Here is a 72089-nt window from a genome sequence, read left to right as displayed (position 1 = left end):
TATTTTGCTTTACAATACTGTATTGGTTTTGCCATACGTTGACGTGACTCAGCCATGGGAGTACGTGAGTTCCCAATCCTGAACCCCCCTCCCACCTCCCACCCCATATAATCTCTCTGGATCATTCCCGTGCACCAGCCCCAAGCATCCTGTATCCTGTATCGAACATAGACTGGCGATTCATTTCTTATATGATAGTATACCTGTTTCAATGCCATTCTCCCAAATCATCCTACCCTCTCCCTCTCGAACAGAGTCTAAAAGTCCGTTCTATACATCTGTGTCTCTTTTGCTGTCTCGCATAGAAGGTTATCGTTACCATCTTTCTAAATTCCATATATATGTGTTAGTATATTGTATTGGTGTTTTTCTTTCTGGCTTACTTCACTCTGTATAACAGGCTCCAGTTTCATCCACCTCATTAGAACTGATTCAAATGTATTCTTTTTAATGGCTGAGTAATACTCCATTGTGTATATGTACCACTGCTTTTTTATCCATTCATCTGCTGATGGACTTCTAGGTTGCTTCCATGTCCTGGCTATTATAAACAGTGCTTTGATGAACATTGGGGTACACGTGTCTCTTTCAGTTCTGGTTTCCTCAGTGTGTATACCCAGCAGTGGGATTGCTGGGTAATAAGGCAGTTCTATTTGCAATTTTTTAAGGAATCTCCACACTGTTCTCCATAGTGGCTGTACTAGTTTGCATTCCCACCAACAGTGTAAGAGGGTTCCCTTTTCTCCACACCCTCTCCAGCATTTATTGCTTGTAGACTTTTGGATCACTGCCATTCTGACTGGTGTGAAATGATACCTCAATGTGGTCTTGATTTGCATTTCTCTGATAATGAGCGATGTTGAGCATCTTTTCATGTGTTTGTTAGCCATCCGTATGTCTTCTTTGGAGAAATGTCTATTTAGTTCTTTGGCCCATTTTTTGATTGGGCCGTTTATTTTTCTGGAGTTGAGCTGCATAAGTTGCTTGTATATCTTTGAGATTAGTTGTTTGTCAGTTGCTTCATTTTCTATTATTTTCTCCCATTCAGAAGGCTGTCTTTTCACCTTGCTTATAGTTTCCCTTGTTGTACAGAAGCTTTTAATTTTAATTAGATCCCATTTGTTTATTTTTGCTTTTGTTTCCAGTATTCTGAGAGGTGGATCATAGAGGATCCTGCTGTGATTTATGTCAGAGAGTGTTTTGCCTACGTTCTCCTCTAGGAGTTTTATAGTTTCTGGTCTTACGTTTAGATCTTTAATCCATTTTGAGTTTATTTTTGTGTGTAGTGTTAGAAAGTGATTTAGTTTCATTCTTTTACAAGTAGTTGACCAGTTTTCCCCGCACCACTTGTTAAAGAGATTGTCTTTACTCCATTGTATATTCTTGCCTCCTTTGTCGAAGATAAGGTGTCCATATGTGTGTGGATTTATCTCTGGGCTTTCTATTTTGTTCCATTGATCTATATTTCTGTCTTTGCGCCAGTACCGTACTGTCTTGATGACTGTGGCTTTGTAGTAGAGCCTGAAGTCAGGCAGATTGACTCCTCCTGTTCCATTCTTCTTTCTCAAGATTGCTTTGGCTATTCAAAGTTTTTTGTATTTCCATACAAATTGTGAAATTATTTGTTCTAGCTCTGTGAAAAATACTGCTGGTAGCTTGATAGGGATTGCATTGAATCCGTAGATTGCTTTGGATAGTATACTCGTTTTCACTATATTGATTCTTCAGATCCATGAACATGGTATATTTCTCCATCTATTAGCATCCTCTTTGATTTCTTTCATCAGTGTTTTATAATTTTCTATATATAGGTCTTTAGTTTCTTTAGGTAGGAATATTCCTAAGAATTTTATTCTTTTCATTCCAATGGTGAATGGAATCGTTTCCTTAATTTCTTTTTCTACTTTCTTATTATTAGTGTATAGGAATGCAAGGGATTTCTGTGTGTTGATTTTATATCCTGCAACTTTACTATATTCATTGATTAGCTCTAGTAATTTTCTGGTGGAGTCTTTAGGGTTTTCTATGTAGAGGATCATGTCATCTGCAAACAGTGAGAGTTTTACTTCTTCTTTTCCAATTTAGATTCCTTTTATTTCTTTTTCTGCTCTGATTGCTCTGGCCAAAACTTCCAGAACTATGTGGAATAGTAGCGGTGAAAGTGGGCACCCTTGTCTTGTTCCTGACTTTAGAGGAAATGCTTTCAATTTTTCACCATTGAGGATAATGTTTGTTGTCGGTTTGTCATATATAGCTTTTATTATGTTGAGGTGTGTTCCCCCTATTCCTGCTTTCTGGAGAGTTTTGATCATAAATGGATGTTGAATTTTGTCAAAGGCCTTCTCTGCATCTATTGAGATAATCATATGGCTTTTATTTTTCACTTTGTTAATGTGGTCAATTACATTGATTGATTTGTGGAATTTGAAGAATCCTTGTATCCCTGGGATAAAGCCCACTTGGTCATGGTGTATGATCTTTTTAATGTGTTGTTGGATTCTGATTGCTAGAATTTTGTTAAGGATTTTTGCATCTATGTTCATCAGTGATATTGGCCTGTAATTTTCTTTTTTGGGGGCATCTTTGTCAGGTTGTGGTATTAGGGTGATGGTAGCCTCATAGAATGAGTTCGGAAGTTTACCTTCCTCTGCAATTTTCTGGAAGAGTTTGAGTAGGACAGGTGTTAGCTGTTCTCTAAATTTTTGGTAGAATTCAGCTGTGAAGCCATCTGGACCTGGGCTTTTGTTTGCTGGAAGATTTCTGATTACAGTTTCAATTTCTGTGCTTGTGATGGGTCTGTTAAGATTTTCTATTTCTTCCCAGTTCAGTTTTGGAAAGTTGTACTTTTCTAAGAAATTGTCCATTTCTTCCACATTGTCCATTTTATTGGCATATAATTGCTGATAATAGTCTCTTATGATCCCTTGTATTTCTGTGTTGTCTATTGTGATCTCTCCATTTTCATTTCTAATTTTATTGATTTTATTTTTCTCCCTTTGTTTCTTGATGAGTCTGGCTAATGGTTTGTCAATTTTATTTATCCTTTCAAAGAACCAGCTTTTGGCTTTGTTGATTTTTGCTATGGTCTCTTTTGTTTCTTTTGCATTTATTTCTGCCCTAATTTTTAAGATTTCTTTCCTTCTACTAACTCTGGGGTTCTCCATTTCTTCCTTTTCTAGTTGCTTTAGGTGTAGAATTAGCTTATTTATTTGACTTTTTTCTTGTTTCTTGAGGTATGCCTGTAATGCTATGAACTTTCCCTGTAGCACTGCTTTTACACTGTCCCACAGGTTTTGGGTTGTTGTGTTTTCATTTTCATTCATTTCTATGCATATTTTTATTTCTTTTTTGATTTCTTCTGTGATTTGTTGGTTATTCAGAAGTGTGTTGTTCAACCTCCATATGTTGGAATTTTTAATAGTTTTTCTCCTGTAATTGAGATCTAATCTTAATGCATTATGGTCAGAAAAGATGCTTGGAATGATTTCAATTTTTTTTAATTTATCAGGGTTAGATGTATGGCCCAGAATGTGATCTATCCTGGAGAAGGTTCCGTGAGAACTTGAGAAAAAGGTGAAATTCATTGTTTTGGGGTGAAATGGCTTATAAATATCAATTAGGTTTAACTGATCTATTGTATCATTTAAAGTTTGCGTTTCTTTGTTAATTTTCTGTTTAGTTGATCTGTCCATAGATGTGAGTGGGGTATTAAAGTCTCCCACTATTATTGTGTTATTGTTGATTTTCCCTTTCATACTTGTTAGCATTTGTCTTACATATTGCAGTGCTCCTATGTTGGGTGCATATATATGTATAATTGTTATACTTCTTCTTGGATTGATCCTTTAATCATTATGTAGTGGCCTTCTTTGTCTCTTTTCACAGCCTTTGTTTTAAAGTCTATTTTATCAGATATGAGTATTGCCACTCCTGCTTTCTTTTGGTCTCTATTTGTGTGGAATATCTTTTTCCAGCCCTTCACTTTCAGTCTGTATGTGTCCCTTGTTTTGAGGTGGAGCTCTTGTAGGCAGCATATAGAGGGGTCTTGTTTTTGTATCCATTCAGCCAGTCTTTGCCTTTTGGTTGGGGCGTTCAACCCATTTACATTTAAGGTAATTATTGATAAGTATGATCCCGTTGCCATTTACTTTATTGTTTTGGGTTCGGGTTTATATGCCCTTTTTGTGTTTCCTGTCTAGAGAATATCCTTTAGCATTTGTTGGAGAGCTGGTTTGGTGGTGCTGAATTCTCTCAGCTTTTGCTTGTCTGGAAAGCTTTTGATTTCTCCTTCATATTTGAATGAGATCCTTGCTGGGTACAGTAATCTGGGCTGTAGGTTATTTTCTTTCATCACTTTAAGTATGTCTTGCCATTCCCTCCTGGCCTGAAGAGTTTCTATTGAAAGATCTGAAGTTATCCTTATGGGAATACCCCTATGTGTTAATTGTTGTTTTTCCCTTGCTGCTTTTAATATTTGTCCTTTGTGTTTGATCTTTGTTAATTTGATTAATATGTGTCTTGGGGTGTTTTTTGGGTTTATCCTGTTTGGAACTCTCTGTGTTTCTTGGACTTGGGTGATTATTTCCTTCCCCATTTTAGGGAAGTTTTCAACTATTATCTCCTCAAGTATTTTCTCATGGTCTTTCTTTTTGTCTTCTTCTTCTGGGACTCCTGTAATTCCAATGCTGGAGCGCTTCATATCGTCCTGGAGGTCTCTGAGATTGTCCTCATTTCTTTTAATTCGTTTTTCTTTTTTCCTCTCTGATTCATTTATTTCTACCATTCTGTCTTCTATTTCACTAATCCTATCTTCTGCCTCCACTATTCTACTATTTGTTGCCTCCAGAGTGTTTCTGATCTCATTTATTGCATTATTCATTATATATTGACTCTTTTTTATTTCTTCTAGGTCCTTGTTAAACCTTTCTTGCATCTTCTCAATCCTTGTCTCCAGGCTATTTATCTGTGATTCCATTTTGATTTCAAGATTTTGGATCATTTTCACTATTATTCAGAATTCTTTCTCAGGTAGATTCCCTATCTCTTCCTCTTTTGTTTGGTTTGGTGGGCATTTCTCCTGTTCCTTTACCTGCTGGGTATTCCTCTGTCTCTTCATCTTGGTTATATTGCTGCGTTTGGTGTGGCCTTTCTGTATTCTGGGAATTTGTGGAGTTCTCTTTATTATGGAGTTTCCTCACTGTGGGTGGGGTTGTATCAGTGGCTTGTGAAGGTTTATTGGTTAGGGAAGCTTGTGTCGGAGTTCTGGTGGGTAGAGCTGGATTTCTCCTCTCTGGGGTGCAATAAAGTGTCCAGTAATGAGTTATGAGATGTCTATGGTTTTGGAGTAACTTGAACTGCCTGTATATTGAAGCTCAGGGGTGTGTTCCTGTGTTGCTGGAAAATTTGCATGGTATGTCTTGCTCTGGAACTTGTTGGACCTTGAATGGTGTTTGGTTTCAGTGTAGGTATGGAGGCATTTGATGAGCTCCTATTGATTAATGTTCCCTGGATTCAGGAGTTCTCTGATGTTCTTAGGATTTGGACTTAAGCCTCCTGTTTCTGGTTTTCAGTTTTATTTTTACCCTAGCCTCAGGACTTCTCCATCTATACAGCACTGATGATAAAGCATCTAGGTTAACAATGAAAGGTTTCTCCACATTTCTCCACATTTCTCTCTGGGACACCCAGAGAGGTTCACTGAGTTACATGGAGAAGAGAAGAGGGAGGGGGTAGTTAGAGGTGACTGGAATGAGATGAGGTGGGATCAAAAGAAGAGAGAGCAAGCTAGCCAGTAATCACTTCCTTATGTGCACTCCTCAGTCTGGACTGCTCAAAGATATTCATGGTGTTATACAGGGAAGAGGAGAGGGAGGAAGTAGACAGAGGTGGCCAGGAGGATAAAAGAGGGAAATGAAAAGGAGAGAGACAGATCCAGCCAGTAACCAGTTCCCTAAGTGTTCTCCATCGTCTGGAACACACAGAGATTCACAGAGTTGGGTAGAGAAGAGAAGGGGGAGGGAGGAGACAGAGACAACCTGGTGGAGGAAAAGGAGAGTCCAAAGGAGGAGAGAGTGGTCAAGCCAGTAATCTCGCTATCAGGTAAAACTAGGTACTGAAGATTGGGTTTTTAAATGTACAAAATAGACAACAAATACCAAAAAAACAAAGATTAAAAATCTAGAGTAGAGGTTGGATTTTCAAAAATACAATATTAAAGAGAAGAAGAACAAGAAGAAAAAAAAAACAAAGTCATGAGAATTATTTAAAAACAACAACAACCACTATATATATATATATATATATATATATATATATATATGGCGTTTGCTTCAAAAATAGGGTCTTTTTTTTTCTGAAAAGTGATAGTAGGTTGTTAAAATTAAAGGAGAAATAGAGGACTTAAAATTTTAAAATAGTTTTTTGAAAAAAGGAGAAGAAAAAGAAAGAAGAAAATACAATCAAACAACAACATCAACCAAAAAAAAAAAAAAAAAGAATGGTAAAAATACTAAAGATATTTTGGGGACTTTCTCTGGTGTTGTGGGCAGTGTGGGGTCACTTCCAAGGTGGTTCCCTCTGTTTAGCTTCTTCTGTTTGCTGGTCTCTTCAGTGTCTGATTTCCGCCCTGGCACAAGGGGAGTGGTGGTGGACACTTGTTTTTTTAGGCTCACTTGTTCATTTGCACTGTGGGGAGGGAGGGATGCTGCAAACAAATAACACTGGCGTGTGCTTGCAGTGTCTCAGCCACGCTGGGCCTGCCCCTGCACATGGAGCACACTGCTCAGGCTCTACGTTTCTCCACCAGGAACTGTCTGAGGCCGGCCGTAGGCTGCATGCACCTCCCCGGTCTAAGCCGCTCAGGCTTGGCTCTCAGGTAGCCCTCAGAGGTGCAGATTCGGTTGGGCCTGCGTTTTGTGCCCTTCCCAGGAACGAGTAGCTCAGGTGTTTGGCGAGTGCGGTCGCTGTGACTTATCGCCTTTCCTGTCTCTGCTGCTCAGTTTTCTGGGTGTACCGCTGGTGCTCCTTGTCAGGCAGATGGTGACTGTCCAGAACCCCCAGAAGCCTTAGTTAGCAAAGAAGCCTGCTTGCAGTTTGGTAGGTAAAGTCTCTCCCAGGCTGCATTTGCCCCCTTCCAGCCCTTACAGCTCTGGCTGCCTGTCACCAGTGGGGGATGGTCTGCAGCCGGCTATTTCTGTTCTGTCCTTTGTTCTGTGCGCGGTCCTGGTGGTGTCTTATGTTAGAGCTTTTCACGTGGTAGCTATCCCACAGTCTGGTATGCTAGCCCAAGTTAGTTCACTTTGGTTACACTTGCTGCATTCCGGCCCGATTCTTAAAAAGCACTGCAGCCCGCGCCTCCCTGCCCAGCCCCTACTTGCTAGTGACAGATGGAGGCATCTGTGCTGCTCCTCCACTGGGGGAGTTAACGTTGGGCTTGTAATCTGTTGGTTTTAATTATTTATTTATTTTTCTTCCCTGTTATGTTGCCCTCTGTGCTTCCAAGGCTCTCCACAGACTCGGCAACAAGAGTGTCTCCTGGTGTTTGGAAACTTCTCTCTTTTTAAGACTCCCTTCCTGGGACGGAGCTCCCTCCTTACCTCCTTTGTTTCTTCTTTCATCTTTTATATTTTTCCTACCTGTTTTTGAAGACAATGATCTGGTTTTCTGGGTGCCTGCTGTCCTCTGCCAGCATTCAGAAGTTGTTTAGTAGAATTTACTCAGCATTGAAATGTTCTTTTGATGAATTTGTGGGGGAGAAAGTGGTCTCCCCATCCTATTCCTCCACCATCTTCCTGATTGTTCTTGTAAATAGTCAATCCCAAAACAGATTCTTTAGACTATATCTTATCCAACTCCCATAGAAAGAGCTTGCTGTTTTTGGAATGGATAGTTCCTTGTTGTCCCAATCTCAGCTCAAATGCTACCTCCTCAGGGCAGTCACCATAAGCCCCTCTTAAGTAGCTTTTTCTTATCACTTGTTCCCAAGACCTATCACTTTATTTTATCATATGTAGCATATCATATGATATGACTCTGGGATTATTTTTTATTTATTAGTTTCCTTTCCTCATGTTGAGTCCCTCTTCCTGAGTGGAAGTTTCATGAGGGAAAGAACATTATACACACTCCCAACACTGAGTCTCTGTCATCTCGAAGAGCCTTCATCACAAAGCAGAAATGCTAAGTAAACACATGCTGAGTGAATAAATGCATAAAGAAAGTTTGCAGCTGACTTTTGTGGGCTAAATTCACTTTCATATTTTGTTATATGGTTGCATTTCCCTGGAGTACAGTTATGGTTAAGGATAGTGAGCAAATACAAAAACACTGTTGATAATTAGTATAGTATTTAATACATTTATTATTTTTTTACATTTTTTATCTTTGCGCAAGTCATGTTCTAGAGGGAAAGAGAATTTTGAATAAGTGTCATGTAAGGAAAAAGTCTTGATTCCAGCTTGTGCTTCTTCCAGCCCAGTGTTTCTCATGATGTACTCTGCATATAATGTAAATAAGCAGGGTGACAATATGCAGCCTTGATGTACTCATTTTGCTATTTGGAACCAGTCTGTTGTTCCATGTCTGGTTCTAACTGTTGCTTCCTGACCTGCGTATAGGTTTCTCAAGAGGCAGGTCAGGTGGTCTGGTATTCCCATTTCTTAAAGAATTTTCCACAGTTTATTGTGATCCACACAGTCAAAGGCTTTGGCATTGTCAATAAAGTAGAAATAGATGTTTTTCTGGAACTCTCTTGCTTTTTCCATGATCCAATGCATGTTGGCAATTTGATCTCTGGTTCCTCTGCCTTTTCTAAAACCAGCTTGAACATCTGGAAGTTCACAGTTCATGTACTGCTGAAGCCTGGCTAGGAGAATTTTGAGCATTACTTTACTAACGTGTGAGATGAGTGCAATTGTGCGGTAGTTTGAGCATTCTTTGGCATTGCCTTTCTTTGGGATTGGAATGCAAACTGACCTTTTCCAGTCCTGTGGCCACTGCTGAGTTTTCCTAATTGGCTGCCATATTGATTGCAGCACTTTCACAGCATCATCTTTCAGGATTTGAAACAGCTCAACTGGAATTCCATCACCTCCACTAGCTTTGTTTGTAGTGGTGCTTCCTAAGGCCCACTTGACTTCACATTCCAGGATGTCTGGCTCTAGGTAAGTGATCACACCAGTGATTATCTCGGTCGTGAAGATCTTTTTTGTACAGTTCTTCTGTGTATTCTTGCCATCTTTTCTTAATATCTTCTGCTTCTGTTAACTTATATGCAGAGTTCATCATGAGAAACGCTGGGCTGGAAGAAGCACAAGCTGGAATCAAGATTGCTAGGAGAAATATCAAAAACGTCAGATATGCAGATGACACCACCCTTATAGCAGAAAGTGAAGGGAAACAAAGACCCTCTTGGTGAAAGTGAAAGAGGAGAGTGAAAAAGTCGGCCTGAAGCTCAACCTTTAGAAAACTAAGATCATAGCATCTGGTCCCATCACTTTATGGCAAATAGATGGGGAAACAGTCGACACAGTGTCAGACTTTATTTTCGGGGGCTTCAAAATCACTGCAGATGGTGATTGCAGTCATGAAATTAAAGACACTTACTCCTTGGAAGGAAAGTTATGACCAACCTAGATAGCATATTCAAAAGCAGAGACATTACTTTGCCAACAAAGTTCCGTCTAGTCAAGGCTATGGTTTTTCCTGTGGTCATGTATGGATGTGAGAGTTGGCCTGTGAAGAAGGCTGAGCATGGAAGAATTGATGCTTTTGAACTGTGATGTTGGAGAAGCCTCTTGAGTGTCCCATGGACTGCAAGGAGATCCAACCAGTCCATTCTGAAGGAGATCAGCCCTGGGATTTCTTTGGAAGGAATGATGCTAAAGCTGAAGCTCCAGTACTTTGGCCACCTCATGCGAAGAGTTGACTCATTGGAAAAGACCCTGATGCTGGGAGGGATTGGGGGCAGGAGGAGAAGGGGACGACCGAGGATGAGATGGCTGGATGGCATCACCGACTAGATGTAAGTGAGTCTGAGTGACCTCCGGGAGTTGGTGATGGACAAGGAGTCCTGGCGTGCTGTGATTCATGGGGTCACAAAGAGTCGGACATAACTGAGCGACTGAACTGAATTGAACTGACAAAATTTTATATGAATGTTAGATTAGATAAAATACAATATGAGTATTACATCTACCTATAGTTATAAATGTGATTTTAACAAAAGGATATTTTTACTCTTAGGAAATGCATCCTGAAGTATTTAGGAATAATGGGTATAACATATCTTATCTGCAACTTACTCTAAAAGGTGATAGAGGAGAAAAAAGGGAAAGTATATATGACTAAAGCAAATAAAAAAAATAGTAAATAAGTAAATGTGGTTAAAGGATATATGGCTAATCTTATGATCCAGGAATCCCACTCCTTGGCAGATACATTCACATGCACCCCTGTGTTCATAACTGCACTACTCACAATAGGCAAGAGATGGAAACAACTTAAATTCCACTGACAAATGAATGAATGCAGAAGATTGTGTATATATATATATATATATATATATATACACACACACACATACATAATGTGTATATATATGTATACACATACATAGAGATCATCATACTAAGTGAAGTGAAAGAAAGACAAATAGCATATGATATTACTTATATGTGGAATAAAAATATGACACAAGTGAACTTATTTGTGAAACAGAAACAGACTCAGAGACATAGAATACAGACTTGTGGTTGCCACTGGGGAGGGAGGGTGGGTGGGTGAGGGAGGGATGAATTGGGAGTTTGAGATTAGCATATGCAAATAGAAACCCACTCCAGTATTCTTGCCTGGAGTATCCCAGGGACAGAGAAGCCTGGTGGGCTACAGTCCATGGGGTCACAAAGAGTCGGACACGACTGAAGTGACTGAGCACATATATAGGTTGGATAAGCAACAAGGTCCTACTATATGACACACAGAACTATATTCAATATTCTGTGATATATTATAATGAAAAAGAATGTATATGTGTATGTATGTTTATATATATGTGCATAATATATATATGCATAAAACCAAATCAATTTGCTGTACAGTAGACATTAATACAAACTATAAATCAAGTATACTTCAATAAAATATGTTTTTTCCAAAAAGGATATAGGGTTATCTTACATACAATTTTTGTCTGACATTGTTTTATGCTTGACATTATTTCTTGATAAGAAGTTAAAACCTATTTTTAAGAAAAAATTAAAGTAACAAATAGCCTTATACATTAAAGCAAAGTTTAAAATCTTTGAATTCATCATATGAACATTAAAAATAACATAAATGATTAAACAGTGAATATTCACACATTTTAATCAGCTTCTTAACTGTATCTGTAACTAATAGCTTATCTATATCTGTCCAAAGAATATATTTTAATTATTCTTAACTTTTTACAAAATTTTATTTTTCTTGAAAATTGACTTTTTTTCTTGATAAATTTGAAGTTGTTGACATCTTGAACTGAACTCTATACAGCATAATAATATTTTTAATTGAGAAAATACTCTCTTGGTTTTTTATAAAGTACCTGATAAACTCAGAGCTAATTCTACCTAATAAAGGATATACTTAATTCCAACTTGTTTGTTTGAAATTGTATAAATATGTCAACTCTAATACTTTTATAGGTACTATTTTTTTGCCTCCTTTTGAATGCCTTTTGAAATATTTTTCATGAGGCCAAACTGATCACCTAGATTTGGTTGTCAATCTTGATATTTATCCAAATTTAGATATTCAAAATCATGGACCTTCTCCATTCCATTGTATCCTGAGTTGGGATATAAATTTATACAATTAAAATTGCTCAATCAAAGCTTTATTCAGATATTTCAAAGCTAAATTATTCAATCTTAAAATGATATTTTGCAAGGAGATGTAATGGAAGTGTACAAGGTGTTGGGATAGTCTGTATCTTGATCAGGCCGGTAATTACATAGGTATAAACAGATATAAATATATACATGTTTATATATAATCAAGCTTTGAAACAATCATCAAATTGTAAAAATATATTGAACTGCACCGTTATGATCAATTTGCACTCTTTATTGTATGTAAATTACACCTGAAAAAAAATAATTGTCTTGTACATTATCTAAGCATTTATTATTTCATCTGTTCAGTTCCTATCTCACTTTTATGGGGATAAATGTCAATATCTTCCTGGTTGTAATAATTGCAGGTGTTAAAAGCATGGAAAGTAAAATTTTTATAGCCCTTTGGTTAAACACTTAATTAAAGATATTCAAGTGATTTTCAACAAATGCAACCAAAATTTAGAGGGCTGTTTTAATTTATAAAAGGTTTATTATCATTGTAGGGCACTTAGGTTGACTTCAAAGTAATTCAGAATTTAAAACATTTCTAAAACCCAAGCAGTGCGAAACAGCAAAGTGAGAAGGCATGTACAGCTATGCTGAAGCTTTTTCTAATTAATTCAACATCTGCCGCATGGCAACAATTTTATACTTCAGTTAGTTTATTTGTGCATATATATAACAAAATTGTAAAATGTGATATCTACAGGTTCTGTTTTGATTAGTAGATATTGCTATTTGTTTGGATGTTATTATTACTTATATGTACACCAGCGCAGATAGAGGAAAGTTTCTGCACCATAAGTTCCTTAATTTAGTAAGAATATTGTTTTTAACAAAATGCTGTGCTCCACCACACATGTATTGTGTTCATATTATTGCCACAACAAATAATTTTTTGTTCAATTTTAAACTTAATCAAGTTTACAATAGCATTTACACTAATATCAGATGTTTCACTATCAGCAGAATGAACTTCCAAAAGCTTTTCTTTGACTTCATGAATTGCATGAAAAAAATATATTATTGGAGTTCACTTATCTTCTACCTGAAACATTTAATGACCCCGATGTTATCTGGGCATAATTTAAGTCTGAGATGCTCTTTTGATCATAAACTCAAACATTAACCACCATCACTTCAGGTTTCAAATGTGTTCAATGAAACTTGAAATCAAAGGACACATCATTAATTTGGAATAACAGGCAATTTAATTTAGATGAAAAGACGTGTTTTGTGGTTTGATATGTAAACACACCTTCTGAAGCTGCTTCTATACCATCCATCACAGTGAACAGTAAATGTCAGCAAACAATGTTTGCAAGTTACACATTCATCATCAATTATCTTGAGAAATGGAAATTCTGTATTTAATTTTCATTAAACATGAAGTCTCATTTTTGAACATATTGCTGCCAGAAGAATTTATTGCAAATTTTTTAAAAAAAACTATTACAAGATAATGCAAAATAGTAACTATTACTATATGATTTACAACCAATAAAAGGCAAAACAATTCCAGCAAATGCTTTTGGATTTCTCTGCATAAGCACTATGGTGTACTGTTCAGCTTCTATTTCTTGCATGTATAAATTTACTTGGGGTGCCAAAATGAAATACCATAGATAGGATGGCTGAAATAATAGAAACTTATTTCTTCACAGTACTGGAAGCTGGAACTCCAGAATCAGGATGCCAGCATGGCCACGCTCTGTAGAAATTTCTTCTAGCTTACAGACCCTGTCTAGAGATATTTCGCATAAAGCAATTTAATTTAGATGAAAAGATGTGTTTCATTCAATGTTGAATTTTGAAAGGGTATGAATCAGAAGGAAGGAGGACCTGATGGATCCCAAGAAAGTCTGAAACCTATAAAGGCAAATCTCATTAGATTTTAAAGCTAAAAAAATAATCCTCTTTGATTTGATACTCTATTATCCAGGCCCCCTGGGGTAGCAGTATCACTCACATAGCTCTGAGGGATGGCCCTATCTCCTCAGCTCCACCCTTTGATACCAAGAAGGAAATAGAATTACCCCTCAGGTGTATGGTGGTGTGACAGCCCTGACAATCTCTGAATTGCTTTCAGAGCCTTTTTTTCCCTTTCCTTGAAAAATAGTGCATTCAATTCAGTTCAGTCGCTCAGTCATCCAACTCTTCGCGACCCCATGAATCAAAGCACGCCAGGCCTCCCTGTCCATCACCATCTCCCAGAGTTCACTCAGACTCACGTCCATCGAGTCAGTGATGCCATCCAGCCATCTCATCCTCTGTCGACCCCTTCTCCTCCTGCCTCCAATCCCCCCCAGCATCAGGGTCTTTTCCAATGAGTCAACTCCTCGCATGAGGTGGCAAAAGTACTGGAGTTTCAGCTTTAGCATCATTCCCTCCAAAGAAATCCCAGGGCTGATCTCCTTCAGAACGGACTGGTTGGATCTCCTTGCAGTCCAAGGGACTCTCAAGAGTCTCCAACACCATAGTTCAAAAGCATCAATTCTTTGGTGCTCAGCTTTCTTCACAGTCCAACTCTCACATCCATACATGACCACAGGAAAAACCATAGCCTCGACTAGACCGACCTTAGTTGGCAAAGTAATGTCTCTGGTTTTGAATATGCTATCTAGGTTGGTCATAACTTTTCTTCCAAGGAGTAAGTGTCTTTTAATTTCATGGCTGCAGTCACCATCTGCAGTGATTTTGGAGCCCAGAAAAATAAAGGCTGACACTGTTTCCACTGGTTCCCCATCTATTTCCCATGAAGTGATGGGGCCGGATGCTGTGATCTTCGTTTTCTGAATGTTGAGCTTTAAGCCAACTTTTTCACTCTCTTTCACTTTCATCAAGAGGCTTTTTAGTTCCTCTTCACTTTCTGCCATAAGGATGGTGTCATCTGCATATCTGAGGTTATTGATATTTCTCCCGGCAATCTTGATTCCAGCTTGTGCTTCTTCCAGCCCAGCATTTCTCATGATGTACTCGGCATAGAAGTTAAATAAGCAGGGTGACAATATACAGCCTTAACGGACTCCTTTTCCTATTTGGAACCAGTCTGTTGTTCAATGTCCAGTTCTAACTGTTGCTTCTTGACCTCCATATAGGTTTCTCAAGAGGCAGGTCAGGTGGTCTGGTATTCACATCTCTTTCAGAATTTTCCACAGTTTATTGTGATCCACACAGTCAAAGGCTTTGGCATAGTCAATAAAGAAGAAATAGATGTTTTTTCTGGAACTCTCTTGCTTTTTCAATGATCCAGCGAATATTGGCAATTTGATCTCTGGTTCCTCTGCCTTTTCTAAAGCCAGCTTGAACATCAGGAAGCTCACGGTTCGCGTATTGCTGAAGCCTGGCTTGGAGAATTTTGAGCATTACTTTACTAGCATATGAGATGAGTGCAATTGTGCGGTAGTTTGAGCATTCTTTGGCATTGCCTTTCTTTGGGATTGGAATGAAAACTTACCTTTCCAGTCCTGTGGCCACTGCTGAGTGTTCCAAATTTGCTGGTATATTGAGTGCAGCACTTTCACAGCATCATCTTTCAGGATTTGAAACAGCTCAACTGGAATTCCATCACCTCCACTAGCTTTGTTCGTAGGGATGCTTTCTAAGGCCCACTTGACTTCACATTCCAGGATAGTTGCATCCAAATAGTGCCATGGCCCAGTCTTGTGGAATTCAGGAAGTTCAACAGCTCTCCTATCATTCCATCCCACTTCCTTTGTCTTCTTGAGTTCAAACCAGCAATGTATTTGCTGGCATAAATCAATCTCTATTGAGAGACCTGCTGGGTCTCTATTTCTGCTGAGATGACTGGTTAAATCCATCAGCCACAAGTCTCCTTATCAAGTGATTGTTTGGCCACATCCTTAGTGTTCTCTTCAGAGCAAGCTTTCTTTCTTTTTTTTTTTTTTGTATAGATATGCATAGGTTGAGAAATTGCTAAATCTTCACGTTCTGGTTCCTTCTTGCTTCACATTGTCTTCTTCAATTCATCTCTCACTTTTTTCACTTCATTATAATAAGTCAGGAGGAATGAAGTTTCCCCTTCAATACTTTGCTTAGAAGTCTCCTCAATTAAATGTCTAATTTTATAGCTCTCAGGTCTGTCGTACACAAGGCACTGGAACACAGTTAATTCAAGTTCTTTGTGACTTTGAGACAAAGATGGTCGTTACTCCAATTTTCAACCATGTTCCTCATTTCTTTCTGAGATCTCACCACAATCACCTTTAACAGTCATATTACTGGTCTGTATCTCAACATTCTTCCAGTTTATACCCATTATCCAGTTCCAAAGCTTCTTCCACATGTTTAAGTGTTTGTCACAGAGGCACTCCATTTCTTGATACCAAAATTTGTATTAGCTTTCTCCAGAGAAACAGAACCAACAGGATAGATGGATGGATGGATGGATGAGTAGATAGATAGATTGATTTATTGATCTAGAGAGGTATTATATGGAATGCTTCACATGATTATGGAGGCTGAGAAGTCCCAAGATCTGCAGTTTGAAAGCTGCAAACCCTGAAAAGCCAATGGTATAGCTTTAGTCCAAGTCCAAAGGCCTAAGGACCAAGAGAACCAATGGTGTAAATTCCAGTCCAAAAGACAACAGGCTTAAAATTCAAGAAGAATCAATGTCTCAGCTTGAGTCCAAAGGAGGGAAAAGACTGTCCTAGCTCAACAGCTAGGCAGAAGGAATTTTCTCTCAGTCAACCACTGTCTTCAGTTAACCTGTTTAACTGATTGGATGAGGACCACCCAAATTGGGTGTTTCAAATATTAATCTCATCCAGAAATACTCTGGCAGACATAGCCAGGATAAAGTTTGGCTGAATACATGGCTACCACATAGTCCAGTCAAATTGACAGGCAAAATTAACTGTCATACTGCCTATGTTTTGTATAAACGTGAAGTAAGTTGCTCAGTCATGTCCGACTCTTTGTGACCCCATGGACTGTAGCCTACCAGGCTTCTCTGTCCATGGGATTTTCCAGGCAAGAGTACTGGAGTGGGTTGCCATTTCCTTCTCCAGGGGATCTTCCCAATCCAGGAATCGAACCCAGGTCTCCCGCATTGCAAGCAGATGCTTTACCCTCTGAGCCACCAGGGAAGCCCCAGCCTAAAATTTCCCATGACTCCAAAGCTTGGTGACTTAGAAGCTTCATCTAGTAGCCTTAATATGGGTCTAGGCTCAACTGTCAAATACCCCACAAACCTGGCATTTGAAAGCTGATAGTTTTAATTGTCATTTCCTTATATGAAATTGTTTTCTCACCACACCGATTTTACATATGGTGTTCTTTTTATGGTGCTCTTTCTTTCTTAAAATACTTATCTCCTACACTTTATTTTTATTATTTGTAATCATGTATACTAAATAGCAAGTGCAGATAACCAAGCAAAGGTGAAAAAAGAGACCACCACATCATAAAGTATCTGATGTGTTATGCTGAGGATTTGGGGATTCTAAAAGACTTTGGGACATAACTGAAAGACTTATTTAAGAAAAGAAGTGATATCGTCAGATTGAAATTTTTTAGTTCAATTGAGTAATAATGTGAAGAATGGATTGAAGAGAGATAGAAGTTGATGCGGAGGGACCATAAGGAAGCACAGAAGCTCAGGTTGCCTGGGTAGGTTAGTTTAGTGATGTGACAGAAGTAGCAAGGAAGAGAAATGGACAGATCGCCAAGATATTTAGAAGGTAGACTTAATGGAACTTGTTGAGTCTTCAGGAGAGAAATATGGGCTGTGTATATATAATTTTGGATGGCAAAAGAAGCACCAGTTAAGGAGACTATTAAGGAGCAGACAGTATGGTAAGAGAAGACTGAAAGAGTGTAGTTTCTGGGAGGCAAAAATGTGATGAGTTCAAAGAGGAGGGAAAGTGCAAGTGGAGGGGAAAGCTGTTAGAAGTCAAGCTCGTACGGAGCAGAGTGACTAATCATTAGTTCTAAACGGTGAGTTTTTCATAGCGTGATGAGGGCAGAAGTCATGTTGGAGTAAATTAAAGGTGGAAACAGAGATTAAAAAGTAACAAATGCAGAGAAATATTTATTTCTTAATTTGGTTGCATCAGATCTTAGTTGTAGCACTGGAATCTTTAGTTGTGGGATCTAGGTCCCTGTCCAGGGGTGAAACTTGTGCCCTCTATGTTGGGAGCACAGTCTTAGCCACTGGACCATCAGGGAAGTCCCCAAAATATTCTTAAGTTTGACTGTTAGGTTTGTTGGAGAGAGTACAGTAACTGGAATAAAAGATGGGGATGTGAATATTATTTTGAGTTTAAATTTACACATATAATGCAGTTTGATACATTCCCACCACTCTTGCAATTTTATCTGGTGATAATAATTTGGAAAAGACAATACAAATTGCCAACAGCAAATCTTCCAAAGTTTGCTTTTTTTTTTTTTTTAATTAAATGACACCATTCATGGGCATATTTCAGAGAGTTTTAAGATGAAAGAGAAACACTGAACTGATTTCTTATCCTGGAAAAGTAGAAAGATTAACACCCAATACAATGTAAATGTAACTTTAAAAAATAATAGTAGGAATCTCCACACTGTTTTCCATAGTGGCTGTACTAGTTTGCATTCCCACCAACAGTGTAGGAGGGTTCCCTTTTCTCCACACCCTCTCCAGCATTTATTGCTTGCAGATTTTTGGATCACAGACTTTCTGACTGGTGTGAAGTGGTACCTCATTGTGGTTTTGATTTGCATTTCTCTAATAATAAGTGATGTTGAGCATCTTCTCATGTGTTTGTTAGCCATACATATGTCTTCTTTGGAGAAATGTCTATTTAGTTCTTTGGCCCATTTTTTGACTGGGTCGTTTATTTTTCTAGAATTGAGCTGCAGGAGTTGCTTGTGTATTTTTGAGATTAGTTGTTTGTCAGTCGTTTCATTTTCTATTATTTTCTCCCATTCAGAAGGCTGTCTTTTCACCTTGCTTATATTTTCCTTTGTTGTGCAGAAGCTAGAACTGCCATATGACCCAGCAATCCCACTGCTGGGCATACACACTGAGGAAACCAGAATTGAAAGAAACACATATACCCCAATGTTCATCGCAGCACTGTTTATAATAGCCAGGACATGGAAACAACCTAGATGTCCATCAGCAGATGAATGGATAAGAAAGCTGTGGTACATATACACAATGGAGTATTACTCAGCTGTTAAAAAGAATATATTTGAATCAGTTCTAAAGAGATGGATGGAACTGAAGCTGATTATACAGAGTGAAGTAAGCCAGAAAGAAAAACACCAATACAGTATACTAACACATATATATGGAATTTAGAAAGATGGCAATGATGACCCTGTATGCAAGACAGCAAAAAAGACACAGATGTGTATAGCGGACTTTTGGACTCAGAGAGAGAGGGAGAGAGTAGGATGATTTGGGAGAATGGCATTGAAGCATGTATACTATCATGTAAGAATCGAATCACCAGTCTATGTCCGATGCAGGATACGGCATGCTTGGGGCTGGTGCACGGGGATGACCCAGAGGGATGTTATGGGGAGGGAGGTGGGAGGGGGGTTCATGTTTGGGATCGCATGTACACCCGTGGTGGATTCATGTCAATGTATGGCAAAACCAATACAGTATTGTAAAGTAAAATAAAGTAAAAATAAAAATTAAAATAAAAAACTCTGGGTTAAAAAAAATAAAAATAAAAATAATAGTAAATACACCCTGGCTTAGACATGCTTTTTGGGCTATGGGATTTGAGTGAGAAGTCTTTGGATTTCCCTCACCTCATTAAAGAGATAAGTAACTCAGATCCCAAATCTACTCATCTTCAATTCTCAGTGTCCTAGTGCTTTCATCCAGAACTCTTAAACATCAGCAGTGGCTCTTTTAAAAAATTTATTATTATTATTATTATTTTTGCTGTGCTGGGTCTTCACTGCTACATGGGCTTTCCCTAGTTGTGACAAGTGGGAGTTACTTTCTAGTTTCAGGGCACTGGGCTCTCATCACAGTGCCTTCTCTTGTTGTGGGGCATGGGCATTAGGGCACAGGTCAAATAGTTGTGTTGTACAGGCTTAGTTGCTCCAAGACATGTGGGATCTTCCCAGACCAGGGGTGGAAACTGTGTCTCCTGCACTGGCAGGCGCTTTTTTTGTTTTAACCAATGAGCCACCAAGGACGTTCTAGAGAGTAACTTATTGGATGTTTTAAGTGCACACTGGCAAGTTGTGCTTTCATTAGGCTTGAACACCAAGGACATTAATATGTTAATAAAATTGGAGAAATATATTGCTGGAATCACAATATTGAGAAATTTACTTTGAATTGAGGAAAATAAATGTTTAATGCTACTCTCAAGATGCTGTAAAATTGATGCAGCTCTTAATGTGATTTTTACAACAGCATAAGAGGACAACTAGCTAAACTATCACAAAGTGATCCTTGAAAAAAAAAAACTGAGTTTAGTACATGGTCAATGCACACCAATAAAATCTCAAGGATATATCTTAAAAGTGAGACTCAGAAAAATCATCTGTTAATTGGCCAACCTGAAGAGCCATAATCCCTGGATTTTGGCAGAAGAAGGGGAGATAGGATAATTTTTTCAAATAACTTTTGTTAGCATAACTTTCACTGAGAACGTGCCCAGATGATAAGCTCATGGAATATTACAAAGTGAATTACACCCACGAGACCAGCTCCCAAGTCAATAAATAGGCCAGCACCCCACACATAAGAAGCTGCCTCAGGCCCCTGTCCTCCACAGTGTCTACTGTCCTCCCGATTGGTATCTCTTAGCCTTTCTTCTAAACCCCTAGACCAGCTTTGGCTAATTTTCACTATATGTACAGTTGGAATTTTTACAGAACATATTTATTTCTGCTTGACTTTTTTGCTCTAAATTATATTGTCAAGTCTAGATGTAGTTCATTCACTGATGCACAGTATTCAATTGAAAGAATCTACCACAAATTATTTATTCTTCCTTTGTTCTACATGAAGGGTTTTTCCAGTATTTGGATCTTGAGAACAATGCTACTATAAATACTCTCACACACCCTCATCCTATCATCCTATTACTCCCCACATTTTTGTTTGTTATATGCCTAGGAGAGAAATTATTGGATCACAGTGGAGTCATTCGGTCATCATTAGTAGACGATGTCAGACTCTTCTCCAGAGTGGCTGTACCAATATATAATCTTCCTAACTTTAGCAATTCTGTGTGTGTAGTGACACTTCATTGTGGTTTTCTTTTGCATTTCTTGATGTTTGTAAGGTTATACAGCTTCAATGTGCTTATTAGCTATTTGGATATCCATATTTGTAAAGCACCTATTTACTCATGTCCATATTTCTCTCATTTTTGTTTCTTTTTGTTATGAATTTGTGGGATTTCTTTACATATTTTTGATTTGAGCCCTTTGTTGGGTATACATGTAGGAAATATCACCTCCCACTCTTTGACTTGCTTCTTCATGCTGTTAATGCGACTGCCAACAGATAAGCATCTTTAATTATAAAGTCCAGTATCATTTTTTCCCCTTTTCCTGGTTAGTGTTATTTGTGATTATGACATATTCCCTGAGGAGTTCTGCTCCCACTTAGCAGCTACAAGTCTTCAAGATAATATTGCTCCCATCCTAATAAAAAGAGAGCTGAATAATTAACATCATGTATTTTCTTCAACCAGCCAGAGATCTAAGGTTGCAAAACAATCAAATGAACTTAAGTTCAGAGTGACAAGCCTCTCTGATTAAAACCAGGAAACTCAGATTTGTTTCCAGTCTGACACAGTACAAGAGGAAGAGATAGAACCAAATATGAAGAAATCATCTGAAACTTGAACAAATTCTTAAATTTTGAGCCGAGCTTATGCATCATTTTCGGGTTTCTTGGAGCCCAGACAGAAAGGGAGTTTGTACTTTCTCTCTGGTTCTTCTCAAAGGGTCTGCACTGGTGTCTTTCAGGCAGGAGGTTATCAGCTGCTGTTAGAGGACAAGTGTGAAACATCACCCAAGTCCTCAGACAATTTAGTCATAGAATAAAATGCCATAAGCCATCAGGGGAGGAGAAACTCTCCCTGAGGTACCAAAGGCCACCAAGGTAAAAGCTAGAAGTCAAACCATCCCACCTCTGGTAGAGGGATAGGAAGAGCCTAGCAAGATCAACAGTAACCATCCCCCAGGGGAGGGGCAAAAAAGTAGAGGGAGACCCCTTCCTTGACACATGGGGGAGGAGACTACTCCAGGCACACACTAAATACAAAATTTAAGAGAAATATACTAAAAGTCAATTGTATTCCTATATACTAGCAATAAAAATATAGATGCATGCTAAGTCACTTCAGTTGTGTCCAACTCTTTGCAACTATTGGACTGCAACCTGGGATTCTCTAGGCAAGAATACCTAAAGAATTGGGTTTCCCTCCCCTCCTCATGGGAATCTTGCCGCCTCAGGGATCCAACCCACATCTCTTATGTCGCCTGCATTGACAGGCAGATTCTTTACCCCTAGCACCACCTGGGAAGCCCAAGAATGTAGATACTAAAATTAAAAGTTCAATCAGTTCAGTTCAGCCACTCAGTCATGTCCGACTCTTTGTGACCCCATGGACAGCAGCACGCCAGGCTTCCCTGTCCCTCATCAACTCCCAGAGTGTCCTTAAACTCATGTCCATCAAGTTGGTGATGCCATCTAACCATCTCATCCTCTGTCTTCTCCTCCTCCTGCCTTCAATCTTTTCCAGCATTAGGGTTTTTTCCAATGAGTCAGCTCTTAACTTTAGGTAGCAAAAGCTTTGGAACTCCAGCTTCAGCATCAGTCCTTCCAGTGAACATTCAGGACTGATTCCTTTAGGATTGACTGGTATGATCTCCTTGCAGTCCAAGAGACTTTCAGAACCTTCTCCAACACCACAGTTCAAAAGCATCAATTCTTCCATGTTCAGCTTTCTTTATGATCTCACTCTCACATCCATACATGACTACTGGAAAAACCATAGTTTTGACTAGATGGAACTTTGTCAGTTCCATCTGGCTTTTAATATGCTTTAAACTCTGGCTTTTAATATGCTGTCTAAATTTGTCATAGCCTTTCTTCCAAGGAGCAAGTGTCTTTTAGTTTCATGGCTGCAGTCACCATCTGCAGTGATTTTGGAGCCCAAGAAAATAAAGTCTGTCATGATTTCCATTGTTTTCCCCATCTATTTGCCATGAAGTGTTGGGACCAGAAGCCACGATCTTCGTTTTCTGAATGTTGAGCTTTAAGTCAACTTTTTCAATCTCCTCTTTCACTTTCATTAAGAGGCTCTTTAGTTCTTCTTCACTTTCTTCCATAAGGGTAGTGTCATCTGCATATATGAGGTTATTGATATTTCTCCCTGCAATCTTGATTCCAGCTTGTGCTTCATCCAGTCCAGCATTTTCATGGTGTACTCTGCATCTAAGTTAAATAAGCAGGGTAACAATATAAAGCCTTGACCTACTACTTTCTCAATTTGGAACTAGTCTGTTGTTCCATGTCCAATTCTAACTGTTGCACCTTGGCCTGCATACAGATTTCTCAGGAGGCAAGTAAGGTGATCTGGTTTTCACATCTCTTTAAGAATTTTTCCAATTTGTTATGATCCACACAGTCAAAGGCTGTAGCATAGTCAGTGAAGCAAAAGTCGATATTTTTCTGGAACTCTTTCTGGCTTTCTCGATGAGCCAAAGGATATTGGCAATTTGATCTCTGGTTCCTCTGCCTTTTCTAAAATCAGCTTGAACATTTGGAAGTTCACAGTTAACGTACTGTTGAAGCATTGCCTGGAGAATTTTGAACATTACTTTGATAGCACGCGAGATGAGTGCAGTTGTGCAGTAGTTTGGACATTCTTTGGCATTGCTCTTCTTTGGGATTGGAATGAAAACTGACCTTTTACAGTCCTGTGGCCACTGCTGAATTTTATAAATTTGCTGGCATATTGAGTGCAGCATTTTCAAAGCATCATCTTATAGAATTTGAATTAGGTCAGCTGGAATTTCATCATTTCCACTAGCTTTGTTCGTAGAGATGCTTCCTAAGGCCCACTAGTTTTTGCACTCAAGGATGTCTGGAGTTTGGTGAGTGATCACACCATCGTGGTTACCTGGGTCATGAAGATATTTTTTGTATAGTTTTGTGTATTCTTGTCACTTCCTCTTAATATCTTCTGTACCTGTTTGGTCCATATTGTTCCTATCCTTTATTGTGCCCACCTTTGCATAAAATGTTCCCTTGATATCTCTCGTTTTCTTGGAGAGGTCTCTAGTCTTTCCCATTCTATTGCTTTCCTCTATTTCTTTGCATTGTTCCCTGAGGAAGGCTTTCTTATCTCTCCTTGCTATTCTTTGGAACTCTGCATTCAGGTGGATATATCTTTCTTTTTCTCCTTTGCCTTTTGCTTCTCTTCTTTTCTCAGCTATTTGTAAGGCCTCCTCAGACAACCATTTTGCCTTTTACATTTCTTCTTCTGGTGGATGGTTTTGATCACCTCCTGTACAATGTTATGAACCTCTATCCATAGTTCTTCAGGCACTCTGTCTATCAGATTGAATCCCTTGAATCTATTTGTCAGTTCCACTGTATAATTGTAAAGAATTTGATTTAGGTCATACCTGAATGGTCTAAAGGTTTTCCCTACTTTCTTCAATTTGAGTCTGAATTTTGCAATAAGGAGTTCATTATCTAATACAATACCATATACAACTATTTTTAAAAAATGAAATGCTTGGATGTGACTCTAATAAATCAATGTATATAGTATTTATAAGCTGAAAACTACAAAATACTAATGAAATCTAAAACCTAGATAAGTGAATAAATAGGCACGTTCCTGTTAAGCAGATTCAACATGTTAAAGATGTTTATTCTCCCCAATTTATATACATGTAAAACACAATTTCTAGCAAAATTCCAACAAGAATGTTTATAAAGATGAGATTATGCTCAAATTTATCTAAGATGGGAAATGAACAGCTGAAATGAATAGCTGAAATGAATAGCTGAAACATAATGAAAAACAAGATTACAATGGGAAGAATCCTCCTACCCATCCACTTATATAATTAACTATCATATATATACCATAGTTAAGATTGTGCAGTTTTCCCAAAGGTACAGATATACAGATAAATGGAATAGAATTGAGAATACAGAAATAGAGCCACACAAATATGCCCAACTGATTTTTGACAGAGATGCAAAAGCTATTAAATTGAGGAAAGATCATCTTTTCAATAAGTAGTGTTTTAGTAATTTGAAGTCACAGGGAAAAAAAAAAAAACAAAGATAAACCAAACAAACAAGCAAAAGAAAACCCTCAACCTAAAACTTACACACTTAGGTATAAAACATAAAACTACAATATGAAATGGAAAAAGAATAGGAGAATATCTAAGGGACTTAGAACTAGACCAGGTTATTAGACTTAACACTGAAAGCACTATCCATAAAGTAAAAACTGACAAATTAGGCTTTATGAAAATTAAAATGCATCCTCTGTGAATGATCCTATTAAGAGGATGAGAAACAAGCTACAAATTGGGAGAAAGTATTTGCAAACTGTGTACTCGACAAAGGACTAATTCATAGAATATATTAAAGATTCAATAGCAAAAACAAAAAAGCCAATTACAAAATGGGTAAAAGACATAAAAAAATATTTCAGCAAAGAGGATATACAGATGGCAAATAAACCCATGAAAATATGTTCAACAACATTAAACATTAGGGGAGGTAGATTAAAGCCACAATGAGATAATATGATTAGAATAGCTAAAATAATAAAGAGTGATATCACGAAATGTTGGTAAGGATTCAGAGAAGCAGGATCATTCCACATTGCTGGTGAGAATATAAAACAGTTCTGCCAATCAAAAAATATTTTTTAATTAGACATGCAACTGTCATGTGCTGTGCTGTGCTTAGTCATTCAGTTATGTCTGACTCTTTGTGACCCCATGTACTATAGCCCTTCAGGCTCCTCTGACCTTGGAGATTCTCCAGGGAAGAATACTGGAGTGGGTTGCCATGTCCTTTCTGACCCAGGGATCAAACCCAGGTCTTCTGCATTGCAGGCGGATTATTTACCATCTGAGTCACAAGGGAAGTGTATCATACAACCAACCGATTGTTCTTGTGGCTATTTATCCCAGGAACACAAAAACTTACATTTACATGACAACGTATGCACAAATGTTTCGGGCAGCTTTATGGATAATAGCTCCAAACTAGAACAATGTGAAGAGTTGACTCATTGGAAAAGACTCTGATGCTGGGAGGGATTGAGGGAAGGAGGAAAAGGGGATGACAGAGGATGAGATGGCTGGATGGCATCACTAACTCAATGGACGTGAGTCTGAATGAACTCCGGGAGTTGGTGATGGACAGGGAGGCCTGGCGTGCTGCGATTCATGGGGTCGCAAAGAGTCGGACATGACTGAGCAACTGAACTGAACTGAGAACAATACAGCTGTAGTCCTTTCACGTGCTAACAAGGTTATGCTCAAAATCCTTCAAGCTAGGCTCCAGCAGTACATGAACCAAGAACTTCTAGATGTGTAAGCTGGATTTTAAAAAGGCAAAGAAACCAGAGATCAAATGGCCAACATCTGTTGAATCATGGAAAAAGCAAGGAAATTCCAGAGAAAAATCTATGCCTGCTTCATTGACTGTACACTAAAACCTTTGACTACGGATCACAACAAACTGTGGAAAATTCTTAAAGAGATAGTTATACCAGACCACATTATTACCTGTCTCCTGAGAAACCTATATACAAGTCAAGAAGAAACAATAAGAACTAGTCATGGGACAACTGACTAGTTCCAAATTGGGAAAGGAGTACATCAAGGTTGTTTATTACTACCCTATTTATTTAACTTATATGCAGAGTACATCATGTGAAATATTGGAGGTGGATGTATCACAATCTGAATCAGCATCGCTGGAGGAGAAATATCAACAACCTCAGATATGCAGATGATACCACTCTAATGGCAGAAAGTGAAGAACTAAAGAGGCTCTTAATGAGGATGAAAGAGGAGAGAGAAAAAGCTGGTTTAAAAGACAGACATATAGATCAATGGAACAAAATAGAAAGCCCAGCGATAAATCCACACACATATGGACACCTTATCTTTGACAAAGGAGGCAAGAATATACAATGGAGTAAAAACAATCTCTTTAACAAGTGGTGCTGGGAAAACTGGTCAACCGCTTGTAAAAGAATGAAACTAGATCACTTTCTAACACCGCACATGAAAATAAACTCAAAATGGATTAAAGATCTAAATGTAAGACCAGAAACTATAAAACTCCTAGAGGAGAACATAGGCAAAACACTCTCAGACATAAATCACAGCAGGATCCTCTATGATCCACCTCCCAGAATACTGGAAATAAAAGCAAAAATAAACAAATGGGATCTAATTAAAATTAAAAGCTTCTGCACAACAAAGGAAAATATAAGCAAGGTGAAAAGATAGCCTTCTGAATGGGAGAAAACAATAGCAAATGAAGCAACTGACAAACAACTAATCTAAAAAATATACAAGCAACTTATGCAGCTCAATTCCAGAAAAATAAACGACCCAATCAAAAAATGGGCCAAAGAACTAAATAGACATTTCTCCAAAGAATACATACAGATGGCTAACAAACACATGAAAAGATGCTCAACATCACTCATTATTAGAGAAATGCAAATCAAAACCACAATGAGGTACCACTTCACACCAGTCAGAATGTCTGTGATCCAAAAATCTGCAAGCAATAAATGCTGGAGAGGGTGTGGAGAAAAGGGAACCCTCCTACACTGTTGGTGGGAATGCAAACTAGTACAGCCACTATGGAGAACAGTGTGGAGATTCCTTTAAAAATTGCAAATAGAACTGCCTTATGACCCAGCAATTCCACTGCTGGGCATACACACCGAGGAAACCAGAATGGAAAGAGACACATGTACCCCAATGTTCATTGCAGCACTGTTTATAATAGCCAGGACATGGAAACAACCTAGATGTCCATCAGCAGATGAATGGATAAGCAAGCTGTGGTACATATACATAATGGAGTATTACTCAGCTGTTAAAAAGAATTCATTTGAATCAGTTCTGACGAGATGGATGAAACTGGAGCTGATTATACAGAGTGAAGTAAGCCAGAAAGAAAAACACCAATACAGTATACTAACACATATATATGGAATTTAGAAAGATGGCAATGATGACCCTGTATGCAAGACAGCAAAGAAGACACAGATGTGTATAACGGACTTTTGGACTCAGAGGGAGAGGGAGAGGGTGGGATGATTTGGGAGAATGGCATTCTAACATGTATACTATCATGTAAGAATCGAATCGCCAGTCTATGTCTGACGCAGGATACGGCATGCTTGGGGCTGGTGCATGGGGATGACCCAGGGAGATGTTATGGGGAGGGAGGTGGGAGGGGGGTTCATGTTTGGGAACGCATGTAAGAATTAAAGATTTTAAAATTAAAAAAAAAATAAAAAAAAAAACTCAACATTCAAAAACCTAAGATCATGGTCCCATCACTTCATCCCTTCCCCACTTCATGGGGAAAATGTGGAAACAGTGACAGATTTTATTTTCTTGGGCTCCAGAATCACTGGGGATGGTGACTGCAGCCATGACATTAAGAGACGCTTGCTCCTTGGAAGAAAATGTATGACAAACCTAGACAGTGTATCAAAAAGCAGAGACATCACTTTGCTGACAAAGGTCCATATAGTCAAATGTATGGTTTTTCCAGCACTCATATATGTATGTGAGAATTGGAACATAAAAAGGGCTGAATGCTGAAGAACTGATGTTTTCAAACTATGGTGTTGGAGAAGACTCTTGAGACTCCCTTGGACTGCAAGGAGATCAAATCGGTCAATCCTAAAGGAAATCAGTCCTGAATATTCATTGGAAGGACTGATGCTGAAGCTGAAGTTTCAACACTTTGGCCACCTGATGCAAAGAGCTGACTCATTGGAAAAGACCCTGATGCTGGGAAAGATTGAAGGCAGGAGGAAAAAAGGTGATGACAAAAGATGAGATGCTTAGATAGCATCATCAACTCAAAGGACATATATTTGAGCAAACTCCAGGAGATAGTGGAGGACAGAGGAGCCTGGCATGCTGCAATCCAATGGGTTGCAAAGAGCTGGACACAACTTAGCAACTGTAAAACAACAAGAAGAAACAATATAGATGTCCACAGAGGGTGAGTGGTAAATAAACTGTGATACATCATTCCTTGGAGTACTACTTAGCAGTAAAAAGGAATAATCTATTTATTCATGCAACATTCTGACAAATTTTAGGGAATTTTGCTGCATGCAACAAGCCAATCCCAAAATACTGCATGCTATATTTTGCTTTATATAACATTCCTGAAATGGCAACACTCCCAAAATGGAGAACATTTTAGTGGTTAGTTTATTGGTTACCAGGATTTAAGAAGGGGTTGGAGACAGGAAGGAAGGAGATGTGGCTGTAAAAGGGCAACATGTGGGATTCTTGTGGTAAAAATGGTCTGTATTTTCACTTCATTAATGTCGGTATCCTGGTTGTGATACTGTAAGGTGTTACCACTGAAGAAAACTGAGTTGAGTGCCCATGATCTCTCTGTATTATTTTTTACAAGTGCCTGTGAGTCCACAAATTTTTCTATATTATTTCTTACAATGGCATATGTATCCACAATAATCTCAAAATAAAGATTTTAATTAAGGAAAAGTATATGGGGAACTAGCAAGACATGGCAGTTTTTGAAAAACATAGACCTTTTTGTTATATTTTTCACCATATGATGAAATGTTATTTCGTTACTAAAAACATTAAAAAAAATTAGACCTGTATAATTTCAAGCTTTTTGTAATGTCTAGCATATAGAAGCTGGTGGTTTCTATTTTGAATTGGCCATTGTAAGTGGTATAGTGCCAGCTTCTGGGTACTGCGCATTAAGAGGAATTTACAGGAAACTCAGGATCAAAATATAGGATGAAGATGACACTGAAAACCCTGGCACATATGAAATAATGGGAAAAATAGACAGTGTTTATGCACAAGAGAGGAGTGTTGGACACAAGACTCTACTTTTTAATTATTTGAAGAATTACTTTAAGAAAGGATTAGTAGACTTCCATGGAGGTCCAATGGTTAAAACTTTTTCCAGTGCAAGGGGTGTGGGTTCAATCCCTGGTTAGGAAGTTAAGATCCCACATGCCTCTCAGCCAAAAAACCAAAACATGAAACAGGAGTAATATTGTAACAAATTCAATGAAAACTTTAAAAACAGTCCACATCAAAATACCTTTTTTTATAAAAAGGGTTAGATTTCTTTATAAAACCCAAGAAATGAAAATAGAACCATCTGGTAGAAAGTACAAGAAGAGAGATTTCAATTTGGTTACCACGGGGTGGGGGGTGAGGGAAATGGGGAGGGGTTGGTTAAAGAGGACAAACTTCTGGTTATAAGATGAATAAGTTCTGGGGATCTAATATACAGCCTGGTGATTATAGTTAATAATACTGTATTACATACCTGGAAGTTATGACTAGTAGATCTTAAGGGTGCTGCTGCTGCTAAATTTTCAGTCGTGTCCGACTCTGTGCGACCCCATAGACAGCAGCCAACCAGGCTCCCCAGTCCCTGGGATTCTCCAGGCAAGAACACTGGAGTGGGTTGCCATTTCCTTCTCCAAGGCATGAAAGTGAAAAGTGAAAGTGAAGTCGCTCAGTCGTGTCCAACTCTTAGCGACCCCATGGACTGAAGCCTACCAGGTTCCTCCCTCCATGGGATTTTCCAGGCAAGAGTACTGGAGTGGGGTGCCATTGCCTTACTCACCACTAAAAAGAAATGGCAGCTATGCAGTGTGAAGAAGGTGTTAGCTAACACTGTGGTGGTAATGTTTTTGCAATGTATAAATATATTAAATCAGCACTTTACATGTATACAATGTTGTGCATGTGTGCACGCTAAGTTGCTTCAGTTGTGTTCAACTCTTTGCCACCCTATGGGCTGCAGCCCACCAGGCTCCTCTGTCCATGGGATTCTCCAGACAAGAATTCTAGAGTGGGTTGCCATGCCCTCCTCCAGGGAATCTTCCCGATCCAGGGCTTGAACCCATGTCTCTTATGTCCACTACGTTGGCAGGCAGGTTCTTTACCACCAGTGGCACCTGGAAATGCCATACAATGTTATATGTCAGTTATATCTCAGTAAAGATGGCCAGTTGAAGGGATGGTGTAGCCCTTGTCTGGAGCGAAAGATCTTTCCAACAAAAATGTAATCAGCCCCCTTTGCAACATTAATGTGTGACTCTGAATAGGTAAACATGGGTGGCCAGAACGTGGCTGTGTGGAGTTTGAGTTTGGGCAGGATTTCTATTCTTAAATACATTGGCTTTACCTGGGGTAGTGTTGTCACCACCAGTCTTTCTTCAGGATATTCACATGTGGGCCCATCACCTTGGCCAAGAATCCAGTGGTTCAGCTTGAGGTAGGGTCTCTCAGAGTCCAGAAGGACAGGGTGACCTTGGTGCAGCTGGAGTAGACAGTTACAATGCAGCTGTGTTCCTAAAGAAAGTCTGCATCTGCACCAGATACTGGACACTGAGCTATGACGAAAGATGCTCCTCTGCTCTCTCATGTAACATAGGAAGAACAGCCAAAGTGAGAGTTACCCTATTTTATAGGAAAGGGCATCCTTCCAAAAGAGATGTTTACACATTCTAGAAGAATTATACTGAAGTGCCAATAAGGATACCTTTAATTTCTAATCTCCCCATGGTGCATATGGTGAGGGGTTGTGTGCATGGCTTGGAAGAAAGTCCTCATCTCCAAACTTAGTGCTGTTTTCTGTACCCGGTCCTTGAAGAAGCCCTACTTGTGCCCATAAGCACACAAATTTCCTTAGAAGAATACAATTAACTTCTGTCTCCTGCACTTTTGAATGTGCAAATTATTTGTATGCTACTATGAGAGTGAACATGAAGTCACTCAGTCGTGTCCGAATCTTTGTGACCCCATGGACTGTAGCCTAGTAGGATCTTCTGTCCATGGGATTTCCCAGGCAAGAATACTGGAGAGGGTTGCCATTTCCTTTTCCAGTGAGTCTTCCCAAGCCACAGATCGAACCTGGGTCTTCCGCACTGTAGGCAGACACTTTACCATCTGAGCCAGCAGGGAATATAGTATACTGAAATTAAATACATCACAGTGCCTACCAGGCAAACACCATTCCACCTCTCCTTCCTTCTTCTTTACTTTCTGACTTTCCCTTCTGTACATCCTTTCTGTTTCTCCAGAAGTTCTTATGAAATGATTGAAGATAGATATTGGCATATGTGGTTGTTGTTTTTCAGTTGCTAAGTTGTGTCCAACTCTTTGAGACCCCATGGGCTGTAGCTCGCCAGGCTCCTCTGTCCATGGAATTTCCCAGGCAAGAATACTGGAGTGGGTTGCCATTTCTTTCTCCAGGGGATCTTCCTGACCCTGGGATCGAACCCATCTCCTTCGTTGCAGGTGTATTCTTTACTGCTGAGCCACCAGGGAAGCTTTTATATTGAATAGACAGTGATATTAAAAATCTCTTAGAGCAATGTGATATGGCCTCAGACAATTGCAATAGATGCAAATGGTGGTGTTCCCCTCCTGTGAGGTGTTAACCCATGCTGGATCATGGATCAGTACTATATAGAGGGGTGGGCATAAGGGAATGGCACCTGGGGGCTCAGGAGAGAAGCTATAAGTCAACCAGTATAAATTATTCACCATCTGCATGGCCATCCTGTTGCATATCATCTCTAGACTGAGAGAAAGTGTGCATAAGGAAGGGAAAAAGGACATATGGTGAAGTTAGGAGGTACCAGAAGTCAGGCAAAAATGCTTGAGATATATATGGGTCACCTATGGTGAATCTTTAATCTTGTTTGCAGGTCTTTCCCCAAAAGATCTGCTGGCTTCCAGAGGAGAATCCTTTCCCTGTTCACCTCCCTTCACATCCATTCACCAAAACCATGTGTACTTTTAGAATGAAAACTTATTCGAGTTTTAGCCTGCACAAAATATAATTATGGAGCTTCCTTTGTAAATCTGCTGGAGGAAAAAAAGCATTAAACAAATTCAATTTCAAGTGAATTAAAATGCATTTCATTTCTCTCTGCATGATATAGCCAAAAGACTGTGAGATGGTAAACCAGGAGTGAATAGAATTGGGTTCAGTTTTTCTTATTGTCCTGCTAACACTATATGTTACTAAACTTCTTTAAGTCTTCATTTCCTCCTCTATAAAGTGAGGGAATGAGGCTAAGCTTCAAATAAATGTTTGAAAAACATCAAAAGGGACAAAAGTAAGAATATATAAACAATATATTGAATTCCTGGTAAAAAGTACAGTGAAAAAAATATATTGTTGAATATAAGATTCCTTAATTTTTAGTTTTTCAGACATTTTATCATAGCTTATATTTACATTTATTAAATATAATATATATTATGGCTAAAGTCTATTGTTATTCCTCAGGATGGCGGGTTGAATCTAATTCACAGCTAAATGGTTTATTTTATAAACGTTTCATATTCTCATTAAAAACAATATTCAAAGGTAAGGTTAAGAGTTAAAGTCAATAAGCCTTAGGATAAATGAAAGTCAAAGCACAATTTATCATTTTACAACCTTTAAATAGAAATTTGCAGTTTGAAAAATCATTAAAGTCTTTGGTAACATTGGTTACTGCATGGTACTAGGCTTATGGATGTTTTTCTTCTTTATTCTCTTTGAACATTTCTGCAAGGAGTATGCATTAATTTTGTGATCAGAATAATAAGTTTTTATTGAAAATAATTGAAAGGCAGTAAGTAGAAGGTAGGAGAATAAGAACTATCTAGCTACCTGATGATTGGTAGATATTAGCTAGTTGCTAGCCCCTAGGTCTTAGTTGGATGGTAATACTTTGAAGTTACATAATATCACATACAAGGAATTAAAGTGATTTGATCTTTATATTTTTAGCATAGCTGCTTTTATATAACTGAGGGAACATACCATACATTTTGAAGATGGATCAATGGAGAAGATAATATTAAATTTTAAAAAGGAAATTCCTATAGCTAATTGACTATTCCACTTGCATTAAAATAATCATAATGGAAGAGTTTTGGAGGTAGGAGTTGTTTGTTTGCTTGGGTTATTATTATTATTATTATTTTTTGTATAAAGAGCTGGCATTGTTTCTGTTGTCTTCTATGTCTTCAATGATCCCTCTGAGGAAGATTACTTAGCCCAATTTGATGAAGCCTCTCTCCTTGTCTTATTTACAGAAACGCTAAGGGCACATAGTAGGACATATCTCCAGATCATACTTGCTGACTAGAGTAAATGCTGCGAGAGGGAGTCCCCTGGCAAAATTTTTGTGAGTGGCTCCAATAGAGCTGCAGTTAACCCATGTTGCTACTAGAGGTGCAGTGAGGCAAAGGGCAACTTTAATTATTATGCGTTTGTAGATTTTCTAATGAACTCTAATATGATATGATTAGTGGTAAAGAATCTGCCTGCCAATCCAGATGTAAGATGACACGCATTCAATCCCAGGGTCAGGAAGATCCCGTGGAGAAGGGAATGGCTACCCACTCCAGTATTCTTGCCTGGGGAATTCCATGGACAGAGGAGACTGGCAGGCTACAGTCCATGGGGTCGCAAAGAGGTGGACACGACTGAGTGACTAAGCACACACATTTAAATTGGAAAACAGGCTTAGGTTCATTAACTTATTCACACTCACAGTCCAGCTAGTATAAGTATCTCACATTTAGATGCCGTTTCTCTTTACTCCCTGGCAAACTCCCTGGCTGTTCTTCCCTTCTAGCTCAGCTTAAAAAGAATCCACCTGCAATGCAGGAGACCCCAGTTCGATTCCTGAGTCGGGAAGATCCCCTGGAGAAGGGATAGGCTATCCACTCCAGTATTCTTGGGCTTCTCTGGTGGCTCAGCTGGTAAAGAATCCACCTGCAATGCAGGAGACCTGGTTACAATCCCTGGATTGGGAACATCCCCTGGAGAAGGGAAAGGCTACCCACTCCAGTATTCTGGCCTAGAGAATTCCATGAACAGAGGAGCCTAGTGAGCTACAGCTCATGGGGTCACAAAGAGTTGGACACAACTGAGCAAATTTCACTCTCTTTACTCCCACATGGGTATAGACCTCTAAAGCAAACATGGCCTTATAAAGGTGATTAGGCCACCACTTTTTCCTGTGGTCATGTATGGATGTAAGAGTTGGACTGTGAAGAAGGCTGAGCACCGAAGAATTGATGCTTTTGAACTGTGGTGTTGGAGAAGACTCTTGAGAGTCCCTTGGACTGCAAGGAGATCCAACCAGTCCATTCTGAAGGAGAGCAGCCCTGGGATTTCTTTGGAGAGAATGATGCTAAAGCTGAAACTCCAGCACTTTGGCCACCTCATGAGAAGAGTTGACTCATTGGAAAACACTCTGATGCTGGGAGGGATTGGGGGCAGGAGGAGAAGGGGACAACAGAGGATGAGATGGCTGGATGGCATCACAGACTCGATGGACGTGAATCTGAGTGAATTTCGTGAGTTGGTGATGGACAGGGAGGCCTGGCGTGCTGCGATTCATGGGGTCGCAAAGAGTCGGACACAGACTGAGCGACTGAACTGAACTGAACTGAGATGAACAATTTCTTTAGATGTCTTGGTTTGTAAAGATTTCTTTTGGATTACAGGTGAACAATGCTAACACTCATGTATCACTACTTCGACATAAAGGAAATTAAAGTGCCATCCTAATGAGGTGAATCTAAGAAATATGCTTCCAGGAAACAAACCAAATGAGGGTCTTTTAAAAGCACCTAAAAGTCCCAAATGTCAGAAAATGACAAAATTTATTATTGTTTTACTCTAGAACAGAAAGAGAACAGGGACTAAAGAAGGCAAGAGTTAATTTTAAATGGTTTATTTTAATTTAGTGCATGGAACAGAATTCTTAACAATATAACTAGAAGGATTCCTTTCCTATGGCTTATATTGATATTTTGAACAGTTTTTTTATCCATATTCTCAACAATACAAACAGAAAACCAACGAGCATCTCTTCTACTGTTTCAGGTTTTTTCATTGTTTATACTTCTCTACATTGCACTGTTACTCAAATTATCTCATCCAGAGTTTCAGGGTGAACTAGTTTGTGGATGCTCAGGCAGGAGCAAGGGAGTTTGGAAGTAGTCTACTGTGGAAACACAGGAAGAATTCATCAACAGCGGGTAGCAGGACCCTGCCTTGGGGCTGAATTCCAACTTTGGTGTGAGGGAGATCTAAAGAGATGAAAAAAATCAATATAGGGTCTCAGTTTTAAGAAGCTATGATTCTTACTACTAAATAAGAAATAAAGTTCAATATCATAAAACAAGAACTCAGTGATGGAATCTGGCATACAAGGCTGAAAACCACATATGTAGGAGGGCTCACTTTTTCCCTAATGTCCTTAGACAGTATCTCTGGTGACAGAGAGATATGCTGTCATATCTTTATGCTTCTTATAGTTAATAATTAAGATCAATAAGAATCTACCAGTCCTTAGATGCTGTATCTTATCTTTTAACACAGATTATTTAATTCTTTTAAAAATCTGCCTGAACTGATACACAAAAATTTTTTAAAAAATCAAAACCAATACAATATTGTAAAGTAATTAACCTCCAATTAAAATAAATAAATTTATATTAAAAAAACACAATCCAACTGTTGTATTTATTTTGCATAAATGACATTCTATATCAAGCTGGTTTCTAAAGAAATTAAATCCAGCATTCTGAGAAACTCTAAGCCTTTTGAAATTTATTACAAATACAGATTATATGTCAAGATTAAGTATGTCATTACATCCTTTTTGAGTATTTGCAAATCATGAAACTCATCATCAATTGAGAGAAAATGGAGACTGGCAAATAGGCATAAACTGATCCAAGGAGGTTATACTATTCTTTTCAAAATTCAGAACCATTTTATGTGTTATATGCCTTCATTGTCAATTTTTAATCATTATGTTTTATTTAGTTTGTAATAAAGTTTCCAAGAAAAAGATGCTTTTGAGATCACAGCTCTCTCAATGGATCTGCATTGTCATCTTCCCATTTTCTTTATACTAGCACCATTTTGTCCCTTCCTCCAGCTACACTGAGAACTTTGTAATATCCTTTAGTTTCACGCTACCCTCACTCAATTACAGGGCTTCCCTGTAGCTCAGATGATAAAGAATTTGCTTGCAATGCAGGAGACCCAAGTTAGATCCCTGGGTCAGGAAGATCCTCTGGAAAAAGGAATGGAAATCCACTCCAGTATTCTTGCCTGGAGAATTCCATGGACAGAGGAGTGTGGCGGGCTACAGTCCATGGGGTCGCAAAGAGTCAGACATGACTGAGCAACGAACACTACTACTGTTCACTTAATTATGGGGAAACTACACATGGCCATGCACCTGGGCACAGATATGCACTGTCGCTAACAACTGCAGTATCTTCTCCTTGACCACAGAGATCTTTGCTTTGAGATTAACTCTATTTACACATTCATCCCCAATGAATGAGCTAGAACCATATGTCCCTATTTTTGTTTTACAAAATAAATATAGAATGTATATTTTAATTTTGATTAGATATGTATATACTGACCTGTTGAAACAAACCTTACCAAACTTGAACATTTCTATAGAAAAATATCTTTATGAATTATAAGCAATAATCTAATCATTCTGTAAATGAAACTGTCTATACACCTTTTTCTAATTTGTCACACAAAATTGCATTTTTAGAATCACTATTTTGAAACTGGTATTAGTTTAACACAATCCAAAAAGCCCCCTTATGTGCTTGGAATATGATTATACTATAGATACAATTGATAGACTATATTTATATGGTTTTCCTGCACTTGTGATGATTTAACTGGTATATGTGTTACATAATAACCTGAGTTTCATTTTGATATTTATTGCTGAAGAAAGCTCTTATTGCTTTCCGTATTATTGTACTAAGAGTTAAACATGGCTGTGAGTCTGATCACTATTGCTGAATTGACTTTTTCAAACTATTTATTCCATGTATAAGTGATACATAATCATCTCCCCAATGAGATATTTTGCCATTCACGTCATGTGAAATAATTAGAAATCCCCATCTTATGGATCAGAAAACAGCTGGTGTTGTTTAGCCACTCAGTCATGTTCAACTCTTTTGCAACCTCAAGCAGCCCACCAGGCTCCTCTGTCCATGGGATTTCCCAGTGAAAAATACTGGAGTGGGTTGCCATTTCCTTCTCCAGGGAATCTTCCTAACCCAAGGATCAAACCTGTGTCTCCTGCATTGTAGCCAGATTCTTCACCACTGAGCCACCAGAGAAGCCCTCAGCAAGCAGGGATTTAAGTTAGTAATGTTGATGCCAAAATGAGCTCTCTTTATTCTGAGAACTGGGAACCTAACTACACATGGGAAGTTCTTTCAACGTATAAGTTAATCAGGAAAGTCTGTTAGTTCCATGTGACTAGAGACTTCATCTATTTTCTTCACCTGTTCCAGGTGAGAGGCATGCTGTCTCACCAGGAACAGTTATTGACACAGAATGAGCTGTTGATAAATATCTATTCAACAGATAGTAAACCAAAATGCTAAATTAAAACATTATTTTTGAGTTTTTATTTTTTATGAGAATAATGAAAGGTTGGCCAACAGATTCCAAAGAATAGCAAGGAGAGATAAGAAGGTCTTCCTCAGTGATCAGTGCAAAGAAATAGATGAAAACAATAGAATGGGAGAGACTAGAGATCTCTTCAAGAAAATTGGAGATACCAAGGGAACATTTCATGCAAAGATGGGCACAACAAAGGACAGAAATGGTATGGACCTAACAGACGCAGAAGATATTAAAAAAAAGGTGACAAGAATACACAAAAGAGCTATACAAACAAGATCTTCATGACCCAGATGACCACAATAGTGTGATCACTCATCTAGAGCCAGACATCCTGGATGTGACGTCAAGTGGGCCTAAGGAAGCATCACTATGAACAAAGCTAGTAGAGGTGATGGAATTCCAGTGGAGCTATTTCAAATCCTCAAAAGTGATGCTGCCAAAGTGCTGCATTCAATATGCCAGCAAATTTGGAAAACTCAGCAGTGGCCACAGGACTGGAAAAGGTCAGTTTTCACTCCAAATCCCAAAGAAAGACAATGCCAGATAATGTTCAAACTACGACACAATTGCACTCATCTCACACACTAGCAAAGTAATGCTCAAAATTCTCCAAGCCAGGCTTCAACAGTACATGAACTGTGAACTTCCAGATGTTCAAGCTGGTTTTAGAAAAGGCAGAGGAACCAGAGATCAAATGGCCAACATAAGCTGGATCATGGAAAAAGCAAGAGAGTTCTAGAAAAACATCTACTTTATCTTCATTGACTACATAAAAACCTTTGACTGTGTGGATCACAACAAACTGTGGAAAATTCTTAAAGAGATGGGAATTCCAGACCACCTTACCTGCCTCCTGAGAAATCTGTATGCAGGTCAAGAAGTAACACAAGTGGACATAGAACAACAGATTGGTTCCAAATCGGGAAAGGAGTGTGTCAAGGCTGTATATTGTCACTCTGCTTATTTAATTTGCATGCAGAGTGCATCATGAGAAATTCCAGACTGGATGAAGCACAGGCTGGAATTAAGATTGCCGGGAGAAATATCAATTAACCTCAGTTATGCAGATGACTCTTATGGCACAAAGTGAAGAGGAACTAAAGAGCCTGTTGATAAAAGTGAAAGAGGAGAGTGAAAAAGTTGGCTTAAAACTCAACATTCAGGAAACTAAGATCATGGCATCTGGTCCCATCTCTTCATAACAAATAGATGGGGAGACAATGGAAACAGTGAGAGCCTTTATTTTCTTGGGCTCCAAAATCACTGCAGATGGTGACTGCAGTCATGAAATTAAAAGATGCTTGCTCCTTGGAAGAAAAGCTATGACAAAACTAGATAGCATATTAAAAAACAGAGACATTACTTTGCCAACAAAGGTCCATCTAGTCAAGGCTATGGTTTTTCCAGTGGTCATGTATGGATGTGAGAGTTGGACTGTGAAGAAAGCTGAGCACTGAAGAGTTGATGCTTTTGAACCGTGGTGTTGGAGAAGACTCTTGAGAGTCCCTGGGACTGCAAGGAGATCCAACCATTCCATCCTAAAGGAAATCAGTCCTGAATATTCATTGGAAGGACTGATACTGAAGCTGAAACTCCAATACTTTGGCCATCTGATGCAAAGAGCTGACTCATTGAAAAAGACCCTGATGCTGGGAGAGATTGGGGGCAGGAGGAGAAGGGGATGACAGAGGACGAGATGGTTGGGTGGCATCACTGACTCGATAGACATGAGTTTCAGCAAGCTCTGGGTGCTGATGAAAGACAGGGAAGCCTGCCGTGCTGCAGTCCATGGGGTTGCAAACAGTCAGACAAGACTGAGTGACTGAACTGAACTGACCAACAGGAATAAATAGCCAATGCCCAGAACACTTCATTATAAATCAAAAATTTGTTACTCCCTATGCCAACCAGTCCATTCTGAACGAGATCAGCCTTGGGATTTCTTTGGAGGGAATGATGCTGAAGCTGAAGCTCCAGTACTTTGGCCACCTCATGTGAAGACTTGACTCATTGGAAAAGACTCTGATGCTGGGAGGGATTGGGGGCAGGAGGAGAAGGGGACAACAGAGGATGAGATGGCTGGATAGCAACACTGACTCAATGGACGTGGGTCTGAGTGAACTCCGGTAGTTGGTGATGGACAGGGAGGCCTGGCGTGCTGCGATTCATGGGGTCGCAAATAGTCGGACATGACTGAGCAAATGAACTGAACTGAACTGAACTGATGCTAAGATACATTATAAAATCTGGCTTAATATTTAATAGCTCAAATATCAAGAGTGTATCAGTCAGATATAGTTGCATCAGTCAGATTAACTTGCACAAAACAGCAGTCACTCTACCAACCTCAAGCAGAAGAGATTTGTAATAGTATATTAAACAGCTAAAGATTTGTTAGGAAAGCTAAAGAAACAGACATTAGACTGAGCCTCTAGGAAGAGCAAACTGGGCTGCTGTAGAACTTTTTGCCTTGATTAGGAAGTTGTAGTCTCAGAAAACTGCCAGTGAGATTGGGAAACTGGTGATTATTGTCATCATAAACTGTGCAAACAGAATTGATATTTCTAAGCCTCACTCTTTCCCAGTCTAGTTTGGTTCAGGACTCACAGAAATATGTCTGATTCATGGAATCTGAAGCACATCACTAATACTGGCTGGAAGGAATTCTGGGAATGTAATTTTAGCATTCCAGCCTCAGCATTATATAAAGTCATATGCTGCTGCTGCTACTGTTAAGTTGCTTCAGTCACATCGACTCTGTGCGACCCCATAGACGGTAGCCCACCAGGCTCCCCCGTCCCTGGGATTCTCCAGGCAAGAACACTGGAGTGGGTTGCCATTTCCTTCTCCAATTCATGAAAGTGAAAAGTGAAAGTGAGATCGCTCAGTCGTGTCTGACTCAGCATCCCCATGGACTGCAGGCCACCAGGCTCCTCCATTCATGGGATTTTTCAAGGAAGAGTACTGGAATGGGGTGCCATTGCCTTCTCCAATAAAGTCATATAATTCACTATAAATGGCTTGCAACTTTTATCTATTCCCCCAAAACATGGTACTGTACCAAATTCAGTTTTGTAATTCCTTCCTAATAAATTAGAAGATTGGTCATTAGACCACTGCAGGGTTATGGGGTATGTGAAATCTGATGAGGTTTCACATCACCCACCAGTCATGTATGAAATGGTGAAAGCAAATCCCCAAAACTGAATGCCACACCATAGTTAGAAAGCCATATTTAGTGCTACGCCACCCTCAGATTAGATATTTTGCTCCATTAACAGTTTCAAATCATAGAAGACAGTAGAATGCTCTAGCTGAAACAGAATTATAAACAAGGAAGTAGGGAAAAAATGTAGCATAGTTTTGGCACAACAGAAACTTCAGCAACTGGGAAGCCAAGCTGGCACCCAGAACATGCTGGCTATATGATTCCTGGAAATGTCTTAATCTCTCTGCGTTTCAGTTTCCTTAACAATAAAATAGAGTAAATAAAAGTATGTCACTTACTGGGTTTTATGAGAATAATTGGATTAGAATTGTGCCTGGAATATACTAAGTACGCAATGAAAGTCAGCTATTATAATTATTCAGTTAGCTAATAAACCAAGTTTGTATTTAATAATTAACCTCAACACTAGGGCCTGAGATGGATGTATTATAAAATGAGACAAACTTAGAGGTTAATTTAGAAGAACCAGAAATACAAGAGGTTAGAAAGCATTTTATTTGAATTGCAAAAATAGGAGAAAGAGCATGGACTTGGTTTTTTGTTTTCTTTTTCAGTAAAGGCCTTAGGAAGATTGGAAAGTGGAATTTCAGAGAGTAGTATTTTTGACAAGTAGAAATTGCCAGTGTAAAACAAAGGAAGATCTAGAAACCAGCATTGTGAACATAGTTGGGCTCATGTGCATCTTTCCGGCCAAGCTAATATCTAATAAAAGCTATCACAGGTTATAACTTTTTCTATGACTCAGAGGAGGTGTGGTCTTAGATAAAATGGATCAAGCTTTTTCATTTTTATTTGGATCCTATTTTTTCTATAAACAAATAACATGAGTAATCAGGCATCCGTTCAGCTGCTTATATTTAGCATTTGTGTGATAAACAGGGAATGGAACAAAATTAAAAGCCAAAAAACGTGAAAGCAATTCACTTTTAAAAGTAAATCCAAAGTATGCTGCCTGTGTGTGTGCTCGGTCATGTCCAACACTTCGCCCTGGACGCTCTCACGAACGGTGGAGTTTTCCAAGTAAGAATATTGGAATGGGTTGCCACTTCCTACTCCAGGGTGTCTTCTGACCCGGGGAGTTGAACCCACATCTTACTTCTCCAGCCCTGTTGTGCTAAGTCGCTTCAATACTGTCCCAACTCTTTGCAACCTTATGGACTGTGGCCCGACACACTCTTCTGTCCATGGGATTCTCCAGGTAACAATGCTGGAGTGGGTTGCCATGCCCTCCTCAGGGGATCTTCCCGACCCAGGGATTGTACCCTTGTCTCTTTTGTCTCCTGCCCTGGCAGGTGGGTTCTTTACCACTAGCACTGCCTGGGAAGCCTCACGGTACAGTATTAAAGCTAGCAATAGGAAATGTGATCATCTATACGTCCCAAGGTACAACCAGCATCTGGCAAGAAACAGTCAATTTATGTGGGATTTCATTTTTCTGTAAGTGCTAGAAGAATATCCATTTTAATAAAGCATTGTTGTGGAGGATTTTCTGAAGAGGAGATGTGAGATATTTCTTCCTAAATCCTCTTAGGATGATGAACTTCTTTTCATATAGCCAGGTGCTTCACAGAAAGGAATACTCTTTCGTGATTATTTAATAGTCAAAGAGAAGCTTTTTATCTAGAATTGCAATAAACATCTGATTCCTCAAGTTTAAGGGAAACAATATATTCAACATGCATTTATTGAGCCTCTCTTCCAAGCTTGACACTTACCAGGTGCTGTAGGAATACAAAGTTAAAGACGAATTTTCTGCTTTCAGAGACTTTCAATCTAGTTGGTGGGGCAAATTATACACAGATAAAAAGGCAAATAATCGATTTTTATTTCCTCAGGGTATATGCCTAGGAGTGGGATTGCTGGGTCATATGGTGGTTTTATTCCTAGTTTTTTAAGGAATCTCCATACCGTCTTCCACAGTGGCTGGAGGGGTGGGATAAGGAGGGAGATAGGAGGGAGGTACCAGAGGGAGGGGATATAGGTATACCTATGGCTGATTCATGTTGAGGTTTGATAGAAAACAACAAAACCATATGAATCAATTCTGCTGCTGCTAAGTCGCTTCAGTCGTGTCCAACTCTGTGCGACCCCATAGACGGGAGCCCACCAGGCTCTGCTGTCTCTGGGATTCTCCAGGCTAGAACACTGGAGTGGGTTGCCATTTCCTTCTCCAATGCATGAAAGTGAAAAGTAAAAGTGAAGTCACTCAGTCGTGTCTGACTGTTCGCAACCTCATGGACTGAAGCCTACCAGGTTCCTCTGTCCACGGGATTTTCCAGGCAAGAGTACTAGAGTGGGTTGCCATTGCCTTCTCCAAAATCAATTCTACTTCAATTAAAAATAAATAATTTTTTTTTAAAGGGCAGTCAAAGTTATATAAAAAATACAAGGTAAGACAATATAAATACTAAGTTTTACATGTTAAATGTTATAGACATGTGATTACTAAGGCCAAATATGGAGCAAGAAAGAAAGAAATTAATTGTGGAGAGTGGGAAAATGATGGGAGCTGGACAGAATTAATAGAGAGGAAGAAAAGGGCATTCCATGGGGGTGGGAAAGAGCTTGAGCAAAATGCATTTGAATGAATCTGTAGAGCTCAAATTGCTGATGTGGGGAATACTCAGAGGGGACCAAGAGAAAGAAGAAAGAAAATGCTGCTTGGAGACAGAATGTGGAAGTCTTTGGACACCCAGATAAGGAGCTGATGTATGAGGGAGTTCCACTGCAGGGCTTTCAGCAGGAGAGGAAAAGATGAAATGGGTCTGGCAATATGAGCGGGATAATCTGAATGGAGGGAGGCAAGCTGGAGAATTTTACAGAAAGTCAGGCTTGGTATGCTGAAAGTCTAAAGTAGGCTGGCAACTCTCAGCAGAGAGAGGGGAGTATGGACGTAGAAGATATTTTTAATGAAGAAAGGAGAGAGAACTTGGTGCTTATTAGGGAATAATTGGTAGCCTTGTTTTAGGTTGGCCAAAAATTTCTTTCTTAAGATAATATGGAAAAACCTAAACGAACTTTTTGGCCAACCCAATAAAAGTGATTAAAGTATTTTTCATTATTGATGAAACAGAAAGATGGAGAGAGACAGAGAGAGAGAAATAGGTTTGACTTATTTTCACATAGAGTTCCAAAAGCAGAAGCTATTAACTGTGGGCAAGAATTTTGTATTTTAATTCTCAGAAAAAAAAAAAAAACTAGTAAGGTTAAATTATGCTTTTTCATTTTCTAAATAGTAACACACTGATAGGAACTTTTTGACATTGTTAAGTTTACCATAAGTCTCTCAGATTAGCACACTGTGGAGATCTAATAACCTTCTTCTGGTGAAACAATTAATTGAAGAGGAGTAGTTAATTACTACAAAGTGGTCATCAAAATAGTCACCCATTACCAGTTCAAAGGAAAACCCACTGAGTTGAAATCACAGCAGCATTGACTTTATAGAATACCTCCTGAACCTTACTCATATTTCTAGGATTCTTCTGGATCACTCATGTAGGCAAATATCAATTTACCATCAAATCATCTCAGTAAATAAGCCTATAATCATTATCATGAACACAAAACAAAATAAAATGCTTGCAATAAAGTGGATTTCAGGGTGAGAAGAATGGGAAGCACTCTACACCAACTAGAGGAAATCTTTCAGAAGGGACTGGTTTCATTTTCCTGGACCACTTTCCTTCATGGCCAGTACTTTATGAGCACAATAGAAATATCAGGCATCAAATGAAAAATATCTATGTATTCTCCATTTAAAAGCATTTAATTTAGCATGAGAATTATACATATGGCATTATCAAATGTATTATCTAAATTATTTGAAAGGCATATTTCTGTAGGTTAAAGGTTACCTTGTGGCTATGATTACTAAAAGTTAACCCTAACCAATGCATCTCTCCAAAAACTAAGTGTAATATTCAATAAGGCGCTACTGACAGAGGAAGGTCCAATTTTGATTACTCTGTTAGAAGCTGTTCACTGAAAACTATCCAAAGAGTTAAATGGTGGTAGAAGAAGGGTATACTCACAAGAAAACCAAAAAAACCAGTGAATGAATGAATGTTCTTGCTGTAAGTTCTCCCCAGTGGAGAATCTGTACACTTTTCGTTGTCAATGCATATTGTGAACTCATTTTCGAAGCAGTGTCCTTTCAGTTCTGATACAAATCACTGCAAAGCAAAATGCAGTGCCCAGCTGGGAAAGCAGGTGTAAAATGGCCCAACTAATTATAGCCTTGTCAAGTAATGGCTACGAGGCAACCAGTGACTGCCCTCCTAGTGAATTTTGGGTGATTTCAACCAATTGGATAAGAAATCACACATAGGAAGAGAGAAAAAAAACACACACACACATGAATCACAGAGAAAGACAAGACAGGACTGGATTGTTTTTTGATCTGAGGAGAGAAAGGACAGAGCTTCATAGTAAGCTTATGTTAAGCCAAACATACAGAGAAGAAGGTAGGTAGCTTATTCAGAGCAACTTGCAGGCCCCTCACTCTAGTTTATTTGCCAGAATACTGAGTTAGACTTGATCAAAAAAGGAGTCCACAGATGGGCAACACAGCTCTCCCAGTCACCATCCTCAACAGAAGATTCAGCAGGCTTTCTGACAATCTTTTTATGAAGCCATAACTATGAAAATTCCCTGAATCATGACCAAGAAATAAAGAATCCGTAGTTCCCTGAAACATTCAACAGCAAACAAAGCTTGAATGTCTGGGACAGCAGCTGCATTTCAATTCTGATATCCTGGGCCTTTTCTTTAAAACCTTCACGAAATGCAAGCAGGCTCTAAATCCCAAAGGGAAAGGCAAGTTATTACCAGGATCTATAGGGCTGCTTACTCCCCCCACTATTCTTTGCCCAGAGGCCAGGAATACAGCATTTTATCAGAGCCCTGCTCAGTGGAGTGGAGGACACATATCCAGATGGCAGAGTCACCTGCTTCCAGGCAATGCATAGAAGCAATTATTGCTCTTTGGCTTCAGTCCAGAGCAAAAATAAAGAGTTTAATATATTAGGTCCAATCACTATACCCCAGTTGATCCAGGAAGTTTTAGATAAATCATATAATCTTTTTAAGAAAGGGTTTCATTTTGAACTATGATAGTAAAAAATACCACCAATACTTTTAATAATAATCTTACTACCTTATTATTTTGAAATCTGGCAATTCTTTAAAAAAAAAAACAACTCTAAATCAGTGTTCTCTAATCATAGTTTAGAATATGTCTTTGTGTCAGTAAAGACACCAAAAATGTAAACAAGAGACTGATCTATAAGACAAGTAACTGTTGTTAGCATGGGTATGTTCACATTTGGAAAATAGGTCATTTCACCTGAGCCAGGATTCATGCTCCTTCTCAGTCATGTCCAACTTTTTGTGATCCCATGGATTTCAACCTGCCAGGCTCCACTGTCCATGGGATTTTCCAGGCAAAAATACTGTAATAGTTGCCATTTCTTCCTCCAGGGGATCTTCCTGGCCAGGGATTGAACCCGCGTCTCCTGCATTGGCAGGCAGATTACCACTGAGCCAAGAGCCAGGGTTACATGAGAATAATTCAACATTTCTGTAGCTATAATCCCTGTCTTACTAACTTAATTAATGACAAGTGAATGAAAGTTTTTCTTAACAGAAAATTATTATTTCTATTAGACTTACAACCATCAATTGCTTATTGCTTCCCACATAAAGTATAATTCCTTAACATAATTAATGTCATTTTTTAATAAAGAGGCAAAATGGCCTTCTTTTGTTTCAAGTCATTTAAGAATGTATATAAAAATTAAGAAAAACAGATGAAGAAATTGGGAGGGGTGATAGTGGATATTTCTAGGTTCTGATTCAGAACTAATAATTTACTAGTAATTCTGTGTTTTCCCTCCATCCAATGGCATGCCCCTATCCCAATAAAAATCTATTAAAATATTATATTTGAACCTATCAAGCCTGGGAAGTCTTTGGACATTTTGTCCCTGAGAGTTATATGACAACCAGCATATACAATAGCCAACTGCACTCTAGTATTCTCATGGAAATGAAAGACTCTCCAGGTTTAAGTCACCATCATATATAATAGAAGGATGCTAAACCCTGCATTACCACTAAAGTCTTAATAAATAAAATGTCTTTATTTCTTCACATTAATCCAATAGTGTTTGGATGGACTTCTCAGGTGGCACTAGGGGCAAAGAATCTGTCTGCCAATTAGGAGTTGTGTGGTTCGATCCCTGGCTCAGGAAGATCCCCTGGAGTAGGAAATGGCAACCCACTCCAGTATTCTTGCCTGGGAAACCCTAGGAGAGTGTTTCCCAAGGACAGAGGAGCCTGGCAGGCTAAAGTCCAAGGGGTCGCAAAGAGTTAGACGGGGCTAAGCGATTGAGCACTGGAAACTCTGTATTACTGCTGCTGCTGCTGCTAAGTCACTTCAGTCATGTCCAACTCTTTGTGACCCCATAGACGGCAGCCCACCAGGCTCTGCTGTCCCTGGGATTCTCAAGGCAAGAACCCTGGAGTGGGTTGCCATTGCCTTCTCCAATGCATGAAAGTGAAAAGTGAAAGTGAAGTCGCTCAGTCGTGTCCGACTCTTTGTGACCCCATGGACTGCAGCCTTCCAGGCTTCTCCATCCATGGGATTTTCCAGTCAAGAGTACTGGAGTGGGGTGCCATTGCTAGTAAAGTCTTAATAAATGAAATGTGTTTATATTTTCATATTAATCCAATAGTGTTTGGAAGATGTGCAAAAAGTAAAGTATTCTAGTAAGATCCTTTCTTCTTTTACCCACTCATTTAAATTGCAATCTCTTACTGTCACCAACATGTGCCGCAAGAGTTACGCATGTATTGAACTCCTCAACAAATGTCTGTTGAGTGTTCAGTGTGGACTAGATACTCAGGGAGTTCAGCACTGCACTCTAACATAGGCAAGCAGCCAACAGCCAACTAGTTATCGCATGCTTCCTCTACTTCATCCACTGTCTCACCTTGCTCTTATGACCTCCCTTTGTAATGACAGACAGGGGGAGTTGGTAGTAAGAAGGTGACAGCAATGGAAAATAGAGACAGAGAAGTGAGGACACTAAGAAGGAAGAAATCAGCATGTCTTGCTTATTGTTGCCTGGGGTGAAGGGGTGGTTGGGTGTATAGAAAGAGGACTACCAAGATTCATTTATAGCTTTCTAACTTATGAAGCTCAGAGCATGCTGATGCCATTCACCAAATAGGAAACACCAGAGGAGACGCTGCTGGAAGCCAGGACTGCCAATCATGAACTCAGTTTTCCTTTTAATGCTACATTTAACCGGTTTTAGAAACTTTAGAGTTGGGATATGGTTGTACATGTCAGAAGAGTCATGTGGACAGAGGGAACAGATGGAGATTTTCCAACAGTTAACTCATGGTTAAAGTGTGCAAGCCTATGAGATGAAGCAGGAAAGTGAAGGGAGAAGTATGCCAATGTCAGGACCCTATGGATTATCAATACTTAAGGAACAGTCTCAGAAGAGAAATGCGTTTGGAAGCTGAGAAATAAAAGGCAAAAGAGATCTGTGTTAGCCTATTGTTGAGTGTGCTATGCTTGTGTGTGTGCTTATTCGCTCAGTCATGTCCGCCTCTTCGCGACCCCATGGACTGTAGCCCACCAGGCTCCTCTGTTCATGGAATTTTCCAGGCAAGAATACTAAAGTGGGTTGTCATTCCCTCCTCCAGAGGATCTTCCTGACCCAGGGATCAAACACTCATCTCCTGTATCTCCTGCGTTGCAGGCGGATTCTTTACCTGCTGGGCCATCGGGGAAGCCCGTGTTAGCCTAGGTTGCCCCCCAAACCAGAACCTGAGACAATATTTTTGGTGCAAGTAGCTTATTTTGATAACCCACTCCAATGAATAGGAGTGGAGGACTGGGGAAAGTGTCAATCTGGGGTGTCTCGTGTCTCATTGAGTTCACCACCACGGGCAACAGAGATTCAGTTCTGCTGGGGATCTCTGAGAAGCCGTATATAATGCAGTCCAAAATTGCCCACCCCAGGGGACATAAAGGAGCAGCATTTAGTGATAGGCTCTGATCCCCAGTGGTCAAGTTGCCCCTCGTGTTGTCAGTAGCCTTGCACGTCCAGGTTTATGCTCGTGTCAGGATGAGTGAAAAGGTTCAGGTAATAAGGAAGTTCTGGGACAGAAAGAGCCCTATGAAGGGAGATGTTTTCAGTTGACTGGTGTGTGCAGCCGGATACCATAGTGATAGCTGGAGTAAAAAGCCGAGAATGAGAGGGGCGACAGAGGTATGTCCGCTCCTTGTATCACTCATATCTGCTCATGCCCCTCATTAATCATGATCCATCATAGATGCTCTGATTATCTATAATCTCTAAAAGAAAATACTTAATATACAAGGGTGAGTGGACAAACTCCAGTTCCAGCTAGTGTCATCCTAATGCCTTTATTAATATTCATCATCTTTCTTCTATCACCCACTCAAGATATCTCTCATACTCGATTAGCACTTAAGGGTGTTCAGTTTGCTTGCTCACACAGAAGGGTGACTTCATCCATGAGAAGATGGAGCTCAGAGTTGTTTCGGTCTTGCTGGATTATGATAGCTGCTATTACTTTTTTATAGTTTTCGCTGGGCAGGAACTTAGGTGTACTCCTTGGGATCTGATAGCAATCAGATCGCTGCGAAGTGGCTGACTGGAATCCTTAAGAGGTGAAGTCAGTGGTGGTTTCTGCTACAGAAAGAAAGGTGGGCCTTTGCATAGCTTTCTTCCCTGCTACCATGATTTATCAGTTTGGATCCAGTCAGGGAAGATAAATCACACAATAATTTGACAGAGAAAATTCAATTAAAGAATTGTTGGCTATAGCTTAATTGTAGTGATCATTTCACAATTCACACATGTAACAAAACATTGAGTTATACACCTTTGTTGTTGTTCAGTTGCTCAGTCGTGTCCAACCATTTGTGACCCCATGGACTGCAGCATGCCAGGCTTCCTTGTCCATCACTATCTTCCAGTTTACTCAAGCTCATGTCCATTGAGTCACTGATGCCATCCAAACATCTCATCCTCTGTCATCCCCTTTCTCCTCCTGCCCTCCATGTTTCCCAGAATCAGGGTGTATTTTAATGAGTCAGCTCTTCTCATCAGGTGGCCAAAGTATTGAAGCTTCAACTTCGGCTCCAGCCCTTCCAATGAATATTCAGGGTCGATTTCCTTTTAGGGTGGACTGGTCTGATCTCCCTGCAGTCCAAGGGGCTCTCAAGAGTCTTCTCCAACACCGCAGTTCAAAAGCATCAGTTCTTTGGTGCTCAACCTTCTTTATGGTCCAACTCTCTTAAATATATGCAATTTTTATTTATCAGTTATGCTCTCAATAAAGCTGAAAAAAGAATTATTACTTGTAAGTGAGTATTTGAATAACAAGAGATTGGCTAGCAAAAAAGCAAAGGGAACCCTAAAGAATACAGAAAGAGCAGCTGTAAGGAGCAGGCAGTGCCCCTAGGATGAGATGCAGCACCCAAAGAAGTCCACCCCCCAAATCCAGGCCTGTGATCAAGACCTTGTTGGAGACAGAGCTGTGTCTCACTGGGCAGCTGTGAAGTTAGTGTGCTGTCATGCCAACAAAACATGCAGAAAACCTGCCCTCTGGGGCTGGTTTGAAATGTGCTCTCTGGGGTGCTGGGAAAAGTGGTTCATGGTACCCCACAAACAATGTGCAGAAGGAGAGGGCCTGCTGGGCCTGTGGCAGCCCTAGACTGCCCAGGCAACTCAGTCCTGCAACACTGAGCTGAATGGAGCAGAGTATCCTTTTACTGTCCTCAGCACGGTGATGAGCCTGGTGGGGTCACAGAGTCATCATGTCACTAGTCCTCTCAGCACTTTGGAGCTGCCAAGAGGGGCCTGAGATAGCAACATCCTCTGAGTTAGTCCCCATAACCATTGACAGTTTTAGCTATTTATCATTTTCCATGTACATCATGACATGAATACATATATATGAAGTTCTGAGAGGTAGCAAATAAAGTGAAAGTTGCTCAATCGTATCTGACCCTTTGTGACCCCACAACTGTAATCCATGGAATTCTCCAGGCCAGAAGACTGGAGTGGGAAGCCTTCCCCTTCTGCAGGGGATCGTCCCAACCCAGGGACTGAACCAAAGTCTCCCACATTGTAGGTGTGTTTTTTACCACCTGAGCCACCAGGGAAGCCCAAAATAAAGTGTATCTGAGAAAATCATTTTTAAAAGCTGGCAGAGAAGGACAAAAAGGAAGTACAACTCTAGCCTGCTAACACTCAGATTGTAAGGGGCTTGAGTGTGTAGTGTGGAGGGATTTTCAGTTTGTCTATGTGTGAGAGGAAGGAAGGGAAGGGGATAGAGAGAAAGGAGGGAAGAAAAAGAGAAAGGAGAAGAAAGGAGAGGAGAGAGTAAAAGAGAGGAGACTGGAGGGAAGAGGGGAGGGGAAGGGAAGGGAAGAGAGGGAGAAATAGCCAATAGGGATGGAGAAGTAGAAGATCCTTGAACAAACTCCAATACGGAGAAAGTTCTTTAGGAAACAATCCCATATATTGGTGGACAGATTATCCCTATATGCAATAAAATATGTGTTTACAAAGTGGAAGTTCCCCAAATGAGTTTTCCAAATAAGACTTCAGAACAGGCTTTTAGTATTTGTATCACATTCTTGACATAGCATCCAAGTGAGGTGCCAATCTCCAGTGAATCCCTAAATATAACTTGACTGAGTTAAACACAGTGTTCTCCATCTGAACATTTCCTTGAGTATTAATTAGAAGTTCATGGAAATATTCTCAGGTTCAGGCCACTAGTCCCCCAAACAACCAGATAAAAGTCTGTAAGAATGAACATCTCTAGTGGAATTAAAAAAAATTAATATGTCAGAATAGACTATATATGTGTGTGTATATTTGAATTATTATTGTTCAGTCGCTAAGTCATGTCTGATTCTTTGCAACCCCATGGACTGCAACATGCCAGGTTTCCCTGTCCTTCATTACCTCCCAGAGTTTGCTCAAATTCATGTTCACTGAGTCAGTGCTATCTAACCATGTCATCCTTTGCCGGCCTTTTCTCCTTTTGCCTTCAATGTTTCCCAGCATCAGGGCCTTTTCCAATGAGTTGGCTCTTTACATCAGATGGCCAGAGTATTAGAACTTCAGCTTTAGCATCAGTCCTTCCAGTGAAATCAGGGTTGATTTCACTTAGGATTGACTGGTTTGATCTCCTCCTATATATATTTTTATAGATTATCTATTATATTTTATTATATGATTATCATGCCTCGTTTCAAGCTTTTATTTTCTAATAAGAGCTGACAAGAAATTCTAAAGAGAAGAAAGTTATCCATTCAGCATTTAATCTAAGTTTGCTTTCATTATCTCTGTTGATGGGCTTTGTTTTTAATCTCATTCTGTTGATTCTATTTTTCTATTTTGCATATTGACACTTTATTTGATTCCGGAAAACGCGTCTTTTCTTGTTTGTCCATCTCAGCATTGGTACGTCTGCTGTGCGGAGCTCATAAGAATTCCTCACTCTTCTTTGCTAGATTTATATGCACATGTCTCTAACCCTCAGGCAACTCAACAGAATTAGGTTACTTTAGCATAATAAATACTCCGCACTAGTAAAGATGTAAAACAGTGTAAGCAGTATGACACCCATGGTAAAATCCAAGTAGAAACAACAACTTGCAAAAAGCTGACAAAAAATGAGGTTAATTCAGAAGCTCAAGAAGCCGAGTTTAACAGCGTGTTTTGGAGCACTTTCAAAACCACAAGAGCATCATCATGTTGTAGCATTCCTGTATCCTCAGAAGTCGTTCGTGCTCCTCCTAATGGTCTAAGCAAGGATTACTTAATTGCTGTTTTTTCATCTGTGAAATATGAAGTATTGCATTTCACGCTTTCATTCTATTGGGATCTTCTTCCTCCCAAAGAGTTCTTACTCTGTTTGCATTGCTTTGTGAACTTGTTCCTTCACACACACACACACACACACACACACACACACACACACACACACACGTCTTGCAAGAACAAGCAACATTTTACAACCAGGGAAAAAACATTTCTTCAAACCTCTGTGCTTGACCCCCTCTCCAATACCCTAAGGAAAAAGGACATTTAGCTTAAGAGATATAATTCTAGCTCAATCATATTTGGAGCAATTTACTTTTCAAAGTATAATATTTACAATTTAATTCAGATTGATGGTGATTTTATAGTTTTTTTCCCCAAGATATGCTTTACATGGATCACTGCAGGACTCATTCTGGAATTTTCCTTAAGACAATGAGTTATTTTGAAATAAATTTATATATACATACTGATGAGGTTTTTTTGAAACAAAATGCAGCCATACCTTTGCATAGACTATGAGTCTAGGCTAGCTACTTCAAATGAAAAATGGTTTTGGTGTAAAGAGTTAACTATGTTGTGAGTACCAAACTTTTAAAATTAAATTAATGACTTAGACACCATATGACATGACTACTGATAATTTACTGACCATAAAGGTAAAATATTAGTCTTTAAATTTTATCTGTCATTTTAAATTGTGTCAGCCAAGGTCTGTGTGCTATTAAATCCATAACATTTAAAAATATTTCCTCATTAGTGACTCTGCTGCAGTTACTGCTTTCATTTTTGATCCTGGTTTATATTAATAAAATGTTATATAAAGTTCAATATCTATTGCTGCTCATTATTTTTAATCATATGGAGGTGAGCAACATGATTTGCTGAAATATGCAGACCAGAGTTCACATAACAAAGTGCTGTGACTTAAGACATTTGATGATAAGGCCAGTTCTTATAATAACATCACACTGTGTAAGATCTGCATTGATGCAGATACACATACATACATAGGCCATATATTATTATCTATATTTAGTAACAGTAGTAGTGTTAAAAGGGAATGGTAAGAACATCTATCCTACAGAACATCATAAGTCACAGACTTTGTACAGAAAGCCTAACCATCACTGCCTAAAAATGGGGAGAATGTCTTGAGACAAATGAATTCTCTCATAATTTTCCCTTCTCATTCCTTGAACTATTTTAGCTATAATGATATAAAAAGATTTACTAAATTTTGAAATGAGAAAATTTTAATGTTGGCTTCTATTAAATTTTTCATTAAAAACAGTATTTTTAGTTTTTAGGAGCAGGAAGCAAATCTAATGCTTCCTTCTCCCAACACTCAATAAATATTCCTATGTGAAATAGGCCTATGTGTTGGAATGTTGTTACAGTTATTATTTTGTTTTAATGGAATCAGTCTTTTCATTTCAAAATCATGAATCTTTCATAGTTGTATTAGGTTTCCATAATTTTTTTGTTTTAAAATAAAAGATACTCAGATATTTATGAGGTATAGTTTGCATACTCTGATTAATTTCTCCTTTCTTATTTGTCAGTAATATTTCTCAAACTGCTTATATAAAGGTTGACCAAGTAAGAGAAGTTGGCAGCTACATGAGTTTAAAGACACTCTGAGTGAAGCGGGCTTTCTGAGTGAAGACATTCTGAGTGAAGTGAAAAGATAATGATCTTACCACAAAGTTTACAGGGGCACTTAAGTGGTTACTTGATTTTACAATTCTCATCTTTGAAAAATGCCAGTTCACGTCATCTAAATGCACAGCCACAGCAGTAAGTGAATCAAAGTGAAAAATTGCTTAGGAAGAGCATTCTTCCAGCCGAGGCTTCTATTTTGTTTTGATGGGTGTTAACATCAAGAATTTCATGAGGTAAATACTGGGCTTCCCAGGTGACATTAGTGGTAAAGAACCCACCTGCCATTGCAGCAGACGTATAAATCGCAGGTTGATTCCTGGGTCGGGAAGATCCTCTGAAGGAGGATATGGCAACCCACCCCAGGATTCTTTCTGGGAAAATCCCAAGGACAGAGGAGCCTGATAGGCTACAGTCACAGAGCTGCAAAGAGTCGCACGCAAATGAAGCAACTTAGCATGCATGCATGCACAGCACACACACACAAGGTAAGCACTCACTTGGACCAGCCAGATTAACCAAGACTTTTTGAAGGATTTTAAAACTGCCTCCTACACAAATATAACCTTATTGCTGGAGTTTTTTTTTTTTTCTATAGAGTTTCAATCACATGGATTTTGGGTGTAGCATGAAGGTAAAGGTACAGCCCCTCTCTCACAGAATTTTGACATTTTAAGTCTGTCCAAAAGGGAATATGCTCATCAGAAAAATATATCTGTTGTTCTCAAGTTCTACAAACAATTGAGGATGTTTCTCCAATCTTGGAGAGGGAGTAAAACAGTCAGAGAGAAGGCTGCACCCAAAACCTGTGAAGGGAGTTTTATGGCCTCAAATAGGCGTTCTACAAACATTATGAACCACTTTATGAACCAAACTTCCATGTCAGGATATAACGAGCTGGGCTTTCTGATGGCAGAATTGTCCCGGTATTAAAGCCAAGCAGCTCAGCCTTTGCATCAACACGACTGAAGGAAATGTAGTTAGTAGCTTTTACATCCTTATTTTGGTGGTACATGCAGCTCACTACTGACTACTGCTTATGATTGATAGGTGGGGTGTTTGTGTACAATTCATGTGTGTTCAGCATTTGTTGTTCTGTGTATAAGGAGTTAGTTATAAAATACAAAGCAAATTGTGTTTGCAGAGTCTGATCATAGTACCTTGCATGTTTGTGTTTCAGCTTAGTTTCTTTTCTTTATAACATAATCTTCAAGTTACTATAGTACCTGAAGATGGAATAAACCGAACTAATTATTTCATTAATATGGACAGAAATGAACTCATAAAGTTATCAAAGAACCGTAAAAGTCCAGTAATTGGCAGCAGCAAGACTGCTCATCCAATAAAGTTTCAGTGTTTTTCTTTTTATGGTTTTGGTTTTATTTCTATTTCTTAGAAGTCCTGGTTTTTTTTTTTTTTTACATTTTTCTCTTAGCTTATAAGGAGTATCTATTCCAAGTAACATATTTGAAAATCAGTAAAATTTTTCATACAAAAGAAGTCATTAGTTCATGATTACATTTTAGCCCATGACTGTCAATCATCAAAATTCATGTTATTACAGTTATTTCTAAATTCACAAAAAGACCCCTTTGTGTGCAATGGCCTGGAGAAGTAATGTAATATATAATTATGGCCTTTCTGAAAATGCTAATTACAGGATGAAGCTAGATGTCCTCTGTACCATGACTGGAATAAACATATGACTTACTCCTATCTCATAGCTAATCAGAGATACCTATTTTGGCTTTTAGCAAAGGACCCCAGGTTGATCAACTGATTTAACTGTTTTTAAATAGATTCATGTATATGCTGGATGTGACAACTCGATTATATACTTTCAGTTTTTCATATATACTTCTTCAAAACTAGTCTCTCAAATAAAATGTAAGCAGTGCACCACAAAAAGACAAATGTGAAGCTGAAGACTTAGATCAAGGCTCACAAAATAATAGCTAGATAATGAAAGAAAGGACGTACTTGAAAACTAAGGTAAAATAGCTACATTTGTTAAATTGGACATGAGTTTGAGCAAATTCTGGGAGACACTGAAGAACAGGGAAGCCTGGCATGCAGTTCATGGGGTCACAAACAGTCAGACACGAGAGAGTGGCTGAACAACAACACACTGTCGACTTACAAGTTTGTATTAATTACTGCTGTACGGGAAAGTGATTTAAGTATACATATACATACATTAGTTTTTTATATTATTTTCCATTATGGTTTATCCTAGGATACTGAATATAGTTCTCTGTGCTATACAGTAGGACGTCATTGTTTATCCATTCCATATATAACAAAGCTTATTTCTGCTAACCCCAATCTCCTACTACATTTGATCATAAAATGTGCATCCCAAGCAAAAAGGAGACAATAAAAGGAAACAAAATGATTCATCGGGAGAAACCCCTTTTGCTCAGTGTTATGCTGCTCAGGACAAAGTCTATTTGTCACACTGCTTTTGGTATTAGAAGTGATGAATATATTTGTAGGCCTTTTAATTGCTATAGGATTTAATAAATTGTAATGGTGCAAACTTTATTTGTTTATTAAGATAGTCATTAATTTCAAGTAAATATGCACAGTGGGACTGGGCAGGATATTGTCAAACAATACAATCTGCTTTGTTAGTATAAGAGAATAGTTTCTCTCCAGAATCACGTTCCTCATGGTCAGTCTAGAAACTGAATTTTAAATGAATGCTTTGGCTTATATAATACCTACCCTATAATTTCCAATCATCTGAATTTAGAAAATGTGAAAGAGGATTTTGGCATCAGATTAAATCTTGTGCTGCATGTTCTGGAAGAGGCTATATGGTCCAAATCAGAGAGATTCAGTACCAGATTAATGAGTGAATTAATTGGTGATTTTCTTAACCAGCTACTATGCACAGGGGCTTCCCAGGGGGCACTAGTGGTAAAGAACCCACCCCTCAATGCCAGAGACTTAAGAAACTCAGGTTCAATCCCCCTGGAGAAGGCAATGGAAACCCACTCCCATATTCTTGCCTGGAGGCTGCCGTTCATAGGTCACAAAGAGTCAGACACTACTGAAGCAACTGGCTCAGACAGTAAAGAATCTGCCTGCAGTATGGGAGACCCGAGTTTGATCCCTGGGATGAGAAGATTCCCCTGGAGAAGGGCATCGCAACCATGTATTCTCCAGTATTCTTGCCTGGAGAATCCCATGGACAGAAGAGCCTGGTGGACTACAGTCCCTGGGGTCACAAAGAGCCAGACACAATTGAGTAGCTACACTTTCTTTCTACTGTGTACAGAGTATATATCAGACTTGAAAGAGGAATAAGAATCATCTTATTCAAAGTTGACAAATTTTTTCTATGATGAGTCAAATAGGACATATTTTCACTCTGTGGCCTACTTAACTCTTCTGTTTTATTGCAAAAGTAGCCAGAGATAATATGTAAGCAAATAGGTGTGGCTGCATGCCAATAAAATTTTATTTACAAGAACAGGCAGTAGTCAGATTTGACCCGTCTGCCCTAGTCTGCCAAACTTTGAGCTAAGTAAATAGAATGGATACTCGCCTTTTTTTCTAAGTTTTTAAATTTATTTTTTAATTGGAGAAAAATTGCTTTACAATGTTGTAATGGTTTCTGCCGTACAGCAATCCAAATCATCCATAATTATATGGATGATAATATCATGGAGAAGGGAATGTCAACCCACTCCAGTATTCTTGCCTGGGAAAGCCCACAGACAGAGGAGCCTGGCAAGCTACAGTCCATGGGGGTGGCAAAGAGTGAGACACGACTGAACCTGCATGAACGCATGCATACCTATCACCTCCCTCTGGAGCCCCCTTCTTACTGAGATGTTCATTGAGAGATAAATGCATAAAGAAGATGTGGTGCATATATACATTGGAATATTACTCAGCCATAAAAAAGAATGAATTTGAGTCCATTCTAGTGAGGTGGATTAACCTAGAGCCTTTTATATAGACTGAGGTAAATCAGAAAATAGAATTTCATATGTTAATACACATAGATAGAATCTAGAAAAATGATTTTGATGAACCTATTTGTATGGAAGGAATGGAGCTACAGACACAGAGAATAGGCATGTGGGCACAGTGGGGGAAGGAGAGAGTGGGACAAATGGAGAAAGCATAGACATATATACGCTGCTGCTGCTGCTAAGTCGCTTCAGTCGTGTCCAACTATCATGTGTAAAATAGGTAGCTGGTGAGATACTCACCTTTGAAATGCTGCAGACAAAAGGTTTTTTCCTGTCTTGGATGCTTTTTAACCAGCTTGTGCTCCATTGGAGAAGAATATCACTCCATAATGGGCTGGGAGGACTATCGAAAAAAGAATGGTTGAAGAGTTCTTCATGATCTCCTCCTGCAAATCCCAGCCCTTGATGACTTTTTCTTTCCTGATTTAATCATGGAAACACAATTTTCTATGAGATTTATTTTTTATCTACTATAAACTTTGGAAAGAATGAGAAAATTTCTAGCGCTTTCCCATAAAACCACTTTGGTTCTCATATTTATTCAAATAATACAATGTTCTAATTGAGCCTTATGAGCCTGGCATGATGGCCATTTTTTTTAAATCATGTGATGATATTCAATGGGTTTTAGTATCATTCGGGCATCCATAAATACATATTAAAATATTATAAGAGAATACAGTGAAGAAAATAAGGACATTAAGACAAGGATATTGATAATTCTGTGTTGGAAATCCACTTCGTTGGAGCCACTAAGTTTGTGGATCAAACTGACAACATTGTGTATAATCAATAAATATCTCCTGACATCCCATGGAGATTTATGAAAAAGTGAAGACAAAAGGCTATAAGCAGTGTTCTTATTTTGGCAAGTTCTTCCTGGGAATTATTTACAGTTACTAGCATTCTGGCAAAGAAAGAGGGGATGTTAAAAGGAAGGTGAGGTTCTCTAATAATTGTAGATTATAATCAGTTTTTTCTCATGGATGTGAGTTTGTTTTACTCTCTAATTTTATTGCTAGTTCATATGCCACATCTTCTGCCAGCCACTGAACTGAGAAGCAAAGAGGATGAAAATCTGGCAAGTCCACTGAACTCTCAGATGTTATAGTGGAATCTATGCATATTAAATATAAAGTGGAAAAGAAAATCAACTTTCAATTAAAAATAAATCTTTATCCAAAATATTTGGAACTTTCTGTCTGTCAAGGAGAACAGAAAAAAGCTTTCTATCCCCAAGCCTGGATATAAAATTCAGTTTATTCTTTCCTTATTGGAACATAATATTTTAACTTGTGCCAAGCATTATATGAGTTTCCATGGGAGACTTTAAAAAATTAAGAATAACATGTTGTATTTAACCTCCATGAGCTAATAATTTTCTTTGGTGAAACAAAACAAACATAAAATAAGAAAAACATAGTCTTGTGTTTAATTACTGATACATTGCTTATATATATATATATAATATATATATATATATGTTCTATTTGAGAATGGAGAGAAGTTTTGTCAGATGAATAAAAAGAGAAGATTTCATGAAACAGAGAAATGAATTCAACTTCCAATGACAGAATGAAAATACAGATAATATACAGGTCCCTAAAAGTATAAAGGGGCTTCCCTGGTGGCTCTGCCTGTAAAGCCGGAGACTTGGGTTTGATCCCTGGGTCAGGAAGATTGCCTGGAGTAGAAAATGGCAACCCACTCCAGTATTCTTGACTGGGGAATCCCATGGAAGATGAGCCTGGCAAGCTACAGTCCTTCTGCTGCTGCTGCTAAGTCACTTCAGTCTTGTCCGACTCTGTGTGACCCCATAGACGGCAGCCCACCAGGCTCCCCCATCCCTGGGATTCTCCAGGCAAGAACCCTGGAGTGGGTTGCCATTGCCTTCTCTAATGCATGAAAGTGAAAAGTGAAAGTGAAGTCGCTCAGTCGTGTCCAACCACAGGGTCACAAAGCATCAGACACAACTTAGTGACCAAAACAACGATGACAAAAGTACAAAGAGCAATGTGGACTTGACACTTAGGTAATTGGGATCTATTTCAGTATCCCGAAAGGGAAAGTAATAATGAACAAATTTGTACTCATTTACTCATACAACTCAAAATTTTAAAAATATTAAATGAAAGAACTGCATATATGTATATGTGAAGTTCTCAGCATAAAATAAAACCATGGCTATTATTACTATCTCTTAGAATAATCTCTTCAGTTTACAGATAAGATCTCCAGGTCCCTGAATGGTGTAATGGTTTGTTCCATGTTATACAAGAGAGTTGCTTATAGGGCAGGCCTCTTTCTACTAAATCATGATTAAGAGAGATAAGCCTAGCCTATTATGAATGGCCTTCCTGGAGTTCTACAATCTGGCAGTTTAGGCTTGATGGACTGTTTTACTGGTCTTGCATACTAACAACTTAAAAATAGATGTAGAATTTAAATGGAGAAGGAAAAGACAGCAATCTGGCTTCCACTCAGGCCAAATTCTAACCCCCAAATCCCTTTTGCCCAAGCAGATATTAACATGTTTCTATTTCAGGTATTAAGCAGATTGGGTTTGAATTCTGGCTCTATCATTTAGAAAATGAGAGGCTTCTAATTTACTGAACTTCTCTGTCTCAATTTCCTTATCTTTAAAATAGAACATAGCTCATATAGATGAAAAGACTGAATTACTTGATATCTAAAAAGAGATTAAGAGAGAATCTGGCATAGAGTAGACACTCCATAAATGATAGCTATAATAATTGTCTGCCAGACTTTGCTCATTAAATTTCTTTATTTATTTTGAATCATACCTAAATCAGCATCACAGTTTCCTTGGAACTTAGAATGCTATGGAAGAAAATTTGGTTGACTAGGTAGATAAGATGCATTCATTTTCTGTAGCCCATCTTGAATTCCTAGTATTATGAAATTAAAGGAGGCAAAGGAGAAAGTAGTAAGTCATACACAATTTTAAATAAGGACAGTGATCAAAGGGGAGGATATGAAAACAGACTAGAAATGTTAACACAGCTTTGAAAGTTGGACAGCAGATAATTGAAGTGTAATTATTAGAGCAGCAACACTGAAGCATAACTTCCTACAGTGAGAGCTAATTTTCATCACAGAATCTGAGAAAGGATTCCCTCCAAAAATGGAAGCACGAGTTATCTCTGAAAATGAGGATTAATGGATAAGGCTGAAAACAGAATGACTGAAGATTTCTCTAAGGTACAATTAAAATCCTTTCCTTTGTTCCATATATCTGAGCAACCCACAACATTCCTATTGCCACAGAGACATGAGAACTAACCTCCTCTCTAGCCCTGCAGAAGGGCTCTGGGCACAGCAGAGTTTAAAAATAGGACATCGTGAATCCCATAGCTTTCAGCAACTGACTGACCAAGTTCACTTTCTAGGTGTGCTTTTGATTGGCGGTTAATGCAACATCACCCAGTGCTCAGTATTAAAACTTCTATAAATATATTTTGACTATAAATTGTACTCAATTCAAGGTTCAGTTCAGTTCAGTTCAGTCGCTCAGTTGTGTCCGACTCTTTGCGACCCCATGAATCGCAGCACTCCAGGACTCCCTGTCCATCACCATCTCCCGGAGTTCACTCAGACTCACGTCCATCGAGTTAGTGATGCCATCCAGCCATCTCATCCTCGGTCGTCCCCTTCTCCTCCTGCCCCCAATCCCTCCCAGCATCAGAGTCTTTAACCTGCCTCTTGAGAAATCTTGTATGCAGGCCAGGAAGCAACAGTTAGAACTGGACATGGAACAACAGACTGGTTCCAAATAGGAAAAGGAGTACATCAAGGCTGTATATTGCCACCCTGCTTATTTAACTTCTATGCAGAGTACATCATGAGAAATGCTGGACTGGAAGAAACACAAGCTGGAATTAAGATTGCGGGGAGAAATATAAATAACCTCAGATATGCAGATGATACCACCCTCATGGCAGAAAGTGAAGAGGAGCTAAAAAGCCTCTTGATGAAAGTGAAAGAGGAGAGCGAAAAAGTTGGCTTAAAGCTCAACATTCAGAAAACGAAGATCATCCGGTCCCATCACTTCATGGGAAATAGATGGGGAAACAGTGGAAACAGTGTCAGACTTGATTTTGGGGGGCTCCAAAATCACTGCAGACAGTGACTGCAGCCATGAAATTAAAAGACGCTTACTCCTTGGAAGAAAAGTTATGACCAACCTAGATAGTATATTCCAAAGCAGAGACATTACTTTGCCAACTAAGGCCCGTCTAGGCAAGGCTATGGTTTTTCCTGTGGTCATGTTATGGATGTGAGAGTTGGACTGTGAAGAAGGCTGAGAGCCAAAGAATTGATGCTTTTGAACTGTGGTGTTGGAGAAGACTTTTGAGAGTCCCTTGGACTGCAAGGAGATCCAACCAGTCCATTCTGAAGGAGATAAACCCTGGGATTTCTTTGGAAGGAATGATGCTAAAGCTGAAGCTCCAGTACTTTGGCCACCCCATGTGAAGTCTGGCCAGTAAAAGCCTTTCAAAAATTTTTTTACCTTCTTTATTTTCTTTGATTGCGATTAATATTCGATTTCATCAGTATTCTATTTTTTGATCCCATCAGTAATTATTGTAGTAGTTGGCGATTGAATAGGATACCTCAAAAAAAGGCAGAACAGTCCTTGAGTAGAAAAGATTCATGTCCACTTTTTATCTGATACCTGGACAGTGACAGACTAAATAAGTTTGCTGGGCAAATGTGGTGGGAATTCAAATGGCTGCTTTGCGGTGTTACTTCTCTAATAGCCTCAGGTAGTCTCCAAGATTCTCCCTCAGCACTAGAAGCATCTGTGTTCTCTAGAAGACAGAGGAAGCTAGTTGAGAGAGGACTGGCAGATGTGGTACTGATCTGATGGACAGGAAAAGGAGGATAGGCATCTCATGGGGAATGAAATTCTCATCAGATCCTACAAGGACAGACGTATGAACCCACTTAAGATGCATGGAAATCAGATAGAAATAGTTACATCTCAGCCCACAAAGATCCAGGTAGTTAAGGCTATGATTTTTCCAGTAGTTATGTACAGATGTGAAAGTTGGATCATAAAGAAGCCTAAGCATGGAAGAAGCGATGCTCTTGAACTCTGGTGCTGGGGAAGACTCTTGAGAGTCCCTTGGACTGCAAGGAGATCAAGCCAGTCAATCCTAAAGGAAATCAACCCTGAATATTCACTGAAAGGACTGAAGCTCCAATACTTTGACCACCTGATGTGAAGAGCTGACTCATTGGAAAAGATCTGGATGCTGGGAAAGACTGAAGGCAGGAGAAGAAGGGGGTGACAGAGGATGAGACAGTTGGATGGCATCACCAACTTGGTGGAAATGAGTTTGAGCAAACTCAGGGAGATAGTGAAGGGGGAAGCCTGGAATTCTGCAGTCCAGGGGGTTCACAAAAAGTCAGACACAACTTAGCGACTTAACAACAGCCCACTCTGACCCTCCTCACCAATCATGTGGTATATGTGCGCCTTCAAGGACTTAGCTGTCTCTGAGCCGCAACGCAGCAGCAGGGAGAAATACTGAACTAACTGAATTTAAACCTGAAAAAAAAACCTGGAATTTATTCACCAAAGTAAGGTTTCTGCATTTGCCAGGGGGTGGGAGGGAACAGGAGTTTGAGATGGAAAACTAAATGAAGTTATATTTTTGGCAAAGTTAGATTTTTTTTTCCGCTGGAAAATTCATACCCACTGGCCTTGTAACTCCTCCTCTACTTGACTTTTCCTGGAACCCATTCCACCAGGGTTGTGTTTCCTTTTCCCTCTCACTGTATTTTCTCTTTGGTGACTTAGTTTTTCACGTGACAGTAACTCCATCTCTGAGAAGATGAATCCAAACTCTCTTCATGTTTAATCTCCAGTTCCCCTTAAATTCCAGTCCAATTTCCAAGCAGTTTCTATACTCACTTCAAATGCTCTCAAGATGCCAAGTTGCTTTTCCTGTCTTGGTGATTTCTGCTAGCCCTGCATATTCATCCTGGCCAGTTGAGACTAAATCACAGCGTTTTCCCTAGAAGCACTTCCCCTTCACTGCTGGCTCACATACACTGCTCTCTCTCCAGAAATCTCCTAGATTTCTGACTTTATACTCTGGATTTGGCACCTTCTTCCGGCACTCTGACCTCTGCACTTCCGTGCTCTGCCTTGAGTTCCTGCCTAATTGTCAGGTTCACTGGCTCCCTCAGGTTTCTACTACACCATGGCCGCAAGTAGTCTTCCCTGTTCCTTCCAATCCCACTGGAGGTGGGTAAATCCTGCCATGCACAGCCCCCTTATGTGCCATCCTACCAAGTCCCGCATCTTGGATTCTCTTCAGAACCTTTCTCCTCAGAAACCTCTCTCTCTCTCTTATTCAGTGCCTACTTGTTGTCTTGTGTGCGTGCTCAGGCACTTCAGTTGTGTTCAGTCCTCTGCGACCCAATGAACAGTAGCCCACCAGGCTCCTGTCCTTTGGGTTCTCCAGGCAAGAATACTGGAGTGGATTGCCATGCCCTCCTCCAGGGGATCTTCCCAACCGAGGGAATGAACCTGCGTCCCTTAGGTGTCCTGCATTGGTAGGTGGGTGCTTTACCACTAGCGCCACCTGGGAAACCCCCTTGGAGCCTTAAGTGCTCATAATTCAGTCTTCTAAGTGTAATAAACATTGGCTTCTTTCTTTGCATTCTCATTTCCCTCACCCGACCCTTCACCCTTTGTTAACTGAAATGGCGTCTTACCTGGTTGCGCCACTTACAAGTCTCCACCCCTGAAATACAAAATGTACTGCTGTATGAACAATCTTCCCAGAATGTTCCTATTTATTCTCAATCGTATTCTGTAAAAGACTTATGTGGAAAATAAAAATGAAACATTATTCTTTTCCATCCACCTTCAATGACTCCCCATTGTCCACAAACAAAATCCAGATACCACCTGTTTTTATAACCTCAACTCACCATGTCTCCTTGAGTCTAATTTTTCAGGTCTACTATACCCCTCGCCATATACAATCTAACATGTACTCCTCTGTTTCTAAATATGTATCCTCCTTTTCCACCTCCCAAGAAGCCTGTTCCTCCCATGTCTGTCTATCAAAACTTTCCCCTCCTTTTATATACAGTACAAGTGTCCCTTCCTTCTTGAAAGCTTTTTTGATGCTATAGTTATAATTAAATTTATTAACACATGTATGTGCAATCTAGAAAAAGTGGTAGAGATTAACCTATTTTCTGGGCAGGAATAGAGACTAAGATGGTGAGAATGAATGTGGATACTCGGATGGGTGAGAAGGAGAGGGTGGAATGAAATGAATGACTTATATACATGACCATTTGTAAAATATGTAGCTAGTGAGAACTTACTGTATAGCACAGGGAGCTCAGCTCAGTGCTCCATGATGACCTAGAGGGCTGGGATAGAGGTGTTCAAGAGCGAAGGGATATGTGTATACATATAGCTGATTCATTATTGTACAGCAGAAACTAATGCAACATTTTAAAGCAATTATTGTGTTCTTCAGTCACCCAGTTGTGTCCAACTCTTTGCAACTGCATGGACTGCAGCATCTGAGGCCTCTTTTGTCCCTCACCATTTCCCAAAGTCAGCCCAAGTTCATGGCCATTGCATCAGTGATACCATCCAGCTATCTCAGCCTCTGATGCTTTCTTCTGCCTCTGCCCTCAGTCTTTCCCAGCATCAGGAACTTTTCCAGTGAGTCAGCTCTGGATGACCAAGATATTGGATTTTCAACTTCAAATTGAGTATCATTTTACTCAAAAATAAAAAGTTACCTGAATTGCTTTTCCTATTTGCCCTGAACTTTCTATATACCTCTACCCAGCATGGATCACACTTTAACAGACAGAGGATTTATTCATTCATGTCTCCATCACTAGATTATTGTTTCTTTTAATGATAATTCCCATGTTTTTCCCATGATATTTAAGAGTGTGCCTAGCACATAATGGTGCCCAATAGATGTATGTTGAATTCAGTAAAATAGAATTGCAGAAATATACCAGTAAAAAACACTCAGTTCAGTCACTCAGTCATGTCCAAATCTTTGCAAGCCCATGAATGGCAGCACACCAGGCCTCCCTGTCCATCACCAACTCCCGGAGTTCACTCAAACTCACGTCCATCAAGTCGGTGATGCCATCCAGCCATCTCATCCTCTGTCGTCCCCTTCTCCTCCTGCCCCCATTCCCTCTCATGATCAGGGTCTTTTCCAGTGAGTCAACTCTTTGCATGAGGTGGACAAAGTACTGGAGTTTCAGCTTTAGATCAGTCCTTCCAATGAATACCCAGGACTGATCTCCATTAGGATGGACTGGTTGGATCTCCTTGCAGTCCAAGGGACTCTCAACAGTCTTCTTCAACACCACAGTTCAAAAACATCAATTCTTTGGGGCTCAGCTTTCTTTATAGTCCAACTCTCACATCCATGCATGACCACTGGAAAAACCATAGCCTTGACTAGATGGACCTTTGTTAGTAAAGTAATGTCTCTGCTTTTGAATATGCTCTCTAGGTTGGTCATAACTTTGCTTCCAAGGAGTAAGCGTCCTTTAATTTAATGGCTGCAATCAACATCTGCAGTGATTTTGGAACCCAAGAAAATAAAATCTGACACTGTTTCCACTGTTTCCCCATCTATTTGCCATGAAGTGATGAGACCAGATGCCGTGATCATTTTCTGAATGTTGAGCTGTAAGCCAACTTTTTCACTCTCCTCTTTCACTTTCATGAAAAGGCTTTTTAGTTCTTCTTCACTTTCTGCCATAAGGGTGGTGTCATCTGCATATCTGAAGTTATTGATATTTCTCCCAGCAATCTTGATTTCAGCTTGTGCTTCTTCCAGCCCAGCATTTCTCATGATGTACTCTGCATAGAGGTTAAATAAACAGGGTGACAATATACAGCCTTGTCGTACTCCTTTCCCTATTAGGAACTAGTCTGTTGTTCCATGTCTAGTTCTAACTGTTGCTTCCTGACCTGCATACAGATTTCTCAAGAAGCAGGTCAGGTGGTCTGGTATTCCCATCTCTTTCAGAATTTTCCACAGTTTCTTGTGATCCATACAGTCAAAGGCTTTGGCATAGTCAATAAAGCAGAAATAGATGTTTTTCTGGAACTCTCTTGCCTTTTTGTTGGTCCAGCGGATGTTGGCAATTTGATTTCTGGTTTCTCTGCCTTTTCTAAAACCAGCTAGAACATCAAGGTTCACATATTGTTGAAGCCTGGCTTGGAGAATTCTGAGCATTAATTTACTAGCATGTGAGATGAGTGCAATTGTGCAGTAGTTTGAGCATTCTTTGGCATGGCCTTTCTTTGGGATTGAAATGAAGACTGACCTTTTCTAGTCCTGTGGACACTGCTGAATTTTCCAAATTTGCTGGCATATTGAGAGCAACACTTTCACAGCATCATCTTTCAGGATTTGAAACAGCTCAACTGGAATTCCATCACCTCCACTAGCTTTGTTTGTAGTGATGCTTTCTAAGGCCCACTTGACTTCACATTCCAGGATGTCTGGCTCTAGGTGAGTGATCACACCATCGTGATTATCTTGGTTGTGAAGATCTTTTTTGCACAGTTCTTCTGTGTATTCTTGCCACCTTTTCTTAATATCTTCTGCTTCTGTTAGGTCCATACCATTTCTGTCCTTTATCGAGCCCATCTTTGCATGAAATGTTCCCTTGGTGTCTCTAATTTTCTTGAAGAGATCTGTAGTCTTTCCCATTCTGTTGTTTTTCTCTATTTCTTCGCATTGATCGCTGAAGAAGGCTTTCTTATCTCTCCTTGCTATTCTTTGGAACTCTGCATTCAGAAGCTTATATCTTTTCTTTTCTCCTTTGCTTTTTGCTTCTCTTCTTTTCACAGCTATTTGTAAGGCCTCCTCAGACAGCCATTTTGCTTTTTTGCATATCTTTTCCATGGGGATGGTCTTGCTCCCTGTCTCCTGTACAATCTCAGGAACCTCTGTCCATAGTTCATTAGGCACTCTATCAGATCTAATCCCGTAAATCTATTTCTCACTTTCACTGTATAATCACTATCTTTGCTTAAATCCAACTGCTCACCCTCTCTAATCTTCCTTCTTCCATTCTGTTTGTATAATTGCATTGAGCTAGAGAAAAAGAACACACATGTCTGGGTTTCTTGCCTTTAAGGCATAGTCCCAGAACTATCAGTCAATCAAATCAAGTAGGTACCACTAACACAGAGCCCAAAGAAGAGGCATCTGCTCTCCAAAGGTACCACATAGTAGCACTTTCAGAGAGAAGCTATTCACTTAGTCTAATTATTTATCTATAAAGAAGGAGTATACTCATAATCTTTATATTTAGAATGATTCCATCATGTTCTGACATTCATTCCAAAGAGACCTCAAGAGAATTTGTGGGCTGGATGTGTTCCATGCTCCACATGTTACCATGCCTTTAGTTTAAACCTGACCAAAAAAAAAAAAATGTTCTTTTATCAAGGTTGATTTTTCTGCAGAAACTTTAAAGCAGCAGGAAAATATTTAAAATAAATTCTTTGCTTGCAAGTGTTTTGATTTAGAGGCTGTGAAATCCCACATTTATTTGTGTTGAGTGGATTGGAATATCTGTAACTTTTAGAACTCAGAATATGTATTCCATAAGAAGGGTTTAAGTGAGCATGAGTGATTTCTTTTACTAAAAATATAGATTATTACTTTTTAAAGTATCATTCTGAAAGTATAGTTATTTTATCCTTTTATTAAAAATTTCAGTGCACTCATTAGGCAATTTCTGTGTTAGATGAGCATTAGAATGTGGCTACAATTCAGTCAGAAGCTTCGCCCACCTTTAAATAAATGCCATGAGGCATATAATGTACATGACACATTTTTTCTCTGTATTATTAAGGAAGATATCACTGGATTGGTTCTTTTGTGTTTCTCACATTCTGACGATAGAATAAAGCACATTAAATCAGAGAATAATGGAAAGGACATCACAAATGAATCCTAGAGAGTTCATCAAACAAAAGAGGGATGTAGAAGTCACAGAGGCTTTTTATGATCAGCGGGCTTTTTTGACACCTCCTTCACTCACGCCTTTCTGAATGGACCAGGAGAGTCTCCTTCCACCAATCACTTTGGTGTGACCTTCTCTCCTGGATCTCATCTGGAGTAAAATTACGAGTTGCCTCAGCTCTGCACAGGGTTAGTATCCTAATCATGTGTACCCTGAAATCCAGCAAAGATTCAATTAGTGCTGATGAGGTGAGACCCCATGGTGCCTGCTGCTCTCTGTGTAGGTAGAAGATTAGAAAAAGAAATGAAAAGCTATGATTACAGCTGAAGAAATGGAGGTTCAGACTTGCAAGTCCAAATAATCATTATGGAAACCTCTTGCCTGATTGTCTATATTCTCTTTGGGTTTAATTCCACTGAAAGCAAAACCAAACCTATAACTCTTAAATGCTATGTATGAAACACTCTTCCTGGAAATATACTATATAATGGGAATAGAATGATGGACATGTCCAAATTCCATCCAAAAGAAACTTAATTCTACTGAAAGAGATAAATACAAATAGAGATGACTGTAAAATCTGGCAGAATAATAAATGCTCTGAGTGATGTGAAATTTCTTCAAGAAGTAAGAATAGTATTTTTGTAGGTTTTAGGTGGTTAAAATTAGGGGAGCTTTCACTAAGGAGTTGGTGTTTAAATAGGATTGTAAATAATTGGTAAAATTTCAAGAACTGGGTGGGAAGCATTGGCATTGGAAGCTCTGAAGCAGTTTTGGAAACTGCAAGGAGACATAGTGGAAAAACAAAACAGAGAGCTGTTAATGCTCTCCAAGTAAGGCATAAAAGGCTAAATGAATTATATAGATCATTTCCATCTGTTTTACAGGAGGGATTGAATTTGTTATCCTGAAACTATGTAAGATACTATTCTTCTACTATGAACACAAAGTGTATGTTGATATGTTCCCATCATTATGTAAAAATTCAGACTGAATTGTTTGTTGTCAAGTCAAAGAGTAGGGAAGATACTTTTCTGTTTTCAAACCTGAAAAGTAATGTTTTAAATAAGTAGTATTGGATGGATAAGACATTCGTTATTAATAAGAAACCTAATTGTGTCTATGGACTCCAAAAGAAAGCCTAAGTTCTCTTTGCTTCTGGTGGGATAGTCCAGGATGGATGCAGAGTGCAAAAAGATGTTGCAGTCACTGAACATCTGGACTGAGAAACTTGTGATAAGAAGCAAATAAACCAAAACACATGTACTTTCCAGCTGTGAGCATTTGAAGCAGTTTAACGCTCATATTTCTGATTTGTATGGAAGACAAGAATTTCCTTAATGTAACCTCATGCATTCATGACTCTATGTTGGTACTATAAGCTCCTCTAGTTATGTAGCAGCATCTTTTCTCTATTTGGAAAATGCAAAAGCTTATGAAAGATTCAGGTTTTGGAGGCTATTTGAATTCATTTTAGGTTTCTCAGAATATAATTATGTCAAGCCTAAATACAACCACAAATATGACCAAGTCTTAAAATTACCGTATATGCCAAATCTTTTAGAAAACTTCATTTGAAGGAATTTGTTTAGTTCAAGTTTTCAGAAAAGTAAAAAATTATATGAATATTGGAGTGGAACAGCAAATGCATGAGTAGCACTACTATATCTTTAAAAAAGGAAGAAAGATGCTAACAATGAA

The sequence above is a fragment of the Ovis canadensis genome, chromosome 10 (genome assembly GCF_042477335.2).
Source record: "Ovis canadensis isolate MfBH-ARS-UI-01 breed Bighorn chromosome 10, ARS-UI_OviCan_v2, whole genome shotgun sequence".
Taxonomy (NCBI): Eukaryota; Metazoa; Chordata; class Mammalia; order Artiodactyla; family Bovidae; genus Ovis; species Ovis canadensis.
This window is presented reverse-complemented; position numbering follows the sequence as displayed.